Genomic DNA, 72089 nt, shown 5'->3' on the forward strand with positions numbered 1-72089 from the left:
ACTGAACCAAAACGATTCATTAAGCCGAGGATGTGATGGTGTTAAGTTAAACTATATAATCTTGAAGTTTGACTTGAACTTTTACGAGAAAACAATGTCCTACTTTTTTCTTCTTAAAATCTTAACGGAAACTCCGACTAAGACGAAACAACGATCGAGATTCAAAGGAGAACATGATGAGAGCCTTGTGGGGGCGATGAGGAATTCTGTGTGGCGATCAGGAGTGAGTGAGTGAGATCTGTGGCGATTAAACGAGCTCTGTGAGGCGATGAGAGCTTGTGTGAGGAAATGAGAGCTTGTGTGGAGGTGAGACGAGCTCTGCGAGGCGATGGGAGCTTGTGTGAGGCGATGGGAGCTTGTGTGAGGCGATGGGAGCCTTTTTGGCGATGAGATGGAGTGTGTGAGGCGATGAGAGATTGTGTGGCGATGAGACGGAGTGTGTGATGAGAGCTTGTATGGCGATGAGACGGAGTGTGTGAGGCGATGGGAAGCTGGGTGGCGATGAGAGGGAGTGTGTGAGGCGATGAGAGCCATCCACTCTTCTCTTCCTTGTTCCTTTCCATATCGTTTATCCATTCCGTATACTTTCGTAGTTTTGAAACTTATTCCTTTTTTTTGCGTAAACTTTCTGAAGTGTATTTCTCGTACGAGTTTCTTAGTGAATAAATTTTTCGGTAGTTATCCGTATAACTTTAAAAAAAATCTTGGACGTTGATTTCGAGATTACGGATTTTGACCCCAACCGTTAGCCTCATAGATCGTAAGATTTACATAGGATTCTTGTGAGCTAGTGATAAGTGTTTAATCGGAATCTACGGCCATGAATGCTTTTCTCTTTTTCTCAAAAAAAAAATTCTGTTGATTAATTTTCTGCTGAAAATTATCCTATTCCCAAATTATATAAATATGGGACTCTCCTCCTTCATTCTTTCCACACTTTCTCTACTCTCTCACTTCTCTCTACTTTTCCTTTTTCGAAAAACTTCCCAAGCCAGGATGACTTCATTCCGTGATTAATTGAAGGGCCGTGTCGCCGAGATGGAGAGGGTTTTCTTGCGAGTTCATCGAGTCCTCCTCTTCCGGGTGCCGTACGAGTTCGTACGGCTGAGTTGTTCTCTTTTTGCGATGAGCTGATGCGTTGTGATGTGGAGATGGAGAAATCTACTCACGTTGGTTTGCCACATTCTTTTACTCAGATCAGTGTTCTGACTCTCATGGCTGAGGTGCCACCTAAACTTGCGAATGTTCCTGAAAGTGAGGCAGTTAAAGCGCTCGTGGCTGTGGCACAGCCGACGGGTTCATCTACGACTCTGATCGACGTCGCCGAGGCTGAGAAAGCTCCCGAGTCTATGCCCGCTCCTCCAGCCAAGAGAGAGATTGTTTTAGGATTGTATGCTCCTAGTGCTGCACCGTAAAGTCATAAAAGGCCTTGTGCCAATCCTGAGTCGGCTAAGAAGAGAAGAGGTGTTAAATGTACCGAGGCCAGGACTCCAACTTTGGGAGCATCTATTTCGAGTTTGATGCTGAAGCACGTGCCAAGGTTCGATTGAAAGACTTCTTTTCTTTGGTATGTTGGCTTTTTCTTGCTTTCTTTTTCTTTGTGCAGTTTGTGTCTTTGATCGATAGAATGATTAATGATTGCAGATCCGAGGTTTAGCGACTTATGAAAGAGCTTGCTGAATCAAAGGAAAGGTCGTCGTATTTGGAGACGAAGCTAGCTAATATCGAGGATTATCATTCCCTTGAGATGTCGCGTCAGAGGCTGAGATCGGCAAGCTCGAGAGGGAGCTTGGAAAGACTGCAAGCTCCTTGCTCAAAGCGAAGAAGGCTAAGAAGCCTAAAGCTTCAAGCTACCTAGACAGACAATTGCCATCCGACAGTGCACTACTTCGTCAAGGTCTTTGCCAACACCTTGTTGTGCAAGATGGAGCCAAACAAGTTAAGAGTGAAGGAGCTGACACTGCTGTACTACTCAGTCAGAGATCTAGTCGAGATTGATGAAGTTCAGGGGCCGGTTGATGATCATCTGGTCAACATGGGAGCCATACTTTCTGATCACTTAGTATCATTGAGGAACAAGCCATTTAAGGGGACAAGTGCAGAGAAGGACACAATGGGGAGCTTGCTTACACTGACTTTCAGACATCTCGAGATCAGATTGGATCCGTACACAGTTGTCCGAGAGAGTGTTTTTATGGATAAGACGCACTTGACAAGCACTCAGTGGCTGAAGGAAGGTCGCTACTAGAATTTTGTCGACACCGCTGGACCACGTCTGCTAGATTTGCCTCATAGAACGGTTACAGATTTCAACGACGACGTGTCCAGACTCGAGTTCCATCCAGACCCACTCCTCCTGTGAAACCCGTCCACCAGACTTAACGGACGTCTTGCACCCCGAGCCGCAGCCGCTCCAGCCTCTCAACCATCGGCTGCTCCTCATCCCGACTTCCAGGACATCCCTGAGTTGCCCATCACGGACCGTGGTGACTTCCAGCGCATCTTAGTTGATGCTCTCCAGCGCATCTTAGTGGATGCTCTCCAAAAATGTATCATAGGAAATTACATGTTGTTCATATACTTTTTTGAGTAAGAGTTTATGTGTATTGTGATCGATATTCCCAATATAAAGCTTACACCTTTATATTGTTATAAATGAGGTTAGCAGAAGGGTATGTCAGATGTATCTGGTGTTGTGGTATGCCAGTTTGCTAAGCTAGTACTAAGTATGTGGAAATACCTCAGATGTGGTTGCACAAGATGTGAGGTGACAGTGGTGTTCTAAAGAGATGGTGAGTCTCTGCGTTATTCAAACTATTTCCACAGATTTATTCTATATTTTGCTTGAGGGCAAGCAAAAGGATAAGTCTGGGTGAGTTGATATATCATGGATTTTAGTTGTTTTCACCCATGGTATAAGTATGTTTTTAGAACCTTTTGTATACATTTAGGGTTGTTTAAGAGTTTGTCCAGGTCTAGGTACTTATTGGATGTTATTGGAGCTTTTGGATCATTTTGGAGCTTTTAGGAGAGCTTTGCTGAAGACTTGAAGTCGGAGACTGTTCCTACAAGAAGCATCGATCGACACTATACATGAAGTCTCAACCAGCCATCTGCGAGTTTAATGATGATTTAAAGAAATTACAAGTTTTGACCATAAGTTCCAAGAATTGTACCTAAACTCTCTTGCCACATGTTAGGCTATTTATTAGGGTTTTCTATTTTTTTGTAAGAAGAACTTCTTTTACTCTTTACTACGTTTTGGAGGCACACTTCATACCTTTCTAGAGAGCTTAGGTTTGGAGACAGAGAGAGAGAGAGATCTGAACACCTTCTGAGAGAAGATCCTGAACTCTCTTTGTTACTTTGCTCTTTTATTTATTTTATCTACTGCAGTATTATTCAGACCATCATAATTATTTCTATGCATATGTCTTAGTAGTCCTATAGTTAGATTTAGGGTTCCTGAAAGGTCATTTGATGAACTGGTAAATTTGTATTGTTGTTAGGGTAATTTAATTAGTTGTTCTTATTGCTAAGTCTAAGATTGATCACTCTGAACATTGATCCTAGGATTGATTGGTGCAAGCGAGAGATTGACCTGTTACCTGAATAAAACTAGAATGATCTAATTAGCTAGGTACATTCAAAAGTTGATCTAGGTGATTAGAGAACATATCTAACCTATTCGCTAAAGCTTGTTAGAAATAGAACACTCCCCAAGGATTCACATACGAAAGTTGGACTCCTAGGTCTAAACAGTAGATCACCCAAGTATGAGTTCGAGAACAAGTCCTTTAATAAATCCCTAATAACTTATCTAGTTTGCATACCCATCATACATGAGAGTTCACCTAAGTCTAGCTCTTCCTCTCATCTTGATAACTTACAAACATTGTTATTTAATTCTCTGTTTACTGCTTTCTAAATTTCTTTCTAGTTTTATTTAGAAGACAATAAGTATATTGTGTAATCTTAGAGTCTTTGTGAATTAGATCCCTAAATATTATAACTGAACCTTTTATTTGAGAGAATAAGTTACTCCACGGTTAATTTGAGCAAATCAGGATACAAGTCAAGATTATCCAAGGATTTCTTCACATTGAGCAAGTCTCTCCCGCCAACATTCATATCTTATGTTTTAATGTACTATCTTTATTGTTCATCTTACCATTAAGATTAACACCGATTTTTATCGTCTTACCGTCGAGCATGGCTCCAGCTGTAACCACTTAAAATTTGAGTTCTAAGATATTTCGTTCACAAAAAAAAAAGCTTCCTCAGAGTTCATTGTAGTCACTGGTTGTGCCTAATTTGTTTTTTTTTTCACAAGTCAAGTGTTATTAAGAATACATAAGACATGCTACAAAATCAATAGGAGAAGCTGCTGAATGTTGCTCAAGAAGTCAAGATGCTATCATGATGAATGCTTTAGCCTTTACCACTATAAAGTGGAAGTGTGGAATGTAAGAGTTAGACAAAATTAAGTGCAGGTGATAAATTGAGCGTGTATGGACGAGAGTAAGAGATGATTTGTGGAAGAAATTAGAGAAAGAGAAACTCAGGAGGAGAGAGAGAGTGTTCTTGAAAGTAAAAAAAAAAAGAGAACTATTTAATCTTCATTAAAGATCAGGTTACAATATTGAAGAAGAGCATGCGACATTAGATTACAAACAAAGAAAGACTAAGCATGTCGAGTCAAGATAGAAGGAGCGTCCCATTTGAAATACTTGAGCCTCAAATGCTCATACGCTTTGGTCTCTGGTCAAATGGGATAGCTAAGAGGGACAACTAGGCTTGGACAGCTCACGGACCACAATCCACCTTATCCTTGCAAATGGCCACAAGGTAAAAGAAGCTTCCCTCTGATTTCCTTCTATTTTTCCCTAAGTTTTCACAAGTGTTATCCGAGTAGAATGATAGCCGTACAGTCGACCCTAAGTGTCGTCCGTACACTCGCCCTATTTGTGCAGATCGTCCATTTCACTTAACAGGTCGATCTTGAACTCTTTGGGTCAACCTTCATCCGTACAGGCTTACCGTATGTAACGTCCGTACCACTTGCTCATTTCTCACTCTTTCTTATCATAAACTTTGGTCAAGCCTCTTTTTCTTTATTCTTCATGTGCAATACTCTCCTTCAAACTTGACCATGGGAACCTGTCAAGTTTGGAAATCATGAAGATCTTCCTCATTAAAAACCTCATTGGGAGAAAACGTTGATGAGAAAAAAAGAGTGGAGACTCCATGACTAAGAGGATCATTTACAGGAGAGATCAATGCCAAGTCTGGAGTAGATGGGCTCAGTCACCTTGATTCTTGCGGATTTGGTAAAGACATCCACAAGCTGGTCTTTAATTACTTCTTGTGTAGCATAGTAAGATCACACCCAGAACAACTATTTACCTAACTTTGTAACAATCAACCTCAATGTGTGTTGTCCTCTGATGGAATATTGAACTTGAATCAATGTGGATCACATCTTGGTTGTCACAATGCATGGTGATAGGAATGTTGATTTCAATCTCCAAGTTTTTGAGAAGGCCCTTGATCCATACCATCTCGTTGGTCAGTTCTAGGATGTCTTTATACTTATTAAATCTGTCGGTTTTCTGATTTCAGATGAGTATCGTTCGACACTCATGTGGTGTCGCTCGACACCTTTCCACAACCTCGACAACTTCCTCGAGTGTGTTAGACCGACCACTTTTCAGTAAAACGAGCATAAATTTTAATCCAACCGTCTGATCGACCTCAAACCAGTGGCACTGGAAAGTTAACTCAATTCTTTATTTTGTATCAAAATATGAGCTCAATTTCACGGTGAGAAGTCTTCCATCCATTACTAAATTTCTGATGTATCTACGTAGTTCTGCATCTCAAATAGCTCTAAAATCTCTAAAGTTGTCGAAAACGTACATGAAACTGAAACGGCTCTAAAACGATTCGAAATAAATAATAAACTTTATAAAGAAATTATTACCACGGTCAAAAGGTGGTAAAACCATGGTATATCAATCACAATAGTTGAAAGTCTTGAAGAGGTTACAGAATCTTTCGAAGTTTTTAAGATTTGGAGGAAGACTTAGGTCTGAAAATCAAGGTTATTGTAGCATCTTATTTTAGTCAACATTTGTTTGCGCCAATAATTCATTCTAATATTATTTTATTGGCGCAAACCAATTTGCCGATTACATAATTAAAGATTCGGCTAGTTGTCAACTAAAAGATCTCCATTCATTTTTATATGTATCATCAGTTCTCGTCTGGAGCTATAGTCTTCTCTTTGGTTTCTTTCTTGGTAAGAGTTACATATCTGTGGAAGCTACCTTATGAGTTATTTTGATATCTCAGATCCTAAACGTATTGCTGAAAACTAAAACACCAAATTATTACATGTTGATGAAGAAATGAGTTCTCTCTGTTCAGTAGCAGTCTTGCTTTCTTGCCTTGTGTTGTTGTTTCTTGCCAAAGAATCTTTGTCACATCCATTATGTAATGATTTGAGTAGGTGTCTCTTTTCTTTGTTTCTCCTGATATCAGATTGATGATAACTATGTGTTTTGTGTCATTTTTTTCTTTCTGATTTTATTTGGTTTGGTCAGCTGCACTGTTTATTTACAGTTAATTTTTTTTTCTGATTCTTTGGAATTGTTTTGGTCAGCTGCTCCGCTTACACTGAAGCAGCCGCTCTCTTTTTGTCAATTCAATGGAAGTGTATGCTGTAACTCCCATGAGGACTTGAAGTTGCAGAAACAGTTTAAAGCAGTCAATGTATCTGGTAGCTGTTCTTCGCATCTGAAGTCATTACTTTGCTCGGTAAGACCCTACACAAATGTTCATTTGCTTTAGCCTTTGCTCGGTAAGACCTATCTTCATGATTACTTTTTCTGGTTGCAGAAGTGTGATCCATTCGCAGCAGAGCTTTTCCGTGCTGAGTTAGAATCTAGACAAGTCCCTGTGCTCTGCAACTCCACAGTTTCTTCTCACAAGTCAACACAATCTCTTGCCGACATTGATTTTTGCACAAGGTTTTGGAGTGAATGTCAGAATCTCTCTGTAACCAACACTCCTTTTGCATCTCAATCTGGAGATGGAGGTAACTCCACAATATATGAGATATGGAAATCAAGAAATGACTTCTGCAAGACTTTTGGTGGATCTTCTGATGAATCCTCTGTGTGCTTCAATGGCCAGGCGGTTTCATTCAACATTTCAAAAGCTACTAGTCCTTCTCCTTCAGGCATATGCCTTGAGAAGCTTGCAAACGGGTCTTTTCTCAACATGGAACCTCATCCTGATGGCTCTAATCGCGTCTTTCTGTCTGATCAGGCTGGGATGATATACCTGGCTACAGTCCCATCTCAAGGATCTAGAGAAGTTTTGACAATAGACGAGACCAATCTGTTTCTTGATCTTACTGAAGAAGTGCACTTTGATGCTGAGCTTGGTCTCTTAGGAATAGCTTTTCATCCTGATTTCTTGAGGAACGGTAGATTCTTTGTTTCTTTCAACTGCGATAGAGTTAAGTGGCCAGAATGTTCTGGCAAATGCGCATGCAACTCAGATGTTGATTGTGACCCTTCAAAGCTAGATTCTGATGACGGAGCAACCCCATGTCAATACCACAGCGTCATATCAGAGTTCTTTACCAATGGTATCAAACTATATCGACCTTACTTTTAAGCTTATTGTTTGTCTCACTGAGACATTATTGATATGTTTTCAGGGACTTATGTTAAACCGGTGGAGGTAAGGAGAATCTTGACGATGGGTCTTCCTTTTGCATCACATCATGGTGGACAGATCTTGTTCGGACCTAAAGATGGGTACTTGTATTTCATGATGGGAGATGGAGGAAGCAAAGGAGATCCACACAACTTTGCACAGAACAAGAGATCTTTGCTTGGGAAGATCATGAGACTCGATGTGAATAATGTTCCAGGTAATAATAACATGCTAAAAAACAAAAACAAAAATAAAAAAATAACATGCTACACATTAGAAGCATCTTCACACATATGAACATGGAGTTTGATCTCGGTTCTTGTTTATTAGATGCAAAAGCAATGAGCCAGTTTCAGCTTTGGGGAAACTATACTATACCAAAAGACAACCCGTTTACACAAGATAAGAATATGCTTCCTGAAATATGGGCCATGGGAGTTAGAAACCCATGGCGATGCAGTTTTGATTCAGAGAGGCCGTCTTACTTCATATGTGCAGATGTTGGAGAGGTATCACCAAAACTGAAACCAACATTTTCTTGATATTCACTGTTCAGATTCTTGATGAAGTTAACTTGCAGGACAAGTATGAAGAAGTGGATATGATCACCAAAGGAGGAAACTATGGTTGGCATTACTACGAGGGACCTTTACCATTTAATCTTTCTACCTCTTCTAAAACCAGCAAGAACTCAACAAAGATTACAAATCCCATCTTCCCGGTTATGTGGTACAAACACTCGGACGTAAACCAGAAAGAAGGGTCTGCTTCAATAACTGGCGGATACTTTTATCGCTCATCTACTGATCCATGCTTGTATGGAACGTACGTTCACTCATTCCTCTTCTCTTTATACATTTGTTGATTTTCGAGTGATTTAAAATTCAGTGGACCAGTAAAAGGATATATGGGTGATTAGGAAACCCAGATTTAGTAGATAAAGAAGTTTTCCTGTAAAAGAAAATAAATATCGGGTTTAAAGATTTATAAATATAAGTCTAACTAATTGTCAATTATTAATTCAGATAATCGATGACAAAAAAAAGAAAAGAAATTCAGATAATCAATATACATATTCTAAAACAGGTATTTGCCTCAGTTGTATTTTTTCTCTAAATGTTCTTGCCTTTTTGATGTTTGATTCACGTTTTTCACAATATTATTTAAAATCAAGATTGTAGATGAAGTTTGCGATGATGTTTGTTTTGTTTATATAGGTATCTCTTTGCAGACTTATACGCTGGAGTCATTTGGGGTGGAGCTGAAACTCCACTGGGTAGTGGAAACTTCACGAGCTCTCGTATTCCATTACGATGCACCTCGGATTCGCCGATCTCTTGCTCATCTGATACAGACTCTTCATCATCATCATCATCATCTCCACCCCTTGGCTTTATATTCTCCTTTGGACAAGACAACAACAAAGACATCTACTTACTTGCAAGCTCTGGCCTTTACAGAATCGTTCGTCCGAGCCGCTGTAACTTCCATTGCTCTCTTGAAAACGGAACTTCATTGGTTCCTTCACGACAGCCTGATCGTTCTCCGCCATCTCCATCATCATCTCAACGACTACACAACAGCGTTAGTACTCTTGTAATAAATTTCTTATCTTGGTTTTTTCTTTTGTTTGTAATACAAAGAAAATGAACATGTTTAAAGATCCGTACATACTAGAGAAGCAAATGGCTGGGACTATTTCTATTGTCACAGTATCCTGAGGTGCACCGAGAATCAAGAGAACAATACATATCAAAAACGTGAGACATCTTCAATAAGCAAATTTCTTGTTGCCTAACTAGTATACGCTCACTACGGCGAGCACTTTTTGCTTATTTACATAATTGAGGTTGGCATACATTCTATTATAGCAGCCGATGTCGCAATTGGGTACTTCATCTTTGCTGGTCAGATGAAAAAATTGACAACCTTGTTGATAACATCAAGGTTATATTGCAGTCCTGTTATATTGTTGCTCAGTTTAAATTTTGACCATTATTAATCTGTCTAAATATAAGCATATCAAAAAGTGGATTAGCAAGTAAATTGAAAGTTCAATGTACAACACATTACTTAATGAGAAAACCAAAATAAGAAGATTGTAAGTCAATTAGATACCAATAAGTTACCCTGTTAATCGAAACGATAGCAGTATCATGATCATGAGGATACATTACAAAAACTAACATCATTTATCTCACAACAAAACAATTAAATTTATCTATAACAATAAAATAAACTTTAGTCTATCCTTATTGTGCCACATCAGCATCAGAGCATGGGGCAAATTTTGCCACATGTCACTCTATTTTAACGATCTAAAAATTCTCTCTCGGACATTTGTTTATTGGACTTTCCTACTCATTTCAAATAGAGACCCAATTTTTTTTTAGAATAAGAGTCATTATCGAAGACATTTTTCTATTTTTCCGAAACAGTTTACCACTGCGTATAAAAGGCAAAAACCATCAGATTAAGTACTATCAAACTAAACAAAAAAAACTCACTCCCATTTTAGAGCAACAAATACCAAACTTAAATATACAATGGCAATACACCCGCCCGTAGGGCGGGCAAGCCACTAGTATACATTAATTTAAAGACATTTCATCCAACTAAGTTTATAGCACGTCATCGTTTCAACTATTAAGAAGATGTAAACTGTACTACTTCTAATAAATAAGTTATTAGGCTAACTTAATTTTTATATTGTCTGCTTATGGTTTTGCGTATCAAAACCATTGTTAACATGTTAGATTAATCATTACTCTTTCATGCATACATGTCTGTGGATAATTTGGTATCATTAGAAAGCAAGAAATAATAAATTATTTAGACGAATTGATAGGGATCCTTTAGAGCTGATCAGATACGCAGAAGGGGAATGCCAAACTTGGTATTCGGCAAATGCATTTGCATCTCATGTGAACCAACAACCAGATATTATTGACTCACAAGCCATATGCTTGCAAAACATATGTCAGATTGATGGTTCTTGGATTTCTACGGCACAATTTAGAAGATGTGGATGGGTTTGAAAAAACTTGTCAGGAAAAATCCAGCTAATGGGTACAAGAAATCAAATAAGAAGAGTCATTTTTGCACTCTAAGTTGGAAGCATTTGCTTAGGCAGTGGAAAACATGCTTTCTCACTCTACATCTCAAAACTTTAGAACATATTGCAAAGACTTAACAACCATGATTAGGGAGCCAAAAGCATGGCCAAACTTCTCGAACGAGCTGACGGAGATAGAGGCACTACAATGAAAATTCCACAACTTCAAATTTTTACATCCCTAGAAACCAAAATGTTATTGCTGATTTTTTAGCTAGGACTGCTAGAGCTTTTCATATGGAACTTTATTTTGTTGGTTGTTCTGTTCCGATCTGATTTTTCCACACCACCTCATGTTTAAGTAATGGAATGACCTTTTAAAAAAAACACGTTACCACTAACTTTATTTTTATATGGTACCACCTACACTTGTCTAAGGCAATCATTATTAGCATGCGAGATTTGTTCATACATAAGAGAAGCAACATTTATTCACCTCCCTCTCACTACCCTGCCTCGTCACATTTTTGTTAATCAACACTTAGGTTGGTAGATTGCAAGTGGCTCAGTTGTGATCCAAACCACCGCACCTTCAACACACTTAAGAACAATTCGCAGTCCAACCATGCATTTATCCACGGGTTATGTTAACCAGTTAAAAAAAATCATTTCATTCATGTAGAGTTTATAGTTATATTTTTGTAAAGTTTTTGTGTTGTATGCTCCGAGTCAGACCACACAATCTGATCGAACAAATGGAACAAGGGCGATGGGGGGTTTGTTTATGGAGATGGGTGAACCGGCTACGATGGATAATCCAGTATGCTGTGGGTGATTGCATATGGAATCAATGGTGAATCTTAAACATATAGAGATGGATGATGTGAACCTAAAAACTGGCTGTTCAACTCTCTTCTTCAAGCTAGTTAAATGGTTGATGGAAGGAAGTGATCGGATGGGTTTCAAGTGAGTGGTCATCAACTCTCTTCACTTGGAATAATTAGTTGGACGATGGAATGATGGATGGATCGAATGACGCCACAATATTCTTGAACAGAATTTTGATAAATTGAGATGCTCTAAGATGTTTCACACGCATACAAAGACTTAGAACAAATGTTTTTCTAGATAAAAGAGATTTTCTTTATTGGTATTTGGTAAATGATCCAAGGCTGCTTAGATGATTTATAGAACATCCAATGCAGCTATGCCTTTTTATGGCCTTCTAGGGGACTTGAAACAAAAGACTCAACAGTGACTCAATTAGAACCTAAAACAAAAGATAAAAAGTGCTTTAAAATTCTTATTTGATACTGAATAAAACAAAGGAAGAAACATAACAAAATAAAAGAGAAATGATTTGTTTAGTCAAAACAATTGATCGGAATGAAAATTACACTTACCTTACTTGTTTTAGCAATGAATGGTTTGACTGATCATGCACATAGACCTTTTGATATATTGATTCTTGATCTAGGTGAAATCAGTTTTGTCTAAGGCTAGACCAAATCTATGGCAAACAAGATGAGGCTTTGGGCTGATGGAATCATGGGGCACTCCTTTTTGCATTATCAATTGAGCTGATTGACCCGACTGGTTAAAACGTCTAGAATTTGTGGCTGAATAACGAAAATTTCAATTGACCGCTTGAAGCTTTTTCTTAATCCTTTGTATCGAAATGTGTCCTTGGAGCAGTCTTCATAGTCAACATTTGGTTGGACTAGTTAAGGTCGGTTACTGATCCTACATTATTCTCTCCCTCTTTAGAAGGTTTCGACCAAAGAACATTTCATTGCATAAAAATAAGATAAATCTGAAAAATTATAGGTTGATGAAACTTTATACTCACCTAGAATATCAATTTGGTATGCATTGTCACTCACCTTCTTGACAACTCGGAATGGGCCATCTCTTCTTGGTGCCAAATTGGATTTCCTCCTCCGCGAACATTTCTAATCTTAAGTGTATACCCAGTCACCTTGTTCACAGGTGATCTCTGTTCTCTTCTGGTTGACGTAGGATTTGATAATTTCATTATTCTTCTCCATTTCTTCCTGGTTGGTGTAGTTTCTGGACCAACTTGGCTATGGAAACTCCATTTTGACTGGGCATAACATCCTTTTCTAAGAACACTAGGTCGAGTGGCATTGCTGGTTTAAATCAATAAACTATCTCAAATGGTGAGAGCTTAGTGGTCGAGTGAGGCACACAATTACAAGCAAAATTAATAAATGGTAAATAATAAATCCAGTTTTTCATGTTTTAACCATCAGTGGCCCTTAAAGGGTGGAGACTGTACAGTTAGCAACTTCAGTTTGCCCATCGGTTTGGGATGGCAAGATGACTGATCTCGTCGAATTGATTGTAGCTTCTTGGTGATTTCAAAACCGATGTGGATGATGTAGATCTTTTAAGGTAGAGGCGGCTAAGAGTGTGAATCAAGCAAATGGAATGAAAATATGCATTAATTTTCTGAGTTCTTAAGCGGTGGTGCGGTCATCGGACCTTAGCTTGTTAGTGAACACGTGGGTGGATGGATATTTTTATATGTTTCATCTTTTTTTAGGAGTCATTTACAAGAAGAAGCACTTTTGACTTATAATTTGCAGAATAAACCACTTAGAAAGGAATAACACTTTGTGCTGATGTAAAATCCATAATAATTATTAAGCTTCTAATAATATATCTATTGGCTTGATTTACGTTTTAGTTGGACCAAGACTCGTTATTTTTCAAGTGATAATAGGAGACAATTGTATCCTTCTATTCAAACTTCAACCACATATTTTTTTCATCCCTTAGAAAATAATTTTTCGTCCCTGATTCCATTGAATTTTTCTGCATGTGCGTACACAGGAGAAGAATTGGATGCGGCTCTCCTTGAACGGTTGTTTGTGATAGGTAGGTTTCTAAAACATGTCTAAACATGTATTTGAAGTGAGACTCACAATTGTTGGTTATTATTTTTGGGTTTGCGTGGATAAGTTATGTTCTTCGTTAATATTTTAAAGGAAGAACTTTGAATTGAATTGCAACTATGTTGGGATGCTTAACAAGGAAAAATGGTTGAAGGAAATTAGTGTTCACGCAAGGACCGAATAGTGGATTAAGTACGATGAACAACAATTGGCTATGGTGCAAGTTGTTCAAGTGACATTGAATTGGAGGCTAGGACCAAAAACGAGCATGAATTAATGTGTTGGTTATGTATTCACCTTGTAAACATTACAAGATAGGTCATATAGTATATTAAATGTATGTAAGTAACATTGTGGTTAATGTTAAAGAATTAATTTGTAATAATATGTGTTTTTGCTTGTATATATGAAAAAATAGGAGTATTGTAAAAGATATAACAATGAAACATGATTCCATGAAAACTATATGTGTTTCATGTAGATAAGATAAAAATTGGGTGAGGTTTAGTGTGCATATGAGGATGAACTGGTAAATAAGGTAATGTGGACAGAGTAGCATAAGATTTAACTAAACTATTTCTAAAAAAAATGCATGGATTATTAACGTGCATGGTTGTCCATGTAGATGAAAACTGGTTGATGGTGTGTTTTTGCCTCAATATTGTGTATGTGGACATAGTCCATGTAGATATATACCTGGTGAATAGCATAATCATTTGATCCCCAAAAGATGCCAATGATGTTTATTGATTTATTTTTTGGTATGGACATCATTACTGATGCAAGATGTAGCCATCCATGTGGATGAGACGTTTGATATCCACTTGAACAATAAAGAATTAAATCCAAGTAACTGAGTTGTCCCATGAAATTTATCTTTATTTGCATTAGAACATAACACAAAGAATTAAACACAAATAGACAATCACACATAACTCAAGTTCAATGAAATAAACCTAATCATGATTCAACTATACTATTTAAGAAGTAACAAGATAAATAAGTTGGATGAGATCTGGTGGAGTATTGATGAATCAAGCTAGTTATCAATAATAAAAACATGGTCAAATGCGTTGTCGGTGGTTCCGGGAATTTCTCTGCAATGAAATAGGTGGTTGGATGGTTCTGATTTACCAAAAATCCACATTGTAGGGGTTTTTCACAATATATCTGAAACATTTGAATCTGCAAATGTGTTGTATTCATTATCGCTATGTGGACTTTGATATGTCTGAAAATCGCCATTGGCACCGTCATCAGTGACAAGAATAAGAGATGTTGAAAAAATTGCAAACTTTGACATGTTAAGCGGCCAGTGACATAAAGATAAAAGAAACGAAGATGGTACCTATGAAACTTTAATGTGTTGGTTGATGAGGCCCGTGAAGATGATAAATCCCTACATGAAACAAAACAAAAAAAAATGAATCAGTTCAACAAAATATTAATAATTTAATTTTCAATAATTTAATATTAAAATAATGTATTATACAATCCACAGAGATAGTCACCTCATATTAGTAGTGCAAACACAAAAAAAAAAACTTAAAATTACTAAATGTAAAATTTAAGTTGGGTTGTTTAGTGGATTACAAATTAGAGACATGTTAATTTTTCACAAAGATGAAAATGTTTAATTTTTAGAAAGTGCCTAAAAATAAAAGAGAAACTTTGCAAAAGTTACAAATAGGATTTTTTTTTTTTTAGAGTTTTAGTTTGGGATGGACTCATAATTTGAATTTAACTTTGAATCCATTTATAACTTATTTAGCATATGGACTTCATAATACAAAACAAAAAAAAAGTAAACTTTTAATATATTTCAAAACATCAAACATTTTCTCAAATCTTATGTTTGAAACGAAGTGAATCTTATATATTAAAACAGAAGTCACAACCTTGATTCATATATGATTTTTTTTTAAATGGATTTAATGGACCTATTCGTAGAAAGTCATGCTACATTTAATCTATAATCGTATCATTTAAATCTTGGGCCTACCAGAAATTTTTATTAGGCTATCAATAATTGGATTTAAAGAATAGATAATCCATTGGATTTATAGATAGTATAAATTAAACATATATAATTTAATGTTTTAATACTATACCTCCATATGTTAAATATTTGTCGATGTTAACTTTTAAAACTATAAAGATTTTTTTTCTAAATAACAAAAATCATATTATCTAACAATGATTAATATTTACTACCATAAACCAATGAAAACAAATTTTAAACTATGTAGATTATTTTAAAAATTAAACAAAAACTGGATGTTTAATTATTTACTCGATAATATAAATCTATGAAGCGAAAAGTTTAATTTTTAAAAAAACTTTCTAAATTTGTGAAATGTTACAATATCTTTGAATATGACAATAAAACAATGTTTTACTAATCTTTATATATAGTTACGATTTTAATAATGAAATAATAATCCGAAAATATATATATAAAAGAAGATACAAATACATGTGAAAGTTTAAAATAATCTATTCAGTAAAAAAAATATACCGTAAACTTATTATGTTTTAAAAATTGATAGGTACATATATTATAATATATACCAATTTAGAATTGAAAACAAAATATTTATATAAAAATAAATGAAAACAAAAATTCGTGCGGTTGAGCGGATTAGTATATATTATAGGTATTAACAGTACATATTTGTGATAGAGATTAATTGAATATTGTCTAATTGCTATGAAACCTGCTTTCTTAGATCAGAGGATTACTCTGATAGCTGTGAATATGTGTTGAAAACGGCGTCGAAGAGTTGACAACGTTTTTGGGGTCATATATGAAAAGATAACGTTGCTTTTTGCGAAAGGTTTTGGTTTGCTGCTCTTCCTAGGTGGAAGATGTACATAGACATCTGCTCATCATCATCTCCTTCTCTTCCATCAATACCCTTAACCAGACCTCATATTTACACCTCCATACCCTTCTTCACCATACCTCCTGAATCAACACAACATCGCAGTCTCATCTTCACAGTCTCTGCTTCTTCCTCATCATCTTCACAATCTACAGAAACTAAAAACGTATGGAGAAAACAACCAGAGAAGTCAACATCGTTGAAGAAACATCGGAGGTACCAAAGATCCACCTTTCTCGACCACAAAGTCGACATGGACGAGCTTCTAGCTTCAATTCACCAAACCCATAACGAGGAAGAGCTTTTCTCTCTCCTCTCTTTGTACAAAGACAGACAATTGTCTATACGCTTCATGGTCTCGCTTCTTTCCCGAGAACAAGACTGGCAGAGATCACTCGCCTTGCTCGATTGGGTTCACGACGAAGCTAAGTATACACCTTCCGTGTTCGCCTACAACGTCGTTCTCCGAAACGTGTTGAGAGCTAAGCAATTCGACATTGCACACGGACTGTTCGACGAAATGCGTCAGAGACCTCTTGCTCCCGATAGGTATACTTACTCGACGCTTATTACTTCGTTTGGTAAAGAAGGTATGTTCGATTCGGCTTTGTCTTGGCTTCAGAAGATGGAACAGGACCGTGTTTCTGGTGATCTCGTCTTGTACAGTAACCTCATTGAGTTGTCTAGGAGGCTTTGTGATTACTCTAAGGCTATTTCGATCTTCTCGAGGTTGAAGAAGTCCGGTATTACGCCTGATCTCGTTGCGTATAATTCGATGATTAATGTTTATGGAAAGGCTAAGTTGTTCAAAGAAGCTCGTTTGCTTATGAATGAGATGAAGGAAGCTGGTGTGGAACCAAACACAGTTAGTTACTCAACTCTTTTGAGTGTTTATGTGGAGAACCAGAAGTTTCTTGAAGCTTTGTCCGTTTTTGCAGAGATGAAAGAGGTGAATTGTCCATTGGATCTCACGACTTGTAATGTAATGATTGATGTTTATGGTCAGCTTGACATGGTGAAAGAAGCTGATAGGTTGTTTTGGAGTATGAGGAAAATGGATATTGAACCAAACGTTGTTAGCTACAACACGATCCTCCGTGTTTATGGTGAAGCTGAGCTTTTCGGTGAAGCAATTCATCTTTTCAGGTTGATGCAGAGGAAAGACATTGAGCAGAACGTTGTTACTTACAACACAATGATTAAGATCTATGGGAAGACTCTGGAGCACGAAAAGGCAACGAATCTCGTTCAGGAGATGCAGAGCAGAGGAATCGAACCTAACGCCATTACATACTCAACGATTATCTCAATATGGGGCAAAGCTGGTAAACTAGACCGAGCTGCAACGCTGTTTCAGAAACTGAGGAGCTCAGGTGTTGAAATTGACCAAGTTCTGTATCAGACAATGATCGTGGCTTACGAAAGAGTTGGTCTAATGGGTCATGCTAAGCGTCTGCTACAGGAGTTAAAGCGTCCTGATAACATACCTAGAGAAACCGCTATCACCATTCTTGCTAAAGCTGGGAGAATAGAAGAGGCCACGTGGGTTTTCCGACAAGCTTTTGATTCTGGGGAGGTAAAAGACATATCTGTTTTTGGCTGTATGATCAATCTTTACTCGAGAAACCAAAGGTACGTGAATGTTATTGAAGTGTTTGAGAAAATGAGAAGCGCTGGTTATTTTCCGGATTCAAACGCGATAGCTATAGTGTTGAACGCTTATGGGAAACAAAGAGAGTTCGAAAAGGCGGATACGGTTTACAGAGAGATGCAAGAGGAAGGATGTGTTTTTCCTGATGAAGTTCATTTCCAGATGCTGAGTTTATACTCGTCCAAGAAAGATTTTGAGATGGTTGAATCTTTGTTTGAGAGATTGGAGTCTGATCCTAACATCAATAGTAAGGAGTTGCATTTGGTTGTGGCGGCTTTGTATGAGAGAGCAGATAAACTAAACGATGCTTCAAGAGTCATGAATCGAATGAGAGAACGAGGACTTCTAAAGCCCTTTTCTAGATGAGATCATGTAACATGCTTCGTCTTGTGTTAACTTGAGTAAAACAATCTGGATGTTTGTCGGCTTCAGTTTTACACTTATTTATGATTTTAATTTGTTGATTAGATTATCCAGAGACCAGAAGCACTAACAACGGGACCCAGTAATTTATTTATCTTTTGTCTATCAAGTATTAATATTGTTGTTGCACACAAAAAAAAAAAAATCAACTATTAATATTGAAATCTGAAACAAGACATGGGATTTTAAAGCGAACCGAAAACCTAAATCGGAATTGAACCGAAATAGATATGTGTTGGAACGGTTTTGGACTTAAAACTATTTATTCGATGCAATATGGAGAACTGGGGTATAGTTTTCCACAATCTAACTATAGTTAAAATATAATCTTTATATATTAAAACAGAAGTCACAACCTTGATTCATGCATGATTTTTTTTTAAAATAGATCTAATAGACATATTCCTAAAAAGTCATGTTACATTTAATCTCTAATCTTATCATTTAAATTTTGGGCATACCAGAAATTTTTATTGGGCTATCAATAATAAGATGATTCATTGGATTTATACATAGTATAAATCCAATAAATATAATTTAATGTTGTAATATTATACCTACATATGTTAAATATTTAAATATTTGTCGATGTTAACTTTTAAAATTATAAAGATTTTTTTTAAATAACAAAAATCATATTATCTAACAATGATTAATATTTACTACCTTAAACCAATGAAAACAAATTTTAAACTATATAGTTTATTTTAAAAATTAAAAAAAAAAACTAAATGTTTAATTATTTTCTCGATAATATAAATCTATGAAGCGAAAAGTTTAATTTTTTAAAAACTTTCTAAATTTGTGAAATGTTACAATATCTTTGAATATTACAATAAAACAATATTTTACTAATATTTATATATATAGTTACGATTTTAATAATGAAATAATAATCCAAAAATATATATATAGAAAAAAATACAAATACATGTGAAAGTTTGAAACAATCTATTCAATGAAAAAAATATACCGTAAACTTATTATGTTTTAAAAATTGATAGACACATATATATTATAATATATACCAATTTAGAATTGAAAACAAAATATTTATATAAAAAAAAAATGAAAACAAAAACTCGCGCGGTTGCGCGGATCGAGTTTTAGTTCTAAATTAAAACTCAGTGTAAAAAGATAATCAAGATGTTGTCAATAGATATGAACAATCTATTTAATTTTTTATTATTAAATATTATTTTGACTTACAATTACAATCTTTTAAATATACCAATCAGGTAATTAGTTACATTGTTATTAAAAATACACTTTTATATACATTCTAACTTAATCTTTGATTTTTTTTATATTTCGTTTACAATATTAAGTAGCAATGCATCTGTTTAATGGTCTATGAGAATTTTGATTATATTTTCAGTCCAACATTATGATCCAAAAACATTATGTTTTATATATATATATATTCAGTAAAAATATTCTTCAATCTTGTATTAATATTACAAATTAAAAATATAAATTATTTCTATTTCAATCTAGCATCCTTGATTTTTATTTCCTTTTAAAATTTTAGTGATTTGGAGGATTAGATTTTTTCAACTTCATACACTTTTGATTTTTAAACTTTTTTTTCATTTTTATGAACATAAATGTAAAAACGTTTGTTGGCCTGTTTTATTTTTATTTTTTGGCATGTTGTTGCTTAATGATGTATTAGTTTGTATCCTCTTATGGTTTCAATTTTCCTTACTCTTCTTATGAGGTCTCAACCTTGGAGAACACATGATTCAGAGGAAGTCTTTTTATTTGTTGACAGTTAGTTTCAATTTATTGTTGTGTCTATTATTGAATGAATATCGATTAACTTCTTTAAACCAAAGTCTGGGAATCAATTTCTTCACTTCCATAACCCAAATTTGTTAGTATAATATTATCTTTGTGAGTTATGGGTCGTTTGCAATCCTTCATGGCTCCATCCTTATGATATCCCTCGACCATGCATGCTCTTAAACACTACCTTTTGAGCTTTAAATTCGGCTTTACATTGTCATTGCCCCATGAGCTATTTCCCCACGAGAAGTATCGTATAGCGCCAAATCTCCATCAAACTATGACCTCATTCCAGATGTTCCCGAATTTAAAGTTTGAAACGTATTTCCCATCAAACTTAATTCGATATTGGTTAAGAAATTTTTTGGTTATTTCCGAAACCAAACTAGAAAACTCAAAAAGTGAACCGAAAACCGGTTCAGAACTAAACATTACCCAGATTTGACCCGACCCGTGACCCTTTCGGTTTAAACTCACAAAGCGAGTTATGAACCCTAAAATCGATTTATGATTCTCTTCTCCCCTATTTTCCGAAATTGAGAGTAAGCAGTGATGTTTGGGTCTTCAAAAACTGTGTCTGGAGCTTCTTGTCATGGATGTACGATTCTGTGTCCAAAATTGAGAGTAAACAAAGATGAAGAAGATGATGGCTGGCTTTGTCATTGGATGTACGATTCTGGTTGGCCTTTTGGTGATCTTAAGTCTACAGAAATGTTGAAGAATGGTGGTGAAGAATGGTAAAGAATGTGTTTGTTTTTATTTGCTGTGAACTTGAATTTATTCTCAGCTTATGTAATCGTCTGATCCATGTGTTTGTGTTTTCTAGTTATGTAAGATAATGATTTTCAAATTTTGATGACTTGAAGCTTTGTGGTCATAACATTGAAAAGAGACAATTAAGATATCATAAAGAAAGATCAGCACCCCCACAAAGCTTTGTGGTCAAATCTATTCAGCTCTACCTTCTTCTTCAATATCTTATTTTCTCTCTACCTTCTTCTGCTTCTTCAATCTCTTCGTTTCACTCTTTTGCGATTGGAGATTTTTTTATTTAGGTTTCTTAACTCGGGTTAAAGGGGTTCTTCGGTTCTGGGTTTTAATTAGTGGTTTAGCAGGTGTAATCAGATCTTAATTGGGCCATATACTGATCTAAATGTGGTTATGTTAAGTTTACAGTTATAATTTGGAGCCTAAAACCGATTAATTTCATTTCGTGGGGTCTGAGATTTCGATCTTTTATTTCGTGGAGATATAAGACATAGTCATAAGTTTGATGGAGAAATAGGTTTCGAACTTTAAATTCAGAAACATCTAGAACGAGGTCATAGTTTGATGGAGATTTGGTGCTATACGATACCTCTCGTGGGGAAATAGCTCGTCTTCCCTCTTTTTTCTGAACTAACATGTCACTGGTCTTTTCAGATCATATTTTACCCTTTCTTTTAACATTAGTGATCTTGAAAAAAAACGCAGAGTATGGCCAATAACAAATATGAAGCGGGCATGACCAATAAAATAATATAAATGGCCTAATGAACATATTTTATGATTTTATAAAATAGAATTACAATTTTGAAGTAAACATTGAAGAAAGTAACTAAACCTTTTGTAAATAAGGAAAAAGAATCTAAATTTGGAAAGTGAGTTAGTGCAATTTCGTAATCATTTCGCGATAACACCCTACTTGTATTTCATCTAGGCATAAAATCCTATTATTTCCTAAGCAAATTATATTATTCTTTACAGGCCATGTGATACATGTGGGAACTCTTGCAATTGTGAATTTATCTTTGATGATTCTTTGTTTCTCCGTCAGCTAAAGTCTTCCCATTCAGTCCGATTTGATCGGCAAACCTGCCCAAGATTAGAAAATAAACATTGCAATGTAGACATCTGACACAGGACATCAAATTTAGATTGTAATAAGACCCTACTGATTACTTAGAAATCCAACTAACCCTAAATGAAAAGAGATATGAAAGTACCGTGTGTGAAAAACAAATGTTTAGGCACATGACTGTATCTTATATAATAAGATAGTTACCTTGCAAACTTCCTCAGACGTTTGTTAGCACGTGAAAGCATACCTAGTATATCATCTTTCTTTGTGTCTCATCTTTATTGAAAGAGATAGATTGTTAACGAAATAATTAGACAGCTTGAGATATGCATTTGTATTGTATATAGCACCATTAGAGTTGAGAACAACCTCTGACAAACACATTAATATGACCTGCAAGATAAACGAGAAACCTGATTTCTAAAAATTGGAATTTGTATTTTCTGTTGACACAATGGGTTTTGAATGGGGGTTTCTCTTATGATTTACCTTAATTCATTGGAAGCTTGTTCCTATTTTTTTAGCTTCATTGTGGTGGAGAAAGAAATATGGACAAATGGAAGCTTAAGTCCTAAAGAAGCACTTCATGAAGCCTCCCACAATATGATTGATAAAAAAAAGTAAATGATGACTTTACAACTTATAGAAACCGAACAGACGGTTCGGGAGCAGTTTTCGAGAGTGTAAATATATTTTATTTTTATTTAAATAAATCTCGACCACGTGATGAGAAATAAAAATCACAGTGTGTCAAATCAAAGGCGGCGATACTTGACAAATGTCGATATCTTGAAACCGCATGAAATAGACTGTCCATCTTGAAGATCTCGCACGACGCCTTCTCGTTAACGACGAACTGATCAGCTGGATAAGGACCTGGATGTTCACCCCTTTTAGATGCGGATTGCGGAAACTCACTAAAAGGGGCTGGGGGGCGGGGCAATTTTGGAACCCTGATCCACCATCAAAGTTGGCTTGAACAATTGGGCTCAGAAACAAGTGAGTGGGCCGAGATCAGGAGTAAGTTGTCAAGCTCAACAATAAGCCTTGAGTTCGATGTCGACCAAGTCAAGGAAACCCCAAAGAATCCAAAACTGTGTGAGAAAGAGGAGGAGTGGATATTTTAACGAAGGCAAGTGTAAAAGGAGAGGAAGACAAGTAAAGAGAACACTCACAACTGCATTCATACACACACACATCGATCATACATCGAGCTCCATCACAAATATATCGACCTCACTTTATTCATTTTACTTGGGAAATCATACTGATCATTTGCGCCTCATATGCAATCAAGCCCCGGAATCCAGAGATCATCTCTTCTTTCAGTGCTCCTTCTTAAGGACTCTATGGAGAACACTCGCTAACATGCATCATCTGCATATTAGTTCTGCCGACTGGATCTGAAGATACAAATCTTGATAATTTTAACCGAAGACATCAGTCGAAGATACCTAAATTTATTTTCTTGGCAAGCTCACATTATGATGGAGAGAAATAAGCAATCACCCCCACATATTGACGCACATAACAACTAACTTCATCTTGAAACAAGTCGACTCCACTGTGCGCAATAGAATGTCTGCTTCTAGAGATGATAATATGGATTAAGCCAGCATCTGCATGCAATTGTGGTTTTCTTTCTTCTCCTCTCATCAAAACTCAACATACCAATTAATTCACGAATGGACTTGAAAGATCCAATTTACCAGGATTTTTTTATCGCTGATTTATTATGATATTACAATTATGAGAAATATTACATAGAAGATTCAACAACCGACAAATTGACATGCATTAATCGGATCTATGCCTAAATGCATCACCTAAGCCTTTCTATGAAAATTCACACATGGCTGGATTTACTTGCACCATGTTGAAAATTTTTTGTAAGCATTTCTTCCGTAGTCTGCATAATTGTTTAATAAATCGATTTCTTCGGGAATTGAAACCTGGGTCTCTTATAAGAACTTTTAAATTCACCTCTCCTCTTATTACCAATCAAAATACCACCTAGATTAATAATAAAATAGATTAATTTTATTTTAAAAAATCTGAAATAATTGAAAAAAATAATAACGCTAATTTTAATGATGCTAACGTCACTAACTAAACCCTAAACTTTAAATCTAAACCCTAAACCATAAACCCAAATCCTAAACCCTAAACCCAAACCGTAAACCCTAAGCCGAAACCCTATATCCTAAACCCAAATCCTAAACCCTAAATCCAAACCGTAAACCCTAAACCCAAACCTTATATCCTAAACCCAAATCATAGACTCTAAACTCAAACCATATATCCAAACCTAATCCCTATACGCTAAACTCAAATTGTAAACCCTGAACCCAAATCCTATATCCTAAAGGTTTGGGTTAATGTTGATGTTGTTTCTTTAGGATTTAAGATTTGGGTTTAGAGTCTAGGTTTGGGTTTAGGATCTAGGGTTTGAGTTTAAGGTCTAGGGTTTGGGTTTAAAGTTTACGGTTTGGGTTTAGGGTTTAGGGTTTAGGGTTTAGGATTTGAGTTTAAGATATAGAGTTTGGGTTTAGGGTTTAGATTTATGATTTAGGGTTTAGTTAGTGGCGTTAGCGTCATTAAAATGAGCGTCATTATTTTTTTTCAATTATTTTAGATTTTTTTTTAAAATATAATGTATTTTATTATTAATCTATGTGGTATTTTGATTGGTAATAAGAGGGAATGTGAATTTAAAGGTTCACTTTAGAGGTGAACTTAAGTTTTGTTCCTCTTATAATATGCAATATGTACGAAATTGCATGGTCTATGATTCGAACTTCGGACCTGGACGTAGAAACCTTTAAACTTTTACAACTAATCTACGATACTTCTAAGTTTCTCTGGGTTTTCAACACTCTTCCTCGTTTTAAATTTTAATGCACCGAAAAGCTCGAATCACATCCAACCTAATGAATGTCCAAATATGGTTAAATTTCATGTCATTAGAAAAAAAATCAAAACTTAGTTCAATCCGAACGGAACGCCCATTTCTATTTTTTTTTGTGCACCCCCCATTTCTATCTTTAACCAACACAAAATCCTTAAATTGACTTAGGCCTGAGCGTTCGGATATCTGTTGGCATTCGGATCAGATTTTTCGGATTTTCGGATTTTCAGGTTTACGTTTTTAGGTCCCATACTAAAATTTTATTAGTACGGATCGGGTTCGGATAATAACACTTTGGGTTCGGTTCAAAATTGTATTGCATCATAAAACCCATAAAGTAATCATATATCATACGGATTCGGGTTATATCGGTTCGGTTCGAATATAACCAAAGTAAAAAACAAAAATTTTGAAGTAAATTTATCACATATAAAATTGATAAAATAACAATAAAATGTTAAATCAAGCATGAAAACAAACATCATTTGTAAACAATATGTATTGTCTTATACATAGTAGACTTTTTTTTTTTCAATGAGCAAATTATAAAATATTTATTTATAACTAATTGTGTACTTAATATTTATTATTATATATAATATTACCACAAATATTAAATTTAAAAATTGAAATACTTATATATATTTCAAAATATTTATATTGACTATTAATTTTGGATTTTTGGATTACCTGTTCAGGTTCGGTTAATAACACTTCGGGTTCGGATATTTTTTGTACCACCCTACAAAATCCGTTCGGATATTTTTACGTTTCGGGTCGGATAACGGATCGGATTTTTTAATCCGGGTTCGGATCGGATTTTGGGTTCCGGATTTTACGTCCTGGCCTACGTTGACTAATAAGTTCCAAGAGTAATGGGCTTTTAGATTGGCCCGTCATCTAGATTCCAGATTTTTTTCCTTTTTTCCCATTAAGATCTGAATCTGGTGACATTAATTAATGCACTTGACCAGTAAACCTTACAGTTTTAGTTATTTCCACATCTTCGGTCTCTGTCTCTTCTCCACTAACGTTACTTCTTCTCCCCGTTGATCATCCCAACAAAACCAAACCCTAATTACATTCCAAGTTTAAGTTTTTTAAAAAATGGGTTTTAATTTTCCAAGAAGACAATGAAACTGTGTCGACTTTGAATATAGATGCGATGAAGAAACTGAGAAGCTATTACTCGAATGCGAGGCATCATCAGCATCACCACTCAGAGAGGAGATGGATTCTCTTCCCTATAGTGATCGCTTCAATCTTCGCTTTCTTCTTACTCTTCCTCACGACCCTCACTTCACCAACCGGAGCCCGTTTCCTCCCTTTCACCCGACCCGTTTTGTTAACCGGATCTGGGTCATCGGCCTTCGTCGAGTCCAAGATCAAACCCAGACCCATCTCCTCCCTCCCCGATCCGCCGCGATTCGCTTACTTGATTTCCGGATCCGCCGGCGACGGGAAGTCTCTCCGGCGAACCCTTCTGGCTCTTTACCATCCTAACAACCGCTACGTTGTTCATCTGGAAAGAGCTTCTTCCCCCGAGGAGAGAGAGGATCTCCATGGATACATTCGAAACTCGTCCTTGTTCCGAAGGTTTCAGAACGTTCATATGATTGAGAAAGCTAACCTCGTGACGTATCGTGGGCCGACGATGGTGGCGAATACGCTTCACGCCGCGGCGATTTTGCTCAGGGAGGGAGCTGAGTGGGACTGGTTCATCAATCTCAGCTCCTCTGATTATCCTCTTATGACTCAAGATGGTGAGAATATTCTGAAATGAGTCGAAAACTTTTTTTTTGGTTTGGTTCTTTTATTACAGGATTTTTTGAATTTTGTTGTGTGTTTTTTTAAATAAGCAGATTTGTTGCATATATTCTCGCATTTGCCGCGGGATTTGAACTTCATTGATCATACTAGTAACATTGGATGGAAAGCGTAAGCGAAGAGAGAGTTTCAAGTTTACATCTTTTGTATATCATTTCGTAAAACTCAGGTTTTGATTTTTTTTTTATTTTACTTCAGATCACAGAGAGCAAAACCGGTGATTATAGATCCTGGACTGTATTTGAACAAAAAGTCTGATGTTTTTTGGGTTACGCAAAGACGAAGCATCCCAACAGCATTCAAGCTCTTCACAGGTTCTTGATAGACTGTAGTCATCTCTGAGCAAGTTCTAGACTTTATTGTTTGTCTCTGTCTTTTCTAGCTCTTTAGTTTGGTTTAACTGTTATTACTAGGCATATGCAGTCTTGATTGGTTATCTTTAGGTTCCATAGCTGTTCTGTTCGGTCGGTATTTCTCAAATTTACTCCTTTTCAGTGGTTCAACAACACTGAGTCCCTGTGCTTAGATTGCTAGGCAAAAACTTTCATGATTTACAAAATGTGTGGACATGATCTTTAAAAGTAGTTTGTTGCCTTTGATTGTGTGGAGGACTTTTGTCAGAATCAGTCAGCCATAACTTGTGTTTCTTGGTAACAGGCTCTGCTTGGATGGCTTTATCACGGCCATTCATTGACTATTGCATTTGGGGTTGGGATAATCTACCTCGGACCGTGTTAATGTACTACTCGAATTTTCTCTCTTCTCCGGAAGGATATTTTCACACAGTTCTCTGCAACGCTGAGGAATTCAGAAACACAACTGTAAACAGCGACTTGCACTTCATAACGTGGGACAATCCGCCTAAGCAGCATCCACACCATCTCACTCTTGCAGATATGGATAGAATGGTCAATAGCAATGCCCCCTTTGCTAGAAAATTCAGAAGAGAAGATCCTGTTCTTGACAAGATTGATGAGGAGCTTCTTAACCGAGGTTTTGGGATGCCTACACCTGGTGGGTGGTGCATCGGGAGCCATGAAAACGGGACTGACCCTTGTGCTGTTATTGGTGATACTGATGTTATCAGGCCTGGTCCAGGTGCTAGACGGCTGGAGAGTCTTGTTACTTCGATGTTATCTACTGAGAATTTTCGACCAAAACAATGCAAGTAAATCACATTGCAGAACATCACAGAGATTGATCTAGCAGCTTTTTGGGAATAGATGTGATTTAGGATCTGATTGTATCTCTCTTTTACTCAAGAGTATAAGTGAGGACGCTGAACAATTTAGACTTTGGCTTTTGGGACATTGTATCACAGATTAATGTATTGTTGTTGTCACATTTTCACAGATTTCCATATTACAGTTTTGAGATTTTCATATATTATACTTCTTTTTTAACTCTCTACTCTGGCCAGTCCACAAGTTCTCCGCAAGCTGGAGAAATTTTGTCTCCTATACATCCGTGTAATTCTTGGCAATAACCTCGAACGTTTACTCTCATTATTGTTTTTTTTCCCCAACCGACTTCATGTATTAAAGAGAAACTAGAACTCGCGGCTATATCAAGTCGTCAATTTTGTTCAAAGCTTTTATCAAAAAAATAATAATTAATTTAAATGATATATATAATTAATTTAATATATATAAATACATTTAATTTATATATATAATATACGTTCAATTTTGTTCATTTTAATTTAAATATATATATATATATAGTCATAATATCCATTCAATAACACTTCTTATTATATGATTTTGTGATCATTTGTATTTTGTCATAAAAATAAATTTAAACCAGAGACCATAAACATTTCAATGTGAGATTTTTAACAGTTTTACTAATTGATAATCATTTTTAAAATTAGAAATATAACATATACAGAAAAAATCTAAATTTAAAATAAAGTAAAAATGTTAGTGGATACACTAATTGTTGTCAAATATTTAATATTTAAAATCATTAAATGTCCTATATACTTTAGCATCATTAGGCAATTCCATAATTTTTATTTAAGGAAAGTACGGAGAACAATAATAATTAAGTATAATTTTTTTTGTAGGGACATCCAAATCACAAGTTCTTACGCTATGACTGTACTGAACAGTTTGATGATTTGAAAATCATATTTGATTGTGCAACTGCTAATGGTAGTTCTGCAATTAGCTTGGGTGATACAACAGATGCTCGCGTCTTCATGGTTGGTAACAGTCAAGTACAAGACAACTTGAATTTTGAGGACATCAATGATGATGTTTATGCTCAGCAACCATCCCCAGAAAATGGTGTCAAAAGGCGTGTGGAAAAATTTGTCTCGATAAAACGATCTCGATCAGACGCATCTAGCAGTGCAGTTGAGATAAACAGTGATCAAAGTGATGCTATGGTAATGATGACCAGCAAGATCCTTACCTTCATAACACAGAGAGAAGAAAGACAACAAAAAGAAGCTGAGAAAAGAGATGCTGAAAAGAAGAAAAATAGTGTTTAGGATGCTATGCAAGAGGTTCCTGATTTGGATGATCGTATCAAATTTAAAGCGGTGACCCTTATCTATTCCTTGGGAATGAAAGATGTCTTCACTGATATGTCCATAGAAGAACGCTATGGTTGGATCCAAAGCAATATCAACTAAGATTGATCTTTGTTTTATTATATTTGTTTTAGACTCTTTTGTTATTTCTTTACAATCATTGCTTTTTTAATACCAAACTGGTTTTAGTTTAATATACATGATGGGGCTTTTAAATATTTTTTGTTGCTTTTAGCAAAACAAAATTTCATGCTGTTGTTATACCACGTAGCTTATTTTATTGTTAGCGTCTGGTAAATGATCTATGTAACTTTATTGTTCGTGTCTTGGTCAGTCTATTAGTTTTTAAAGATTCTTCGTGTATTTCAGTTATTAATATAAATAGTAATCTCTTTTTGTAGGTGTTTTATCATGAGAGCACCTTTGAAGAAGTAGAACAAATGTATGACGAAATGCAAGCAAACCAAATGGAAGAAGACGAGTCAGAGTTAGACATTTTGCTGGTGATGTTAAATAACATAGCAACAACGTATGTGAGGAGTGACAATCGCATACAACGCCCTGTTCGTCGGCCAATCACTAACATTGGTTATGATTACATTCAAAATGCTTTGAAAGAGGACCCTGAGCACTTCCGATCACTATATCGCATGTATCCAAGCTCATTTGACAAGTTTTGTGATCTTATTAGAATGAAGACTGGTCTAAGAGATACCCGGAATATATGCATTGAAGAAATGGTGACCAGATTTTTACTTATTGTTGGTCAAGGTTCAAAATATGGTTACACAAAAGACATATTCAAGAGGTCAAAGTTCACTATCAGTGAAAACTTTCACAAAGTCTTGCGTGCATTAAATACTTTAGCACGTGCACTACAAGAAAACAGAGGGATTCTGATGGCCGAAATCGTCAGAAATTCGTCGGAATAGACCGATTCCGACGAATTTCTGACGAACCAATTCGTCGGTATCATTTTGTCGGAAAAAAGTATTCGTCGGAATTTCGTCAGACCTTCCGACGACTTTCTGACGAATACCGAGAAACGGCATTCTGACGAACTTCCGACGATATTCCGATGCGGACACACGAGACCAGAGTTCATCGGAAAAACTATATACCGACGGAGAACGTTCCTCGGATTATACCGACGAACGTAGTCCTCGGAAAATACCGACGGACTATGGGGCGTCGGAAGATACCGACGGACAATGGTTCGTCGAAATATTTCGAGGAACCCTCTCCGTCGGTATTTTCCGACGAACCATAGTCCGTCGGTATAGTCCGACGCCCACAATTCGTCGGAATATATCAATTTTAAAAACGAATTAATTTTGCATTTTTATATATTTTTTATATTAAAAATTAATAAATAAATAAATAAAATCTGAAATTTAAAACTAATAATATTATAGAATTTAAATTCATACAAACCGAAATAGAAAAAAACATTCAGAAAGTTTAAAATTCATACAAACCGAAATAGAAAAAAAAACATTCAGAAAGTCTTAAAAAGCAGAAAAAACTAAGAACTCGAAGACATCAAACGATCTAGCTTCTGCATTATCTCGGCGTTGAACTTCTTCTGGGATGCCAGCTCAGCAAGGATAGTGGCATTCTCCGAACGGATCGTGGCATTCTCAGAAAGGATAGTGGTGTTCTGCTCCTCCAATGCCCCAATCCGTTCATCTTTGTCATGTAGCTCCTCGAGAATCATGGGATCAGCATACAAAGCTTGCGAAGAAGATGCCGGATACGAAGAAGCATGGCGGGCCAACCTAACTAAACGGCCTCCTTTCCTTTTAGGAACCGCCTACAAAAATATTTAAAGTTAGTAAATAGGGACAAGTTAGTAATCGACATTATAAAAAAAATATATTAATAAACAAAAATTACCTTTTCAACCATCTCATTTATTTGCAATAGGGACAAGTTGGTTGAAGCTCCCATAGAATCGCCGTCATCAGAGAGAGACTGAGATTGAGATGCTATTTCAGCTTCCACCAAATCAACGACACCTTTGATCACGTGGTCCTGAATTTGACCCGTCTTCTTGTTAGTGTGAGCCACCTTAATGAGTTGGAGACGATCAACGGGATTACAGTCATTTGCTTCGATCTAAAAAACCGCCATTATTAGCCAAGGAATATATAAAATATTTATTTTAAAAATATAATAATAAATAATTATAAAAAAACTTACAAGTTCATCCTCCTTAGTAGACATAGAGCAAGCGCCGAGGTTGTGCACAAACATACCTTTCCCGCCACGATCGCTCTTCCGGTTCTTGGAGTTCCTAGAAGACGTCTCTGCAGTTTCTTCCTTCTCTCAATGAGCTATCAACTGCTCCCACACCGTCCCGTTGATGAACCGTGGCCTCTTGTTCTTCTGCCAAACTGTCTTCCACACGTTCATCTGCTTCGTATAAGAGTCCATGGCCTTTTCGTTGAATTTCTTACGGACTGTTTCCGTGAGATCGGAGTGCCAGTTGAACTCTTGCTACAAAACAAACATAATTTAATAAGTAAATATATTAAAAAATGTAAATACTCTAAAAAAATGAAGAGTTACTAGAATGAAGAAACACATCTAGTGATCTTTTAGGATGATCTGGCTCGGGGACGAGAATTGAGAGAAACAAAAACTCTCGTCGCATGCACAAGCTCGGCCGTAAGTTCTATGGTGTCACAATAACTGGCCATAGAGAATACTGTCTTCCATGCTTTCCAAATGGGCTGAACCATCAGTAGATAATCCAAGATAAACATTTCTTCTCTCTTCCGCAAATTCTGGATATGTTGACTGGAAATGTTTCCAAGCCTTCGCATCTGAAGGATGTCTAATCTCACCATTTGTGGAATGCTCTGCATGCCATCTCATTGCTTTTGCTGTGCGCTCACACTGATACAACCTCTTCAATCTTTCCGTCAAAGGCAAATACCACATTCTTTTGAACGGGATCGGAACTCTTCCCCTCGTCTCCTGATAATGAGGTTTCCCACAAAATTTGCATACATTCCGTGTCTCATCCGCTCTCCAGTAGATCATGCAGTTGTCAATACATACATCTATCACTTCGTACGGAAGTTGAAGACCGGCAACAAGTTTCTGAACCTCGTAGTATGAACCCGGTGCAAGGTTATCCTCAAGTAGAATACCTTTGACAAAATCAGTAATCGCATCCATACATTCTTCAGCCAAATTATAGTCTGTCTTAATACCCATTAATCTAGTTGCAAATGATAAGGCTGAATGACCATCTCTACAATTTTGATACAAAGGCTGTTTTCCTGCATCCAACATGTCAAAAAATCTCCTAGATTCGGGATTTGGTTCTTCCCCTCTATAATGATCATGTACCATCTGCTCAGTATCTACACCATAATCTATATCCGTTCTAGATTCTTCTAACCTAATATCAGGCTGAAGTTCACTAACAGGCTGAGGTTCGCTAGTACTACCATATTCATAACCAGTTTCCCCATGAAAGTACCAAACTTTATAATTACGTGAAAACCCTTTGATATACAAATGAGTCCAAACATCAAATTCTTTTATAACCTTATTATTATTGCAAGTAGAGTAGGGACATCTTAACATACCACTTTTTGCATCCGGTTGCTGTTGAACAAGCCTCATGAATTCTCCAATCCCTTGAACGTATTCTTTCGAAAGCAAATTGGTGTTGGGATCCAAATGAGGTTTATCCATCCACGAACGATAATAAGCTCCTGAAGACATGATTTTCACGGAATTGTTATGACTAAAGAGAATGAAGTGTGAATGAGTTGAATGAGGAGGGGTTGCATTTATAGGAAATTGCTTACGGCCATCCGACGACTTTCCGACGGATGTAAAGCAGTCCGTCGGAATACCATCGGTATTTTCCAATCTCAAACAGCTATAAAACGGTCATATATATTTGTCGGCAACGGTCACATGGTTCGTCGGAAATTCGTCGGAAAACTCCGACGGAATACCGACGACAGTAACGGTTATATCTGTTAATCGGAATGTCGTCGGAAGTTCGTTGGTATATTCCGACGAATTTCCGACGACTACAATGGTTATATGTTTTATCGGAATGTCGTCGAAAAGTTATCGGAAAATTACGACGAGCCGTGTTTCGTCGGAATTCCGTCGGAAATGGCCAACGGAATTCCGACGACTTCAATTTTTTTGGTTTTCGTCGGAAATTGGTCGGAAATCCGTCACAAACGTCCGACGACATTGAAGTCCGTCGGAATCTCCGTCGGAATTCGGCGTGTTTTCTTGTAGTGCTGATTCGATGGTAAAGCCTGGAGTTGCAACACCTGCTAAGATAAGTGAGAGCACAAGATTTTATCCCTACTTCAAGGTACAAATAAAATTTTGCTAAAGTTAGCATAAATTTTTTTGTTCAATTATTTCTTTGAAAATTACTATTTTAATCTTAATAGGACTGTATTGAAGCTTTCGGTGGTACACATATATCTGCAATGATACCAACTTCTGATGTTCCAAGCTATCGTAATCGCAAAGGATTTATATCACAAAATGTCTTTGCAGCTTGCAACTTTGATTTGGAATTCATGTATGTTCTTAGTGGATGGGAAAGATCAGCTCATGATTCGAAAATTTTAAGCAATGCTTTGACAAGACACGGTAGCAGATTAACCATTCCAGAAGGTATGTACCTAAGTTGTAGTAAACAATTTATAAATCTACAAAAAAATTTATTTATTTACAAATTGAATTTTTGGGAAATTTTATCTGGTAGACTGTGGATTTGCAAATCGTCAAAAATTATTAGCTCCATTCAGACGTACTCACTATCATTTACAAGAATTTAAAGGTGAAGGCCGTGATCCTAAAAATCAAAACGAGTTGTTCGATTTTCGGCATGCATCTTTGAGAAACGTGATTGAGCGAATCTTCGGTATTTTCAAATCGCGTTTCTTGATTTTTAAGTCAGCGCCTCCTTTTCCTTTTACAACACAAGCAGAATTGGTTTTAGCTTGTGCTGGATTACATAACTTTCTACGGAAGCATTGTCGTTCTGATGCTTTTCCAGTGGAAGTGATCCCTCCAAACAATGAACAAGCAAATTTTGAAGAAGTTGTACATGTTGGTGCTCTTGAATCTCAGCAAAGAGAATATGCTAACAACTAGAGAGACACAATAGCTTTAAGCATGTGGAATGACGCTGTAGAAGCTGGAAGTCAGCGTTAATGGTGAGATATATCAATAAAATAATTTTATATACTTCTAGTTGTCTCAACGATTTATAACTCATTTTCATTTGTGATGGTGTTATTTTCTGGATTTATCATTTTGATGTGCTGTTGTGTAACGGGAAAATGGCATTATTAGATCCCAACAATTTGTGTCGTGCCTTTTTAGATCCAAACAAAACATAAGTGCGAAATCATTCCTGAACTGAGATTTTTTAAAAAATTTCGACCCAAACTTGACTCCGTAACTTGAAATCCTACCTTGACTAAATTATCGTTAGTCAACCGTTAAACCATGCTTAGTCGGATAAAGAAAAGGTGCCGATTTCAACCCGTACAATTTCGGTCATGCCTTTTTAGACCTGAACAATAAGTAAGTGCGATTTCATACTCAAACTGAACAATAATTTGAATTTCATACCCGAACTGAACGATAGTTTGAATTTCATAAAAAAACTACTCTTTGTTTAACTAATATTTGGTTAGTTAACCGTCATTTTTTGAGCGAGTCAGTGTCTAGGCAGAGATGTCGTGTCGAGAAAGAGTTAAAACGACGTCGTTTTAGCTAAATTAATAAAATTATGTCACTTGGAGGGCCGAACCCACGACAGACAAGTGAATTAAACGAACACTTTGCCATCAAGTCGGTAACTTTTGCCATATTTACATATATACTAACTTATATCTTTGTCTTGTTCGCCAATCCGTGCTCTTTCATGTTACACCATTGTTTTTCTTCTTCTCGATACTAGGTTTGCTCACGGATTCATCGCGGATCGATCCCTGATCAAATGGATTCGATTTCTTGGGCTTGATAATGCCTCGGTTCATGCTAATTCATTTTTTGATGAAGAAACTAATCTCCGCTCTTGTCTACTTGTTGTAGCCGGAGCTACTATTTTTGGCTCCCAACATTACCTTCTCATGCGATTTTAAAATGTTCATTACTATAAAAAATAGAACTTCCTAAAGACTAAAGACTGAAACTTCTGAAATTGGCAACTGAGAGAGAGATAGCCAGAGGAAGAAGAGGCTAGTGATTTCTTTACTCGTTTTGGTACCTATATAATTTAGGATATATGTAGATTTCACAAAACTTGTCTTAGTCCAGTGGTTTAATGCTCAGTTTAGTGCTTCTCTAGGTGTGTTTTCGAGTCTTAGTGAGTGTTTTTTTTAATTAGTTTAGTTAAAACGACGTCGGTTGACTAACCAAACGTTAGTCAAAGTAATTTTTTTATGTTAATATTAAAGTTTGGGTATGAAATTCAAATTATTGTTCAGTTTGGGTATGAAATCACACTTATTCATTATCCAGGTCTGAAAAGGCATGACCGAAATTGTACAGGTTGAAATCGGTACTTTTTCTTTATCCGACTAAGCATGGTCTAAAGATTGACTAATGATAAGTTAGTCAATGTAGGATTTCATGTTACGGAGTCAAGTTTGGGTCGAAATTTTTTTTAAAAAATCTCAGTTTATGAATGATTTCACACTTATGTTTTGTTTGGGTCTAAAAAGACACGACGTAAATTCTTGGGGTCTAATAATGTTCTTTTCCCGTTGTGTGACTGTGGAATCTCTTTCATAGTTTTTCTATGGATAAAAGAATTCTGGGGTTATCATTTTGATGTGTTGTAGTGTGACTGTGCATGGAATCTATTTAATAGTTATATATATGCATGTTTGATAAAAAAAGATTATATGGAATTGATAATGCTTCTCACGTATCATATTTGCATGTTTGATAAAGAGATTGATTTTGTCATCTCAACTTTGAGAATACATGGGTTAAGTCTAGTATTCTGAAAGTCTTGAGTAGTGAGTTAAAATGCAATGAATCAATGTTCCAAAACACCATAGTTTAATAGAATTACAAAATCTAAAAATACTTAACTTTTTGAATAACAAAAAATTTATATGGAATTGTAAAATCACCGCACCAATAACACCAAACTTTTTAGAACTTTAAGAATCATGTACCAATAACACTAGGGAGAGTTATTGGGAGATGAATATGTGCAGAGTTTTTGAATTTTGGGAGATGATAGATTTAAAAAAATTATGTAGATTGTGAAAATTTATATATATTGACTTATGAAATTTGATCATAACTTTTTTAGATTGATATAGATTTTCATGAATTTGTATTACCTCTTTTCTATCATTTTTTGTAAAATAAATATAAAATATATTTATTTTCTAAATCATATAGCATGATTATTTTTTTTATTTTTTTTGGTAAAAATGTTAAGATATTATTACCAGTTTTTCGGTTTTTGACAGAAATACAATGGGAACAAGAAACAGAGAAAACGAAATGCAACTAAACACATACTCTTCCTAGATTAGAATGGGACTGACACAACAAGCTCAACACCTAACCACAAGCCTCGCCGAGTCGAGACATGCCACTTGCCGCAAAAACATGAACCACAGTGAAACTGAGAGACGAAACCCGGTAGAATTTGGCTTGCCCGATGATCCGCTCTTTATGATAAGGCGCAACCAAGAACAGCTCGTGGTAGACCAACTAAGCTGCAGCCAAAACGTCCAGACAGTAAAACCCGAGACCAAGAACCCGCACAGCCATGGTCGAGCAAAGGATAGGCAAGCCTCCAAGAACCACACAGGTCGAAGACCCACACAGCCCGAAAGCCCTACCACTTATTTGAAAGACGGGTAGCGAAGAGGCACCAAATAAATCCAGCTCCAGAACCTGCAATAGAGAAGAACAATGTTCTACCGGATCACACCACCGGTGAATCTGGCACAGGGATGAACAAAGTCCAGACAAGTCTCCATCGCCGAAAAGAAGATGCAGATGACAAACTGTTGCTTCTACTCGACGTCTTGTCCCAGATATTGAGAACCTGCCGCCGGTCACTGCTGCGCTTCAACGGGAACACACCGGAGTACTCGCCATAGTTGAAACGGCCCACGAAGAAGGACTGAAGAACTCGATGCCTCAGACAAGAGACAGAGCATACTGGATACGAAGGAGTGGCTCACGACATCACAGAGAGAGCAACTGCCACAACCGAAGAAGGAGAAGCCATAGACGACATTCCTTCAAACCGGCAAGAAAGTTGCAGAAGCTCGGCCACCACACAGTCACCGGACCTCTGTGCTCGAACCGATAGAAGGCATCTATCACCTCCCTTGAGCCAGGTACGATCCTCCGTCCGATGTGAGACACCAAGCAAGGGAACGAACGAAAGCTCCGATTCCTCCCCACGACGAAGACCACTTCGCATAAATAACTTACCACACTGGAGGAGAGAGACGTCGACGAACACCACCTGCCAACAACACCGAAAGCTTCGAAAGGACATAGAAGGAGAAAAGCCTGAACCACCGAAGCTTTCACCCTAAAAAGCCGACTCCGGAGGCCCAAAACCCTCACCGCCGTGCCGAATCTCCAGAACAGGAACCCTTAGCCACGGATCTAAACTTCCCCGGAGCAAATCTAGATAACCCGAACCGGAGCCCCGCCCACAGAACCGAGCAAAACAGAGATGAGAAGATAGAGAGGCAAACCGGAGAAAATCGCAAAGAGGAAGAGACAAGGAGGCGGCCTCCGGCGACCACGCGCGCCACCGCCGGTCGCCGGAGCAAAACGAGATCGAGGAAGCTGGCGGCTAGATAAGGTAGAGGGAAGGAGGAGAACTTCGAGGAGAGAGAAATTCGCTAGCTAGCTAGCTAGCTGTCATGATTATTTATTTTTTTGCTTTCAAATTAAAAAAAAAAAAAATACTGATACATACAAAATTGAACAATTTTCTTAAATAACCATTTTAAAAGATTTTGTTACAAAAAAAGCATTAAAAAAAGAAAATGACCGAAAAAAATTTCATTAAAAATATAAAAGACAATTTTACCCCTTACGGTATAGATGTATAAGTAATAAAAAATGTTGTTTTTATATTTTTTTTTTCAAATTCAAAATTTTTTATAATTTTTATAATATTTATATTTTATAAAAAAATATTTTTTTCAAATTTTCTTTTTGAAATTCAAAAATGTTTTTTGAAACTATTGTTTTTTAAAAAATATTTTAAAATTATTAAGATTTGTAAATGTAATTACTATTATTTATATTAAAAAATATAATATTTTAAAAATAATTACATATTCAAAAATGTAAGAGTATATAAATGTAATGAATTATAGTTTTGAACATATAATTTGGATTTAAGGTGCAATAGATATTTGGTAAGAATAATTATTTTGTTTTCTAGTATTTTTATCACAAGGATTTTGAAAATCACATGGATATATATGATATTTTGAAAGTTGACTCTTATGAATAAAAATGAATAGAATTCATCTCCCAATAACACTATATATAGTTAGAATTAGAGAATCAATAATAACTAAACTTTTTGAATAACAAGAGATTTGAATGGATTTTGAAAATTCTTAAACCAATAATAACGGATTCTAGTAAGATTTTTGAAATTCAAGAACCAATAACAATGGGTTATTATAATTCACGAACTCTACACAAATTGCTTATATTTTTGTTATTTTTCGTAACTCCATTATATCGATGCTGGTGTTCTTTTGACATTATTAATGTATGATTTTGAAAGTGTTCTAATACCGATGCTACTTGTGTTCTGTATCAGTCTCATATTGAAACATGAGATCATCTCTTCTTCAGTTTTCAGTGTTCTTAGGAAATATGGATGAAACTTACCAAATATATGCTTCGTACTTGGTTCCCGACGGATTGGAATAATATTCTGGACCTGTTAGCGAATAATGGAGGGAATGACAATGACATGTTTCTTCCGAGATATGTTTTCTAAATCTTCATTCAAACTATTTGGCGGGAGAGGAATTGAAGAAAGCATGGTTTGGAACCGTATTACGTTCATGGTTGGAAGTGGAATGTTAACCATGCAATGTAAGCGTGGTTTGAAGACACAAGAAGATTCTTTGATTCTATTTCAGCTTTTAAATTTTTTCTTAAATTTTCGTTTTTTGATAAAAAAAACTTTTTTTAGTTCAAATTTAAAAAAACTGAGTCACACAAGCTGTACAAAATTTTTTATATGAATGATTTAACATTCTTTCAAAAAAAATATATAACAATTTATGTTTGTATACATAATTTACTTTGTGAATACTTGATATTAACACATACCAATATATTCTTGTAAGATTTAGGTACAATAATTCATATTTTGAAATAATAAAATAGAGAACACCTTCAGAATATAAAAGAAATATTTTCAATTTCTACAGTTTGTATATTAAATATTTTAGTCCATTTATATATTATAAACTATTTTTTATTATTATTAAGATACAGTAAATATTCTTAAATTATATTTATAGTAACATTATTGAAAGTATTTCTTTTTTAAAATTTTATTTTACATTAAATAAAATTAATTATTATTATTATTATAAAAATTGAACTGTAATAGCCAAAACAATTTAAAATTTATGGTTGTCGTAATTACACTTTTATTCTCTAATTAATAATCATTGCATTTTATTCTTTAATTAACATTCATATGTTTTTAAAAATATGGTAAATCTATCTTTTGGTGACATCTTGGAGAGGTTGACAATACATACAAATTTCAATGGAACTAATCACTTAGCTGCAAATCTTGCAGTAAAGTGTTGTGGTTCTAAATGGGATGAGAGTAACGGTGAAAGTAAAGTCGAACCATGTGTCTTCCCTGGTGTCGTTCACATACCTTCTCTTGTTATGAGATTTCTTTGCTTCTTTTTGTTTTCCTCAAATACTCTTTGTGAATTCTTCATTGCAGAGGCGCAATTATGGAACTATAAGAATTTTTTTTGAAGAATAAGAGCAAATTTCCACAAACCTGTGATACACGTGACTTCTCAAATCTATCACTTGTGGAGAGTACCATGAATTCTGAGTATATTCTTTTAGCAGTTTATTTCAATAATCTGCTACTCTCTTTAATTGGTTTTAAGAAGTCATAAGCATTGGCATCCACCAAACCATTCACAAGATACATATGCAAAAACCTCTAGAAAACTTATATAGCACAATAATGCAATAGCAATCGTAGTGCAAATAAGCACTTGCAAATTATTATATTAGTTACCAAAAAAGGACATATATGGAATCCCACTCTCCTTCGATATCATCCTTTTTAATCCAAACAAAAAATGTTCTCACAGCCATCTTCTAGAATAACATTAGAATCTATCTCATGAAATGTTGTTTCATGGAGATGAGAATTTTTACAGGCCGCATACAACACCAACTGTCACTCTCTCATATTCATTATCAACATTCACCAAAATTTATCAAAATCTAAACCCTAAAGTATCTTCAATTACGATCCAAAAAAAAGTAAATTTAACATGTTTACCAAAAAAACGTAAATTTAATAGAATTACAAAATCTAAAAATACTTAACTTTTTGAATAACAAAAAATTTATATGGAATTGTAAAATCACCGCACCAATGACACCAAACTTTTTAGAACTTTAAGAATCATGTACCAATAACACTAAAATCTTTTTAAAAATCAATCTCTCACTAACTCCCCCCCCCCTCCCCTCTCCTCCTTTAAACAACGAATAATAAAATGAAAATTGACTTTCCGAATAAATTAGTTATCATTTAACTTTGGGTGAACTGGACCAAAATACAAGAAGAATGTGGAAATTAGGTGGATACCCATCAGAAAAAAGTTGTCGGCTTCGATTGTCAGAAGGCAAAGCAAAATGACGATAAGTCCCTTATATAAGATAAGGAAGAGGTTTTGTCGTAGGCTTAGTCTAGGTTGGAGGCTAAAAGGTTATTGTTTTCGATTGGGGGTTAGTAATCATTAACCTAGTATATATACCCGCTAAAATAACTTTACGGAGTTTACAAATAGAATTGACGAATGAGCGGCTTCTACCTCTGACAACAGCCTGTGCATGGAAAGGAGCATCAGAGTAAAAAAGATCTTCGAAGGCATGCAAAAAATTTGTATGGGGGCTAGAGTGAGAAAGTTCATGTCGGGTTTCACTATAAAAGGGGACCCAACCGGTAAGCTTCTGCACCATAAACACTGAGAGTAAATTCAGAGAAAATTGAAGGTATTAATTAGTTTCATCGTAGTTAATTTATGACAGTCCTATATACAGAATGTTTTAAGGAGAATGATCATCGTCATGCATTAATTGTTGTTCGATTTTAACTTATTGTTTTGTATTTTTTCTTATGTAATCTGAAGATATGATCACCTGTCATTAAATATGAACATGATTAACTCGATATTTTTAATTTTGCTGCAATAAAAATGGCGGTTTTCATATCATCGTCATGCATTAACTCTTGTAGTATGTTGTTTCTTCAGGATGGTTCGCTCTATCCGTATTTGGCTAGGTGAATGAAAGAAAAACGGAAACCAAGAATGAGATTTCATAACCGACCCTGAAGATTATGGCTATGGGTTGTTGATTAGCAAGACAGCGACCTTTGATATGCTCGACGAGATCATAAGGCGCCGTTACAGCCTAAGTCACCGTACTCCGGTGGTTGTGACGTATCGTCTGCCTAGCTGGATGCTCGTGCCACTGGGTAACAAGACACCCCCAACAACGATCGCTAACACGTCTGATCTCTCCTTGATCCTTAACGTGAGAACCTGGTTGGAGGATCTAGCAATCCTTGTAATAGTGGGGCCTAAAGGAGTGGCTGAGTACCGGTTTCTGTGTCGAACAAGTTTCAACATTGGTGCAACCTCGTATGTTTTTGACATGACTGCAACTGAAAACTCAAGGGCTGCGTATGAAAGTAAGTATACGACCTCGGATAGAAAAACTCTACATTTAATTTGTTGTTTATTGTTTGATTGAAATAATGTCTAAACCAATGCTTTTCGTAATGCAGGTCTTGTGTTTGGTGATCGTGCAGCCCAAACTGAACGGGTGATGAACGCGATATTCCCTGAGGAAGCGATGCTTCTTTTTCATCGCGTGTCTTTGGAGATGGCTAACGCTGACAGTTACCGTGCAAATCGGAACCGCAACACAACTCCGGTGAGAGAAATCATTGAACTTGACGACGATGATGATGAAGTTATGATGGAAGGAACTCTCGAGGATGTTGTGCAAGGTTGGTTTTATAATCTTTGATTTGAGTGTTTACTAAAGAATTTAGCACAAACACGTTTAATGCTTAGCATATCTGATGCGACTGGAAGTGTTAAACTTGACTAACAAGTAAACGTTAAACTGTTAGCGTGATAAAAAATATGTTTTATAGCAATAACAACTAAACATCGCAAAATATTTTTGATACAGGGATAACAGAGAGGACATCCGTAATGCCAGAACAAATCACGCAAGCCCAAGCACCCTCTGTATTTTGGGATGTGGGAATGGACTTGTTGAACTACCCAACACATGGTCCCACCGTAGGAATAACTTGTGAAGGGGTTGAGAATACTATGCGCTTTTGGGAAGATGTTGCAAATGAGGGGTTTGCTTGTCCAGAAGGTTTACATGTCAATGACCCACCGGGAAATCAAAATGTGGGTGTGGCTGAGGCAAACGCAGCAACGGATGATCATGGCGGTGGCTCTTCAGCAGGATCGACACGTGCAACGCTTGTGCCGACAGATGTAGGTGAACAAGTGCGTACAAATGAAATGGTAGAGGAACAGAGTGCGATTCAACTTGGGGAGTTTGCATGCATACTCCCAAAGAACAAAGGTACATGATGCTTTACACTTAAAAGTAAATTTTAATGATATGGCGGACAAATTGTAAACAATTTTTAATACATAAATGTGTAAACAGAGAAGAGGGCTGGTAAAGCATTGGAAAAGGCGCCAACGGAATTCGCTGAAGGGAGCAAGGGTAACATAGATGTTGGACGTGCAAAGAAGGGTGGTGAGAGGGCAGAGCAAACTTCATCGGAAGGGAGTAGCACCGAGGGTGGGTGTCTTTAAAATGTTTAGTTTGGGAAAGGGAAAGGGCTTAGCAAGTTGGGTCTCCTTGTTGTCGCATGTATCCTGTGTGGTTGCTGGTTCTGTAATATGTTTGGGTCGCTAATGTTTTCTTTGGATTGTATGATGTGTCTGTTAGACTGCTAAGTCATATGTAAGCGTTGTTGTAGTTCTGTTGTCGCGCTAAATGAAAAGAATCTTTGTTATATTACGGTCAAATGGAACATCTAAATGGAATTTCTAATACAAGAAAGTGTAATATATGTAGACAATAAAATTATTATCCAAGTGCATCGTTTGGAAATATAGTGAGAAATATAACTGCTTCTTATTTGGCATGAAATCTTTATAGTTTTGGTTTGCTAGTTTGAAGAGTTGGCATTGTCTCCCGTACTAACCATTTCCGTGATGAATTTGTTTATAGGCGAGTTAGGAGAGAACGGAAACAATGTTGCTGAGGGAATGATGTTCAGAAACAGAGAGGCTTTCAAGCAACATATGGCCATTTACGCCATAAGCATGAAGTTTCAGTACAGAAGTAGGAAGTCTGAACCAGGGCTGATGGTGCTTGAATGTTGTGGTCTGAATTGCCCATGGAGAGTGTATGCAAACTTAAGGATGCTCATGTGTTCGAAGTTCGGAAAGTGGTATCACAGCATTCATGCTCCATAGATGAGCGTGGTGGCTATCAGACTCAAGCGACTTCATCGGTTATTGGAGAGCTAATGCGAAACAAGTTTGGAAGCGCCGGCGGAGGACCTAAACCGCGTGAAATAAGGCAGATGATGCGTGGCGACCATGACGTCAATATTTCATACCGGAAGGCATGGCGTTCTAGGGATGTGGCCATTGATAAAGCTAAAGGTACCACACAGTCATCTTACCAGCTGCTACCAGACTATCTACAAAGGCTGGTGTCTGCAAATCCGGGGACGAAAACAAAACTCTACACTGAAACAGTTGAGGGTGGTGGCGAACGTTTCAAATATATGTTTGTCGCTTTTGGCGCCTCAATCAAGGGTTATGAGTTCATGAGGAAAGTGGTGGTGGTTGATGGTACTCACTTGAAAGGAAAATATGCAGGGTGTTTACTGACTGCGTCTGCCCAAGATGGCAACTACCAGATATTCCCTCTAGCTTTTGCAGTAGTCGACGAACGACTCCTCATGGGAATGGTTTTTTGAGCAGTTGTCAGGATTTGTTGAGCAGGATGATGAGTTGGTGTTTGTATCTGACAGGCACACGTCTATATACAAAGGTCTTGGCAAGGTAATTAATATTTTGCCATCTCTTTAACCATCAGATCATGTTAAAAATGAGTACATACACACACATTTACCGTGGATCATGCTAATAAAATGATGTTTGCATACAGGTCTATCCAGGAGCAGGGCATTGTATCTGCGTGGTTCTTTTGAAGAGAAACATAAGGTCGAATTTTAGAGCTCGACACCTGGAGTATCTCGTTGCTAAAGCAGCTAGGACCTTCAGATTGCAGGAATTCTATTTAACTTTTAACGAGATTAAGACAATGGATCCGGCATGTGCTGAGTACTTACTTGATATAGGGTTAGAGCATTGGGCAAGATCACATTTCCCAGGGAAGAGATATAATATCATGACAAGCAACCTTGCGGAATCATGGAATTCTGTTTTGCGGGAAGCTAGAGAATTTCCGGTAATACCTTTCATCGATTACATTCGTACTAAGCTCACAGGTTGGTTTGCAACGAGAAGGGAAGCAGCCCAAAGGAATAGTCAAACGTCTTAGCAAGGAGTGAGACAAACTTTGTGTCCAGAAAAACAGAGTTCTTTGATTGGAGCGAGACTGGATGGGATTGGAAAACTGAACGTTTATGATGAATGAGGACGTCAAGAACCTACAACATTGACAACATCAGTTGAGACCTAACCCGGATTGAAAAAATAAATTAATACATATCTAGAATTCCAACATTACCTTTGAGGGTAAGTGCGTAGACCTGTCAACAATTGCAGAGAGCTCTTTACTAGTGAGAGATAAGCCATCGAGTTTTATTGTGCTGCGACAAGTAACACGAATATTATAAGAAATAGTTTTAGCAGGCTAAACTAACGGATGTAGTCCAATATTTGAATTAGCAAATCTACTAGACTGTGCTTACAATGGGGACTCCAGCTTCGAATAAAGTTCAGTGAATTTCACAGCGTAGTCAATGTTGGGGACCCTTCTAGTGGCATTCACATGCGCTTCCCACGCACGCACCAGTATACGTTTATCACACTGGTAATCACCAACTAGTGACCTAGGAACAACTCGTGGACGCTTGCTTTTCCTGTAAAGCGGCGCTGGAGCATCGTTCTCATTGGAAGTGGGTGGTGGATCGACTGTCATATGTTCATCACCATAGTCCTCGCTGTCAGGTGCACTAGTTTTGGATAGTTGAGGATCTTCCTGCGTCATGCCAAGGGAAAATGTTGGCCTAGGAAATGCAAGACTAGTGTCTCCACTGTCCTTCGATATGGAATCGTTTTCAGCCACGAGTGGGACTCGACTATGACCAACATCGGTAGGTTCTTTTGATTTTGGGTGATTTTCCTGAAGAGGCATATTGAGATTATAATAACGTTGGTATTAGATATGGTTAGCATTTAGCTAACAAATTCGCCCTCCAAAACACCTCATTAATCTTCTAAAATTTATAACAAGTGGAGAGGAGGGTTAGCATACATTAAAAAATTGACACAAATTACTTACACTGTCATGTAGATGAGGATTGATCTCCACAGCAGGAGCGTTTGTGTCCGGAAGGACATCAGCCTGCACATGAGTCGAAAACGTTAGCATACATTAATGTTGAAAAGACATGCTAAACGTAAGAAGAACTGTCTACTTATATCTTTGGCAAACAAACATAAATCCTAAAATTCAAAAAAAAAAAAAAAAATGGGTGCTACCAACACATTTGTTGTTTCAGAGAAGTAAATCATATGTTGTTTCAGATTACTTTTACACTGTCTTGTAGATGAGGATTGGTCTCCACAGCAGGATCATCTGTGTCTGAACGGCCATCGGCCTGCACATGAGTCCAAACGTTAGCAAACAATATGTTGCAGGGCATGCGAAAAGTAAAAAGTACAATGTACTAATATTTTTATCAAACTAACATACATCCTAGCAAATCAAATCAAGTAGGTGCATTTTATTTCCCGTCGAGGTGGGCTAACAATGTAAAAAGAAATATATTTGTAGCTAGTTAGTCATGTGTTGTTTCAGAAAAGTTCCCTTACATTCGAGCTAGTAAGTCATATTTGTTGTTTCAGATAAGTAAATCCTATGTTCTTTCAGATTACTTACACTGTCTTGTAGATGAGGATTGGTCTCCACAGCAGGAGCGTCTATGTCTGAAAGGACATCGGCCTACACATGAGTCCAAACGTTAGCAAACAATAATGTTGCAAGGCATGTGAAAATTAAAGAGTACAGTGTACTAATATTTTTATCAAACTAACGTACATCCTAGCAAATCAAATCAAGTAGTGCAATCTATTTCACGTCGAGGTGAGCTACCAATTCAAAAAGAAATATATTTGGAGCTAGTAAGTCATTTGTTGTTTCAAAGAAGTTCCCTTACATTCGGTTCGGATTCGAGATTGACGTCCGCATCATCATCATTAGTTTCTTCGACTACTCCTTTTTCGGCCGTTATACCCTATGACATCAAAGAGTATTGCATCACCACATATGGTGACTATTAGGTTGTGTTTAAAGAAAATGCAGGGTGAGGTCACCTTCTTTGTTTGGAGTGAGTGCTGATTTGCAAAACGAACAGCCTCATTGATGATGTTATTTGCGTTTGCAGGAGTAGCACCACTCCTACGGGTTTCTCATTCCAAATTGAGTAGAGTGTGGGGTATGAGGTGGTGGGGGAATATGTGGGGCAGTGCAAAGGGGAGTGACAAACTTTGTAATATCCCTCTGAAAATTCTGGAACATGCCTTGGATGTCGGTGCGCAAAAGCTGATGCGAGGTCGTTAAATTGTCACCGAGATTCTTGATTTGTTCCCCCATCTTGCACAGTTCTGCTGAGACACTCTTTCTTACAATGTCTGCAACATAATCAGCCTCGACGGCGTCCGTGATAGGCTCTTTCAGGTTTACTTTGGTGTTCTTCCGTGACCGGTTTTTTCCTGTTTTACCATCTTCACGCATTCGGTTCACGTCAGCTTTGGTAGCCCCACTGGTAAAATGGGAATTAGCAAACGCAAATCCATCTTCCACACACTTGACCAAATTGGCTACAAGCACATCTTCATCGTCATCGGAAGATCCGAGTTCGGGGTTGAGATGAAATTCTTCAACTCCCGCAGTGATAATAGAAACAACGTGAGCCTGCGCAAAAATACCATCATCAACTTACTGGCAAATTGTGAGCATTGTAACCTATATAGACTTGAAATGTATACCTTCGCGACAGTATCAGTATCACTGACATGCCCAGTATTGATACTTTTCTTTCCATTTCCATCTTCATCATCAGATTCATCGCCGTCGGAGGCAGAAGAACCACCATCTTCAATAACTCCAGTAAGTGAAGGAACAGCTTCAATCATTACAAGCTGTAATGATAGCACAAACCCTTTGAGGGCAATGGTGTTCTGTGATAGTGATACTTCATCTCTCTCTTTTATGCTGCTCATAAGCATGTCAAAGGAAGCCCGCCCCCACGGAAAAGCAAGGAACTGATCAACATCTTTAATCTTCTCGGCATGCTGGTGAGCAATTCGCGGATTGTGAGACGTTGGCACTATAACGGCTGAGAGCAAAGCAAGCAGGGCGTACTTAAACCTAATTTTCGGATCCGTAACTGTTTTCTTCCTTAGCATGCTAACAACATAGCTAACTGGAACTTCAGTCATTAACCCAAAAAGCTCACCCCAATATGGCTTCTCTGTTATACTCTTCGTGCTACTTTTCTTTGAATGAGTAGGATACTTCCGGCAGTTGAGGCCGGTCACCATCGCGAATTCTCTGATGGAGAGAACCTAACTGGTTTACCGGCAAAAAGAAACCAGGCTTCGTGTTTCTTCACGATCTTCAACGGTCTTGATATAAGAAACCTCCCAAAACGGCCAGAGAATGACGGTTTATCGGCAATTTCCACCAGTTTCCCAAAAGTGGTCTTCCGGATAGCTTCGATTTCATCTTCAGTTAGAGCGTTTAGAATTTTGGTGATGGCAGATGGTTTATGATATGGAGTAACCCTAATTCCAGTGGTTCATCACCAACGGCGAACATGCGAGGTGGGAATTGAAGATGTGGGGTTTCATCGGTTTCATCGGCGCCTGACGACATGGAGTTAAATCAAGATCTACACTACTAAAAAGAGGAAGAACTTATAGAAAGTAGAAAGCGATTGAGATGGATGGATTTAGAAGCATAAGTCTCGATATATATAGATGAAAGATGATGAGAAGGGTTAGAAAGTAGTTATCGAAAGTTAAGAATGTAAGGCCATCATTATTGCTAGGACAATTTTAAGTCCTTAAAATAAAAAAAGCAAAGGACGCAAGAGATATCAAAGGACGAAGGAAGAGCCGGGAGGTTGCTTATATAACGACTTTCCCCTTCGGTCCTGGTGTTTTTGGTGGGTCCCCTGCCCTTAAGGATAGTGATAGGTTTAACTTGTCTGACAAAAAGTGGTTTCCTGTTGTTTTGGTTAAACACAAAAGTAATAAAATAATGTGGAGAGAAACAGAACGATAAGAATACGGTAGGGGTAGTTTCGTCCAAGCAGGTCTAACGTATTACCTAGAAGTACGTAAATGTGTATGGAGCTAAATACACTAAAGAGTTAATGTGTAGAGTGCAATTTCTCTTTAACTTTTAGATTGTGAACTAGATAACTGTTTCATAATGCGATCAAAATTCTCTTTATAGCACAAAATTTCAGTCCACCCAAAATAAGTAAAACTATTGTGTACATAAATTATATATACTATATATAAATATAAAAAATTGTGAATAAGTGCTATAACTTTCATTAACTAGTATTCATCAAAGAAAAAATTAATCTCATACTTGTAAACACACAGATAAAAATTACTTGGAATTATTACGTCAACTAGCACTTGTTATTTGACATTTTCAACATTCCCCCTTCAAATGGAAAATTTTCAAGATGCATTCGAAAATCTATTATAATAAGCGTTTGAAATAAAATAAAAACTAAATTAATAAAACATGTATTAGAGTTGAGATCTCACAATAGACTCTTTACTTTGTGGTTAGCTTAGTTTAGCCATAAAAGCGTAAATAAATTGAAATATGAAAACATCGATTACCTCATATAAATTTGGAATCGAGATTTACATGATAATAGCGAATTTCAGATTTTATCTCATCCTTTTACCCTAAATAATTTTATTTTTCTCTAGAAAGTACTTTAGTCGATTCTTCCGCTCCCTGACTATGGATGCATGCTTCCATTAAGCTGGAATTGGGTTCAGGGGCATATCCACTTGGAGAGGAGTTGGGCACTTGACACCACAAAAATATAATAAAATGTTGTTTGTATAGGAAAATGCTAAAAATCAGTAGCTGAGATGGTAAAATTCAGCATATGCCTTCCCAAAACTTGGGTTTAATTACTTCCAGTGACACATTTACTTTTTTTTTTCTACTCTAGTCAAATTTACTTCTGGGTCCGCCCTTGATCGGGTTTAGTTGATTCTGGAAGTGAAAAGCTTTAGATCCAAATCCATTCTAGATCTGAACATGTTTTAATAATGGAAGTTAACTTGACCATCCTACAAATTAGGTGAAATGACCAGAACCATGTAAACTTTTTTATATTACTACTAATTTCTAAATACCTAGCTTGCCCTTTTATTATGTTATGACAAAAAAACGTAACTACAAGAATGTCATTACTTTTTAAAGCTAAGTCGGAAAAAATCGAACGCCATGTAAGAAATCACTAACATGTATTAATGTACTCAGCCGTAAAAATCAACGGTGGTATTGTCGATTGAGTTACGGTTACATTGCAGCTGATTTATAAAACGCGGCTGACTTATGAAATATGAGCTAACTTTCATGCATAAATCAGCAGCACGTTGTGGTTGATTTACAGAAATAAGGCTGATTTATGAGATAATGGTTGACTTAAAAACATTTGTTACAGCTAATTTATACATCGGCTAAATGATTTCTCGAAAACTTGGCTGAGTTTTAGATAAGACATGGCTGAGTTGTGTTTCTCAGACTGATTTAGTGATCATGGGTTGGCTGAGTTGTGTTTCTCGGACTGATTTAGTGATCATGGGTTGGCTGAGTTATTTAATGTATGGCTGGCTTATTGGAGGTAGTTACAGCTGGTTTTTGTATTTTCAGCTGTAATGAGCTGGATTAACAGTAAACTCAACTTAATTACGGCTGATCTATTAGCGAAAGATTAATTACTAGAATATCATTCATTTGACGACTAACTTATTTGACGATACGATTGACTTAATGTTTTCCAGCCTAGTTCCCGCTGATTTATTAGGGAAAGATTAATTATTGATATAGTATTGATATGGACTTTTCAAGGATCCAAGATTCAAATCAAAGTAGTATTTTAGATGTCAATTAATTTCCAAGTGTTTCAATTCAAAGAGAATTCAGGTTCATACGTAAGCTAAGTGTATTCAATGTAATGAGGTGATTTGATTAAGTTAACAAGATTCTAACACAATTAACTAGCAACTTTCAAGCAAATGGATAAAGGAAGACTTATGGGTATAGGAATTTGATTTCAGATGACTATGATTCAATCTAAAATGGCAAAGTTTCAATCAACATATTTCCGTAAGTCTAGATAACAATTCTAAGCAAGTTCTTTGTCAAGACAAATGCTCATTTACTCTCATTGATCAAATATCTAATGTCTTTGGTTTGTGTCAATCAAGCAATCATTAAGAACAGATCATTCAACTTTCTAAACTCCCCTAACATCAAATGCCTTTGGTAGGGCAAGCTAAGAGCATGTTGAGTTGGCTCAGACATTTCATCGAACAACTTCCGGGTAATGAAATGTCTAGATTTCTACTATAAAATGACCAACCCTAGATTAGCATTAAGATCACTTAATCAAGCAAAGAAACATATTAATCCACTCTAAACATTCTAAATCATCACTTAATCATCCTAATCATCCTAACCCATGAATCCAAATATGACTACTCACTCATTATTATGGTAGATACTAAATCATTAGTTGATCTAAGTCTAAACATGATTAATGATCAAAGCAATCAAAAAAACAAAAAAAGAAAATGATCAAAATTTGATCTTTCACCCAAAAGTGGCTTTTGATTAGATAGATAACAAGATAATCCCCTGAGATTAGGTTTATTATAATGGCATAGAAACACAAGGATAAAATAGTAAAATGCTTAGTCTCGGACCACGGCCGCAACCATCTCTAGCCCCCGACATGAGCCTGCGATTGTTGATCTTCCACCGCGACCAACTCTTCACGCGGCCTGCACCCCCGAAATGCACTGGTCGGATTCAACGTTACACGGCCGCGGCCTGCCTTCACCCGCGAAATACACCCGCGGTTTAACGTTTCACTTCGCAGCCTCCATATGCTGCGGCCGTTGCTTGCGAAATCCCCTTGGATAGTTTCGTCGACACACGGCCGCGACCAGCTTCTTCCCGCGACATCGAACCGCTCTGAACCTGCACAAAATCCAAGCTTGACTTCTCCACATCGAGATTCCAGTGACACGTGAAGGCTCTCCAAAGTGGCTCTTGGTCTCGCCATCTCCGCTCAGTCCGTCCCCGTCGAAATCAAGCTTCAGTCACGACCAATCTCTGCTCAACCTCCATGGCGTCAATGTCTCCATCTCCGCCGCTTGCGCCACCACGAACCCCGTCTTCACTGCGGCGTACTCTGATCAATCCGAGGCCGACGCCGGCTGTGCTCAGAATCGCCGCCGTGGTCTCAGCTCGAGACGTGACAGCACGTCCTGAAGCCCCGGAGCCGTCGCTTCTCACCGTCGCAGCCATCGCTTCTCGTCACGGAGAAAAGATCGAACAGCAATGGAGATGTTCCATCAATTTGCGACCTTGATCCCTGGAGTTTCCTCTCTTTTCAATTCGGCCCCAAACATTTGGATTTGCACAAAGGACCTCTCGAATTGACCCAGAATCTTTCAATTGAACATTTCAGACCCCTCATATTTGCATAATGGTCTCCCGTCTCTTGATAGTTCTCTATTCGGCCACAAACTTTGTAAATTGCACGATTAACCTCACAATTTCAGCCCAAACTTCTCAAATGTGCAATCTAAACCCTAGAATATGCAAATGAACACTCCAATGCAATATACACACCTAATATGCAATCTAATGATAAAAAATGCATTAATATGAATGCTTAGAACAATGAAAAACACAAGATATCAACTTCCCCAAACTAGATTTTTACTTGTTCATTGGTAAACTTCCAAGGTCAAAGGGAGAGAAGTTTGAAAATGGGGGCTCATAACCAAAAGAACACTTTATAGCCTTCAACTTAACATCCTAAGAAAAACATAGCAAATAGCATGAGCAACTCTCTTAGTGCACTCTAGTTTCTCAAGGCCTATCAAGACTCTTTTATCTCTACACAAGTTGTGATGCCATTCAACCAACAATTTCCGTAGCCAACCCTCACATTCATTCAAACACACACACACACAAGTGAATTATTGCAAATGGATATTTGATCTCAATCATTTGGCTTGGTGAGAGAAGATGGTCTAATGTGAAAAAATATGGGTTTCAAATGCATTTTTTTTATAGTGACTCACACTCAAGAATAGGAGCAAGATTATTATGCAAAATTTATCTAAGAAAATGAGCAATTCATGCATACAATGCCTTGTTCTCATCATTCTACCCTTTTCCTAGATGATTTCAAGTTCTACTCCTTCTTTTTCATCATTCCCAAACCCAAAACACACTCACTTTCATCTCTCACCCAATGAACACTCTTTTCTTTGATTTAACCAACTAGAGACTTCCTTTTTTATTTTTATTTAGCTCAACTCTTTTCTTTTTCTTTTCCCAACTCATTCTTTTTTTTTTTAGAGGGATTTTATTGATACTCTAGAGCTTTTTCTTTTCTAATTTTCTTTTTCTCTAGAGGTTTCTTTTTTAAAACACTCTTTTTGATTCATTTTCTTTCACTCAGTCTCTCTCATTCCCAAGATCAAAAGAATTAAACTCACAAACCCCAACAACCATCCTAGAGGCTAGCTTACATGAGGTCCTAATGCTAGCCAAAGATGAGAACAACTCATTGTCGCTCCTAATACGCTCAAGATTTTGCACATGACATGCTATCAATAAAAGACATCACTCAAGCAAATTAATGTTGGCTTCAAAGAATGGTTAGGGTTAATGGGTATGAGAGTGCCATTTGGGTTAATAAAAATTGGTACAATGAGAGAAAGATAATCCAAATGTGTATAATATCCATGATCAAGTATGCAAATGTCCATATGCAAGAGAAATTAAGTTCATTAAGCCTTAGTTTATTTGGAGTTAGTTTCAAGAACAATGTCAATCATCAAGCAAGCAACAAGTTTCAAGAAGAGTTTTCAAGGCTCAAAGCTTACAAGCTTTTTTCAAGAGATGCTTAAGCTGCTTGATATGCTTAGCTAGGATGTCAAATTGAGTTCTAGACATGTGTTATTTACAAGGTTTCTCCCTATGCATGAATGCAATCTAAATGCTTCTAGACTCAATCTTAAAGATGCAAATGATGCAACTAAATGCTTTTTTTTTGTGATTTTCAAAAACTTTCAATTTTTGTGGGTTTTCTATGCAAATAAGTATGCACAATGAAATGCATGAGACCCAATGACAAGTAAACAAAACAAAACCCAATGTGAGATAGTAGACTCTCCCCCAAACTTACTTTACACAGTCCCTTGTGTGAGAGTAAGCTCAAAGAAGAGATCTAAGGGAAAGACATAAACATGATAACTAAGTATTGACAAAGGTAGAATGCACTTACTTGAAGTTGGCGTTGATGAGAGAAGGGAAATGAGGAGGTAGGGCTTGTTGTCACCTTGAAATTTTCGACATGACCTTTGGGAATTTTTGAGAATTCCCCCAAACTTGTCCCTAAGCTTATTCAAACACACTAAAGCAAGAAAAAAGATATATAGAAATATATACAAAGGATGCCATGAGACTTCCTCCCAAGTGAGCTTGTTTTAAGTCTTTAGCTTGACTTTTCTTCCAATTGGCTAGTGAAGAGTGGGATCTTTCCCACCTTCAAGGGTGAAGGTGAGGAGTTGAGAAAGAAGCTCTTGAAGCTTGACTGGATCATCTTGGAGCTGAGGAGTTATGATGGCCCTTGCACTTGAGAATGATGTAGACTCTCCCTTGCACTTGATCTTGTACTCAATCACTCCATCTTTGATCTTCATTGGATAAAGAGTGAGAATGTGTGAAGATTTCTCAATAGGAGTGGGATGAGTTTTTTTTATCATCTTCTTCTTGTCATGAGTAGCCTTTGTGGCTCTACCCACCTCTTCAATTTTAGCACTTGCCAAGTGCTCATCACACATCTCATGAGATGACTTTCCATCAAGAATTTGTTTTTCACTAGCCATCACTTCATCTTTGATCTTCTCAATGGGAGGTTCTCCACAAGTGATGGTTCCACAATACTCCACATTCATCAAAGGAGACTTGATTGGGTAAGAAATAACTCTGTTCACATTTAGAAATGTGACTTTTTTGTTGGCAAAGTCAATACAAGCTCCTGCAGTTGTGAGAAATTGTGTGCCAAGGATCAATGGGATTCTCAGTTGTCATTTTCAAAACAGTGAGGTCAATAGGAATGGTGCAAGTTCCAATCTTCAAAGGAAAATCCTTGATGAGACCAATTAGGGTTGTAGAAGAGGAGTCCCCAACCATTAGTAAAGATGTGTTTGGCTCCATGTTTTCAATCCCAAGACTCTTCACCATCTCCATTGAGATCACATTCACACTTGCACCAGAATCAACAAGAGCATCATCAAGTGTGAACTTACCAAGAGAGCAAGACAAGGTGAACTTCCCTTGGGTTTCTAGTGTGGGAAGGGACTTTGGTGTGACTGGTGGATCAAGCTGCATAGTAGAGATGTCTAGGAGCTCTCTTACTTCTTCTTTGTGAGCTAGAATATCCTTGATGAGCATCATTTGGACATGAGCATCATGCATATTCGATATCTGTGGAAGCTTGACTCCTACATCTCCCATGTCTTTTCTGAACTTGGATATCACATTCTTTTGCGCTTTAGTGAGGAACCTTTGTGGAAATGGGAGCTTGTCATAAGGTGATTGTTCAACCACATGAGCTTCTTCTAGCTGAAACTCCTTCAATTGCGTGACAGCTTTTCCAATAACCGGTTTCTCAGCCTTGTGTCTAACTGGTTGCACAACCTTTCCCTCAACCATTTTTACAGTTTGTATCTCAACCCTTTCCACAATCTGTGCTTCAGCCTTGGCAACAACTTATGTTCCATACATGAGTCTTTCAAGCTCATTTACTTATTTCCTATGATCACTCAACTCCATCTCAGAAGTAGTAGAGAGGATAACATTGCAATACTCTTTAGGGTGTTGCTCAGATTTCCCTTGTAGAGATCTCATTGGGCGCTTGGAGGTTGAAGCCATAGAGGTAAACTGATTCTCCAAAGCCTTGAAGTTAGAAGCAAGGTTTGAGAATTTGTTGTTGAGATCAATGTAGCTTTCATCAACTTTGGTGTGAAGGTTCTTCAACTCATATCCAATGTGCTTCTCACTTCTAGTTTGACACTCCAAGATCTGTTTCAACATTGCATCAATGCTACTTTCTTGTGGAGCAGGAGTAGAAGATCCGGCTTGGCCTTGTGTAGACTGATTTCCATTGGAGGAGAAACCTTGAGAGTAGTTTTGGCTAGCTTGGTAACTTCCTTGTTGGTTGTTGTAGAAGGGCTTTTGCTGGCAGTTGTTTTGGTATTGAAAGTGAGGCTCTTTATTGTACCATGTTCCATTAGCATTAACGAAACATAGCTCTTCTTGACCTTCTAGACCATCAACTTCATTAACCACAACCATTTCCTCTTGTTTATGATCACCAACAAAGTTTACTTTCTCTTGTTTGGCTTTATCTGAAAGAAGCAAATCCATCTTATCTTGTAGAGCCTTCAACTCTCTCCTTGTGTCTTGATCATCTCCTTCGCTGCCTCTGTTGCTCTTATCATGCTCATCACCATAGACTGAATCACTATGAACCATGTTCTCTACAAGCTCCTCAGCATCTACTTCATTTCTCCCCAAGAAGAAACCAATTGCTAGCAGTATCAAGCCGGCTTCTATAGTTAGGCAAGACCCCTCTGTAGAAAGTACTAAGCAAGCTCTCTTTGGTGAAGCCATGGTGTGGACATTGGTTTGAGTAGCCTCTGAACCTCTCATATGCTTCTCCAAAGCCTTCAAGATTCTTTTGTTGAAACCCATAGATCTCATTTCTAAGCTTGGCAGTCCTTGAAGTAGAGAAGAACTTGTTGAGGAAGGCCTTCTTGCATTCATCCCAAGTGGTGATAGAGTCACTTGGGATGTTCTTCTCCCATGTGTGAGCTTTGTCTCCTAAGGAGAATGTAAACAATCTCAGCTTGAAATCATCTTCAGAGACACCATTGGTCTTGGACAAACCACAATACTTGTCAAACATGTCCAAATGATCAAGTGGATCCTCCAAAGCAAGACCATGGTACTTGTTGTTCTCTATCATGTTGATCAAACTGGATTTGATCTCAAAGTTGTTGTTCTCCACAGTTGGTGCTCTAATGCCCATCCTATTCCCATGGATATGAGGCTGATCATAGGTGCCAATAGCTCTAGCTTGGCGTTGATTCCCCTCCATCTCAAGCTCAACTCTGTCCAAATGAGTTTTCTTTTCTTCTTCTCTTCTCTTCTTTACAATCTCCCTTTCAAAAGCTCTGATGTCTTCAACTCCTCAAGTACATGTACCTGACATTCAAAAGAGCTAGGAGAAAGAATCAGTAACTAGATATAAGAAAATAAGACTTAGTCTCAAGCAAGGACCAAATCTCAATGTCAAAATCAACTTAGAATTGACAACTGCGCCAAATTTGATATGGACTTTTCAAGGGTCCAAGATTCAAATCAAAGTAGTATTTTAGATGTCAATCCATTTCCAAGTGTTTCAATTCAAAGAGAATTCAGGTTCATACTTAAGCTAAGTGCATTCAATGTAATGAGGTGATTTGATTAAGTTAACAAGATTCTAACACAATTAACTAGCAACTTTCAAGCAAATGGATAAAGGAGGACTCATGGGTATAGGAATTTGATTTCAGATGACTATGATTCAATCTAAAATGGCAAAGTTTCAATCAACATATTTCCGTAAGTCTAGATAACAATTCTAAGCAAGTTCTTTGTCAAGACAAATGCTCATTTACTCTCATTGATCAAATATCTAATGTCTTTGGTTTGTGTCAATCAAGCAATCATTAAGAACAGATCATTCAACTTTCTAAACTCCCCTAACATCAAATGCCATTGGTAGGGCAAGCTAAGAGCATGTTGAGTTGGCTCAGACATTTCAACGAACAACTTCCGGGTAATGAAATGTCTAGATTTCTACTATAAAATGGCTAACTCTAGATTAGCATTAAGATCACTTAATCAAGCAAGGAAACATATTAATCCACTCTAAACACTCTAAACATATCATCCTAACCCATGAATCCAAATATGACTACTCACTCATTATTATGGTAGATACTAAATCATTAGTTGATCTAAGTCTAAACATGATTAATGATCAAAACAATCAAAAAAACAAAAAAAAGAATATGATCAAAATTAGATCTTTCACCCAAAAGTGACTTTTGATTAGATAGATAACAAGATAATTCCCTCAGATTAGGTTTATTATAATGGCATAGAAACACAAGGATAAAATAGTAAAATGCTTAGTCTCGGACCACGGCCGCAACCATCTCTAGCCCCCGACATGAGCCTGCGATTGTTGATCTTCCACCGCGACCAACTCTTCATGCGGCCTGCACCCCCGAAATGCACTGGTCGGATTCAACGTTACACGGCCGCGGCCTGCCTTCACCCGCGAAATACACCCGCGGTTTAACGTTTCACTTCGCAGCCTCCATATGCTGCGGCCGTTGCTTGCGAAATCCCCTTGGATAGTTTCGTCGACACACGGCCGCGACCAGCTTCTTCCCGCGACATCGAACCGCTCTGAACCTGCACAAAATCCAAGCTTGACTTCTCCACATCGAGATTCCAGTGACACGTGAAGGCTCTCCAAAGTGGCTCTTGGTCTCGCCATCTCCGCTCAGTCCGTCCCCGTCGAAATCAAGCTTCAGTCACGACCAATCTCTGCTCAACCTCCATGGCGTCATTGTCTCCATCTCCGCCGCTTGCGCCACCACGAACCCCGTCTTCACTGCGGCGTACTCTGATCAATCCGAGGCCGACGCCGGCTGTGCTCAGAATCGCCGCCGTGGTCTCAGCTCGAGACGTGACAGCACGTCCTGAAGCCCCGGAGCCGTCGCTTCTCACCGTCGCAGCCATCGCTTCTCGTCACGGAGAAAAGATCGAACAGCAATGGAGATGTTCCATCAATTTGCGACCTTGATCCCTGGAGTTTCCTCTCTTTTCAATTCGGCCCCAAACATTTGGATTTGCACAAAGGACCTCTCGAATTGACCCAGAATCTTTCAATTGAACATTTCAGACCCCTCATATTTGCATAATGGTCCACCGTCTCTTGATAGTTCTCTATTCGGCCACAAACTTTGTAAATTGCACGATTAACCTCACAATTTCAGCCCAAACTTCTCAAATGTGCAATCTAAACCCTAGAATATGCAAATGAACACTCCAATGCAATATACACACCTAATATGCAATCTAATGATAAAAAATGCATTAATATGAATGCTTAGAACCATGAAAAACACATGATATCAAGTATTCACGTTGCACCTGACTTATATTTGTAGTTATGATTGATTTATTAAGGTTGAGTTATAAGTTCGTTTTGTGGTTGTCTTACCAATTTTCCATGTCATCAGCTCCTATTTTCCATGTCATTAGCATTTATTTTCCAAGTCATTATTAATGTTACGACAATCAAACTAAGGTTTATTTGATACCAAGATCTGATATTTCGAAATACCTTATGCATTTTCTCTTCTTTTCTCATTATTATTCTTTTCATTCATCTATTTCTGAAATCTTATGAACCCGGTAATTATTGTTTTCGCGATGACAAATACATAGACTGAGCTAGTTAAAAGGAAGGCAAAGAAACGAAGTAGGCAGAGATGACTAAGTAGACGAAGAATATGATGAATTTAGAAGCCGATTTGATATGTTCGACGACTCGGATGGTGCCTTATCTGAAGATGATAAATTCCGTTTATACGGTGAGTCTCCAACACAAGACGAGATTTCACCAAGGCTACCTCGTAAGAAGAGACCTCATATTATGCCAACGAATTGGATGAGATATTAGTTACTAATTTTTATTTTGGCTGAATTAAGTACAAGAAATGCATGAGTTATGACAATGAATTGGCTGAGGTATCAGTGAATTCATGTTTCGGCTGAGTTATGTATAATTATTGCTGAGTTATGCCAACGAATTGGCTTAGTCATCAGTGATTAATTCGTGTTTTGGCTGACTTACGAGATGGGCATAGAGATTGTCGTCAGTTTAGTGTCTCTCGAGATTAGAAAAAATTATGTCTGATTATGTACATATTTTACGCGCCTAGTAAAAAGAGCCATAATAATTGCACTTACGCATGAGTTATATTTTCAATTAACACACCAATATAAATTATATTTGCAACTGTCTAATTTGTGATTTCGATGTAAATGATAATCAATAGTCATAATAATAACTAATTCGACTGAGTTATGTATAAGAAATGCATGAGTTATTCCAACAAATTGGCTGAGTTATCAGTGACTAAAATTCATGTTTCGACTAAGTTATGTATAATTATTGCTGGTTTATACCAACGAATTGGCTTAGTTATCAGTGACTATGGGAACCGAAATTTGCACTCTCGATTTCCGTTTAAATTAGGAAAGTTAGGAAAACCCTAATTTCCCAGAGATCCCGGATATCTGCTAAACCACGCGCCCAGCAATCAGAACACGAAATAAAGACGAGAAAAATAAGAAATCGTAAAAAGAGAGCAAAAATAAGTCTTATTCCGAATTTGCGTATGAGCGTTACAACAAGGTAGAAGCCTCGGCTACGAGAGCTGTCGGCGAGATTCCTAGTTGTAACAACCTAAGACTGCAAAACCTAGTTTAGTCGCAGCTAGAGATAACAAAAACGGAAAGTTGCCTAAATGCTCTAAGTGCTAAGTTTACTCTGAAAAAATTCTCTGTTTGTGCCTCCCGCCTAGAACTCCTTATATACTCCCTCCAAGGTCGGTTTGAGCTTTCCTCTTTTACCCTTAAGCCGTCATAACTCGAAAATAGAGATATTCCATTTTTCTCGATCTTCATGATTATCCGCGGAAACTTAACATTTATATCCAGAAATTTAACATTTTAACTTTTCTTGCGGACTAAGTATAAACCGCCAAAGGAACGATATGGAAATCTTAGGCGAACAGATTTCACAAATAGAGTTATGCTTACGCGAACATATTTCAAATCACGGAGACGTCTTCATCGGCAAAAGGAACGATATGGAAATCTCGTGAACCAAGACGATTTTTTTAGAAGGTAATTAGGGTTTTCTCGGCGGCTAGGGTTTCGTGCTGATAACGTGTTGTGAATAAAAAGAAAGAAAGAATTGGTTAATTTTATTATTTCATAGGTAATGGTATACACATATATATATGATACAAGTTAGAGTTTAGGAACCTTCTAGAACATGGGCTTTTGGGCCTATGATGGATATCCACATAACTATTCATAACATTATAGTATAATTTAAAAAGTGATTTTGCTGATTTGTCATATTCTCCATAATTTTAGCATTATTCAATAGTTTTCATAAATAATTTCAATAATACTTAAATATTTTAATAATAAACAGTTTTGATAAATAAATAATTAAAATATATTATCTACAAATAGTTGATATTATCTTATTTATTATTATAAAAAAAATTGTCAATGATTTTAACAAAAAAGCTTTATAATATGGAACGCCAAAACAAAAATAAAATTAGAAAAATAAAGACAAAAATTTTAACTAATCAGATTCAGATACATGGATCACACTTCTTACCTGTTGCTTGTTCACAAGTCAACCTGATATGCTCTGTGAATATATTATGATTCGTTTAGTTTGGTATAAGTCTGTTAACTCTTAAATTTGTTCAGAACGCTATATATTAGAACAATTTTGGTTTCTTTGAAATCATTGTTCGTTTGATTGTTTGATGAGATGACACTTGTTCTTATGAGCTGAGAAATTAACAAATAAACAAGCCATAGTCATGAATCTCATAGTTAATATATTTTATGATTTTGTGGATTTATTGATGTGTTCTCATGATCTCATGAATTGCTCTACTGTATCATTATTTGATCAATATGTTCAGTGAATTTATTGGTTATTGTTTTATAGTTTTAACATGGGCCAGTAACAAACCGTTGGTTTGTTTGATTCTTTATAATATGATTTAGTGGTCTGTTTGAATAAGATTAAGATAACTGTATGGTTACTGAACAGTGTTTTTTGATAAAACATGTTTTTCGGTTTACTTTTTATTGATTTAAATCACCGAACGAGTGTTTATGCTTAGTATTATAGTTGATATTAATGTTTACTAACATAATAGCCATGTTTTCATGAGCAAAGTTTTAAATAATACAGACTTGTATATGTTTTGTAAAAGATGAGATTTTACATGGAGCTTAATCAACCGAGAAGTATAAATCATTCCCGATGTCATCATTGTGTCAGATCTCCAACGATGCACTTCTCCTTATTAAGAGAAGTAATTTATTTTATGCTTTATACAGAAGGTTAATTAAAACTAGTATTAGATAAAATAGTTTGCATGAAAGTTGGCACAAGTGATATATGTCAGTTATTGATAATATATGTCAGTTACTGATAAGATAAAATAAGGTGCATTAAAAAAAATTGGTATATATCATCTAGTTATTGTTTGGAGAATTGAATATTGGCTCGTAAAATAAATAGCATGAAAATAGGAAACTAGTAAATATAATGATTACTATAGGAGTATTATTTACTTACTAATATAATACAATATTTATGAGAATATATATCTCTAATTTAAAATACTTTATTATTATATTTCATTACTATTATATGTATTTGAGAGCTGTAAGCTTAAAATCTTGATCTTAAAAGATCCATAAGTTTTGGAGAATAATCAAAAGAAAAGTATGACTACCTAAATGTGATTATCTAAAGTTCATTATTTATTTTTCATCTAAAGATTACAAGACTTTGAGTCTACAAATACATCTCAACTATATCGGATGTTAAGCTTAAAAGTAATATTTTTAGAAGAAATTTTTAATGATGCATATTAGAAAATATTACAAGACAGTCTGTAAATATATCTAATTTTATAACCATATTTTTTCTCCTTGAGACTGAGAAAAATAATGAGCTATTGATGTAAGATGATAAATCACGTCTAGTTGATTATGATCATTCTCTTGAAGAAAATATGACATTTTATATTGAGAAAGAAAATCAACATTTTTTCAAGAAAGTGGACATAAAGTGGTTGTACACATGAATGTGGATATAAATAAGGTTAAGATCCAAAGAGTTTCTTTTTAGAACTCATACTCTCACTTGAATTTGAGATAATAAAGATGGTAATAAAGAACATATATAACTCAATAATCTAAAGATAAAAAGAAAAAAAAATATTGTGAGTACTTTACAAGGTAATAAAACCTTATAGAATGATATATATGAATGCTCAGGAACAGTACATAATATTATTGTACATAAGAATGAAATTTAAAGTCTTTATTGCATTATATTCTAAGTCTCAAAATTTAGAAGGATATGAGAAAGAATACATGACCCATGTAGGGTACGTTGTTGATTCAAAAATGAGACTCATTTGAGATTGATAAACTTTTAGTAGTATCATCTCGAGGGGAAGCGTTGAAGAATCTCACATTTTATATAATAAGTAAAACTGCTAGAAGATTATGTTTCCACTCAAATTGATATTGATGAATCTTCTTAAGGTAAATCAATAGCATTATCAACTTGAAATGGAGATTTAGAGAATCTCACAGCCCTAAGTGAAACATCCAGAAGTACATTCACACTGGAAATAGACTTGAGGAGTCATTTATAAAATAACGAGAGGATTTAGAATTTAATAATGTTGAGACAATAAGTAAAGGGAAATGTTAAACACCATCAATCAGAAGTATCACCACGGCACTATCCCCTATATATTAATTGAGGATCTTTTAAAAAGTTATAACCTGAATTTTTTTAAAATTAAAAAAAACCTCATCCTATGTGGCACTTGTGTATGCCTTCTAAATCCTATTTCAAAGAATTCTAGAGCACCTTATATAAACTATAGTCTAAAACTTATACTCTCTAGCAAAATAATATTTCGCAGGCTATAGTTAGTCGCATATATCAAATCCTTATTGCTTTCGCAAGTTTTCCTTAAATAAAACCTACGGAATTACCTAATATGATTAGTATATATATATAGCAATTAATGATTTTAAATAATAAAGATTTGATAACAATCTGTATACTTTTTATCATTTTTGTTTATTTCTTCATTATTAAAATAAATTACATAATTACATTAATCGTATAATAAAAATCTAGATTTTTTTGTATATGTTGTATTTTGAACTTTTCAAAACGAGTATAAATTACTAAAACTGTTAAAAGTCTCACATAAACTTTTATGATCAAGGTTTAAATTTTTTTGTATATTAAGATACAATGATTATAAGACCATATGAAGGAATAATTTTATTTAAATAGGTTTTTATGTTAATATATATATGTATATATACATATATATATATGTATATATACATATATATATATATGTATATATACATATATATATATGTATATATACATATATATATATGTATATATACATATATATATATATATATATACATATATATATATATATTTCATATGGTTTAAATTAAACTATACATCGTATGAAAATGTATACTTATATTTTGATATTTGCATTGAACATATATTGAAAAGTTAATATTTTAATTTTGAAATCTTTATTTTTTTGTAAGATGATTATAAATTATTGAAATTATCCCACATTAAAAAAATATTTGTTGGTGTAAACTTTTGTTACACAAATATGCAAATCATAAAATCATATGAGTATAAACTTCATTTAATAAATATACATACTAAAAGTGTACTATATATATAGGTTAATATCATTTACATTTAATTATATATCATATACGATAGATAAGATTGATTGTTTTGATTTATTTAACCTAAAATGATTACGAATAAACAAGAGTGATAGTTTGATTTATATGCACACGCCAATTTATTACATAATAGTAAATGATTTCTTAGTTATTTAATATATATACTTATTATTTTATTATTTCATAATATGCAGAAAAACATAAACTAAATATAAATTATAAAATATTATTCTGCAAAAGGTGCAGATCGTAACCTAAGTATGTATCTCTTTAATTATTTTAAATCATAAACATTTTCTAAATCTCAGGTCAAAACAAATAAACGAAATGAGAATAAACTTTAATAATCAATATTTATATTGAACAATAACCAAAATGAAAAAGAGAAAAAATTTGAAGATATATAGGATTGACACGTGAACGTAAACTTCTCAGAACCATAATTAATTTTTAAATTACTAAATCATGATATAAAACCGAGCTGAAATAGTTTCATTGTAATCAAATAGACCCGAGATTTTTCGACCTAAACGTTAGGTTCTTATGCGGTAAGTGATTTTTTGACCTAAAATTTTATTAAAAATGGGATCAGCTCACCAGTAAACAAGTTATGTAATTAACAAGAAGTTAAAAAAAAATTGTTTAAAAACCAAAATATTAATTCAATCAAGAATATAAATTTGTTTTTCCGTATAGTATTTTTAAAATAATTTTTATATAAATTTATCCTGCGCAAGGCGCAGGTCTTATCCTAGTTGTATTTTCTACACAATGATTAGAAAATGGAGATAAATATAGTACTAAACCAGAAGTTTACTGAAAGTGTAATATGTGGCAAACTGATTATACCATCCCGGTTCAGTAATGATGCGAAAGACAATCATATAAACATTCGTTGAAAAACCAGAAGATTCTTATGAATGATATGTTATATGCTGCTTGCTTTACAAGACAATGTAAAAATACGACTTTCACCAGTTAAATAGATTTGGATTCTAGTTATACAAGGAGCTGTTTGTGGGCTTGATCACCCACTGGTGGACTGATCATCCACCATATGCATCGACAAGAAGGTCTGATGTATCCTTGTCATAGATCCGCAACCTGATGTTTGCGAGATTAATTGGTAATACTGGTGAAATCACAAGTAAATGATGATTATTTTATGCATGTGTGGATACATGATGAACATCTTGTAGCTAATGTTCATATGTAAGATACAACAGCATTGATTCGTATAATGCCAAAGAGTAATTAAGAACTCTCCCATTAAATTGGTTTTGGGTCAGGAACCAAAGATTCCCATCTTGAAAATTTGGATAAGTTGTAGTTGCTCCACCACAACGGTAAAAGATGGGACCTCAAAGGAGTTTATGAATATGTTGGATATGATCTCCATTAATGATAAAATCTAGATGATTTTATAAAGTTTATTTACAGACTCGAAAGTTAGTCTATCCAACATTAGGGGAAGAAAATTAACAGCTGGAGAATAAATGAGTTGAATGAATTATCATTGATCCTCGGACTAAAGAGCGTAAATAGAAGTCCAAAACGAATGTATGGAGATAATTACAAAGATTAGCATATGAGTTGTCAGACTCATTTACTGACCATAAGAAAGTGATTAAGTCACAACTACCAGCTGTAAATGCTCCAATTAAAATGGATGTCCCAGAAGGACAATATCAAACTGCTAATGTGTCTAAAGAGCGCCTGGAGCGTGAAAGACCTATCAGTTCCAAATATAATAATCCTCAGAAAAAGAAAAAATAGCATGAATAAGAATGGCAGAATCGAGGAATGAAATATTAAGGATCTCGAGAAGAGATAGAAAACATGACAATAAAGAAATTCAGGTACCTGAGAATAAAGAAATCTCAAATAGCTATCTCATGTTTGGAATGGAACTGATATCAAATCGACGTCGTAAATACTTATGCATGCAATGTAGCAGTTGATGAGAATGAGGATCATGAACCATCTATTGAAAAGTGTACACAATATGATAAATGGCCTAAAGGGGAAATAAACAATAGATGCAATCTCTTTCGAAGATAAAAGTATACTGACCGATAGTCTGTATACCTAATGATGTAAAACCAGTGGGACATAAATGGGTCTTTATGTTAAAGAAGAAATGCGATAATGAAATCATGAGATTTGATGTTGTAGTTGCAGAAGGATTGTAACAAAGACCTATAATTGATTATAAAGAAACACATCATCATGTGGTGGAAGCATCAACTTTCAAGTTTCTTTAGTCTGGCAACAAAGAAAAAGAATTAAGAGCCATTGGAACAATGAAATTTATGTAAAGATCCAAAAGAATATAAACTGCAAGAAGCAGTAAAATCCATAAGGATTTGAACTGATAAAAGTGGTAAATGCTAGTTCTCGATAACATTACCGCACGAGTATATTTGAGCATATGAAGGAACTAATTCTTGCTCATGAAGTACCATAATATTGGACTGATCTCTATTATGATTGAAAGATGTGATTTTGTATGACAAGAAAGATAGTCATACTTGTAACTTTAATAAAAAGCAAAGGGATAACTCGTATGTATAAGTATGCATAATGTGAAGGTTTAGAAGATTTTCAATAAAAGGAAATTTGGATACAGAGTCCTAATAGACCAAGATATGATATTTTGTGTGAAAGAGATACTACGAACCATAAGTCCAATGGTCTAAGAGAACCTTAAGTCCAATGGTCTAAGAGATTATCTGACAATCAAACGAGTTTATTGACTAAGGAGATGCTTACACCAATTCCTGGTAGGATGATATATATATGATGAGAATACATCTCCCGAAGATGATGCTTCTAGGGGGAGAATATGAAGATGTGCGTGCTTGTACTCTTTTTCTTTATCATGGTTTTGTCGCATTGGGTTTTCCATGTCAAGGTCTTAACGATGCAACAAAGAACACGCAAATGATAGATACCTTGAGAGGAATGTTATCACTTGAGTGATAAAGATATATCAATCTTCTAATGTATTTTTGATACTAATAGAAAGAGAAGAGAATGATGAAGGTCAATCATACTTGAAGAAGAATAAGAGATGAACGCATTCTATTCGTGTAACAGAATCAAAGGTCGAAAGTTTTCCAATCAAAGGAGACCCTCTAGATAGAATTAAAATATGAAATTGGTGTCCACAGAAGGATCTTTGAGTCTATTTTCATCTTGAATCAAGTCACTCTCCATTATAGAACTCGAGATATGACTGTTTTCGTGGGACATGTTACAAGCTGTCTCAGTATACCTAATATCGTATGATATTCAAAATACCACTCGATATTTTCATTTAACCAGAGCCGGATCGGTGCCTAAAGTTAGTCATGGATGTTAGCTTCGATTTCCAAGTGGTTTGAAGTCATTTTGTCTTATGGTCACCAAGATATTCAAGTTTTAGTGAGGAGTGTCAAATTTGCCAAGAGAAATAAACTGGTCCAACCCCAAGAAGAAAGAGTTAATTCATCACATTGGATTGTGTCCTGTCAGATATCTCAAGTTATATTTTCATCAGGGGGAGTAGATGCGCGTTGCACTCTTTTTCCCTTAACCATGGTTTTTCCCACTGGATTTTCCCACTGAATTTTCCCACTTGGTTTTCCTGTAAGGTTTTTAATGAGACATCATCTTATGCGCTTTAAGAAATAGTTTTGTACAATGGACATCAAAGGGGAATTGTTATGAATAGTTATGTGGATGTCCATCATAGGCCCAAAAGCCCATGTTCTAAAAGGTTCCTAAACCCTAATTTGTATCATATATATATATATATATGTATACCACCATTACCTATGAAATAATAAGATTAGCCAATTCCTTCTTGATTCACAACACATAATAAATTGTAACGTTTGTTAACAAAAAAGCAAATCACAAATTACAAGTCTCCATTTTAGAAGAACATTGATCTCTCAATACAGAAATGGAATCTAAGAAATCATCGTTCTCTACTTTACTGTTGATTACCTTCATGATTATGTTCATCATTTCTGGTTAGTCTTCCTCGTCTACAAACTCATGTCCCCAAGTTGATATAATGTTTGGACAAGTTTTTGATATCTAACTGCGTTTAAATGAGTAATTTATTCAAGATATCAGATAACATATTACTACAGTTGTCTTTTAGTTACAACCTGAAAGCGGTCTATGTTTTGAATTATTTGTTTATGTACGGTTTGTAAAAGGTAGGGTATCAAGTGCTATACGTATCTTCTAACTCTTCTGCTTTTTTGCAGAACCAAAATCAGTCGATGCATCTGTTGCACCTTGTAATCATCCGGTTGGACCATATACGGAGTCATGCTTTGATGACTGCGTAACTGGAAAATACGGATACAGTTATGAATCCGCTTTTTGTAGACGTGACAGCACTGGAACTTGTGTGATATGTTGTTGTGAGATAATCAACGAATAAGTGTATGGTTGATTTTGTCCCAAAAAAATGTATGGTTGATAACAAAAATAATGTAATGAAGAAGATTTTATTAAACTAGTATTCTGGCTCGTGCGATACATGGGTATAATATTTTATTACTGAAAAATAAATTACAATTTAAAAAATAATATATATTTCAAACAATCTAGGAGTGCCGTCTTAACCAATATAATAGTCCTACGCGAAATTCGGAATATAGATCCTTTTATAAATATTCTCTATATTTTTTTTCACTGTATTTCTTATAACTTGAGCTCTAAGAGCATCTTCAATTAATCAATGCAATACTTCATTTTTTGCACTATAATGATACAACACCAAAATGGAATTAGATTTTTGCTCCCATGTATTACTCCATTTTTTACACCAAAAAGAATATTTTAGAATGTTCCAACATTTTTTTGTCATCAATGATCCTACTTTTATTTAATTAATAATTTTTACTAATACCTTCTACTTATGAAAATTATCAATTAACTCCAACTATCTATATTTACAGAACTTCCATAAAAGATAATTCATTTAAATAAAACATTTATTATTAAAAACTACAATAATATATATAAAATATCATATTTTGGTTCAATAATAAGCATTGGAATATTTTTCACAAATGGTAAAGTGGTGCATTTCATAATGAATAATGAGCTTCTTTATCTTTGATTTAACTAAATCGAAGAAGAAAATTTTAAAATTGGTCATTTTCATCGTTTGGACGATACTTCACTGATCTTAGCGGTTCCAAAAATGATTTACTGGATCATTAAATTACTTATTTTATGATTTTTTTATTTTTTATTTTTATGTTTAGTTTTGATATTTTATTAGTTTATGCATCTTTATATAAAATTATTAATTAATCTCTTATGGAAATCATATTTTTATGTTATTGTACTATTTTTAAATATTTAAGTATGAAATAAAAACATTCAAGATTTAAAAAATCATTCTCTAAATAAAAAGGTTTCAATGGAGTAACTCTAGTCATTACTCCTTTTGGAGTTGAAAATGGAGTGGGGTTAGAATATAATTTACTCAAATATGATGTTTGGAGTAGAAAATAGAATAGGATTAGAGATGACATAAAAACTTAAATAAATAGACAAAAATATATCAAAACTAATGGTGAAAGTACAAATTTCTACTTATTTTATTTTTTAATAAATAAATTAAATTTACTTAATTATAGACCTTTTTAATAATTTAACAAATTGAAATAGATCTTTAAAATAACACAAAAAATTTATGGACCCATGGCAAATGCCCATGTTGCCATGGGTAAGAGCCAGCCCTGCAAGTTAGACAAAGCAAATGGTAGAATTGGTCATTGGATAATAAGTATCATCTTCCTTTCTGGGTTCGAATAGCATTGGCCATCTAGTCTCGCTTTAAATAGATTTAATCATCCACACATACCTGGATACAAGGTCTCGTGGGATTAGTCTTTAAACTTAGAAAGTTTTGGGATCCCCACGATTATCAAAAAAAAGTCTCGCATTCAAAAAATTTATTTAATTTTATTAGACAATTAAAAATATAATTTTTTGTTAGAAAAATAATTTAAATGGTTTATTCTTTTAAAAATAGAATAAATTTATTAGTTCAATAATATGATAAAAACCATTTATTAATTTTTGTTTTAGTCTTATTATTAAATTTATTCATATTTAGATCACAAAAACACAAAATATCTTTTATATTAAATTTATACATAATAAGGTATTTTATTTTTTGTATTATATAATTAAATAAATAAATATACTCCTGGAAACCTTTCTACCATGGATTGGATGACGTCAAATTTCTTGAAGGACACCGGCTCGAGATAGGCGGTTAGAGTGGACCTTGTTGCTGCTACTCCCTCTGGTGTCTCCTCATTGGCCTCCATCTCGGAATCACTCTCTTCCGCGGTGTATGTTCGGGTTCTCCTTGCGGCACCGTCCCCTGTCGCGGCGTCTCCATTCAATGGTGGAGGATGTCAGATGTCTTCTCTTTCAGCGATAGGCGTCTCTAGAGACTGCATGGGCCAAACCTGAGTTCGGAATCGACACCGCTTGTTGCTCGTCGTGTTGAGAGCTTGATTTTTCGTGCTTCGAACTGAGAGAGATTCTCAGCTTCGAACTGAGAGAGATTCTTCGTGCTTTCCTCTAGCAGCTTGGAGTGTTCGCCTAGCCTATCCTTCAAGTTTTGATCTTCTGAGAGAAGTTTAGGATACTTGGCAGCCGTGTCTTGAGCTTTATGTAACTCGGTGACTTGACTTTGTAGAGCACCGAGTTGAGTTTGTAGCTCAATCTCTCTTAGAGTAGCTGGAAGTAGTTCGTCTTGCACGTTCGTTGCCATCGTCACGTAGGTTAGATTACTCCCCTCCTTCTAGCACCAAACATTTAGAGTATTTTTGAGTAAGATCATTGATAGTACTACGGAACAGCGAGTAAACAGAAGACAA

At 35.9% G+C, this 72089-nt stretch overlaps 5 protein-coding genes, 1 non-coding gene and 2 pseudogenes across 7 annotated transcripts; 7 read left to right on the forward strand and 1 right to left on the reverse strand.

The window, feature by feature from the left end:
* Positions 1-6324: 6324 nt before the first annotated feature.
* On the forward strand, positions 6325-9885 carry LOC106422878 (HIPL1 protein-like). Of its 2 annotated transcripts, XR_002663014.2 has the most exons (8): positions 6325-6507; positions 6665-6819; positions 6901-7657; positions 7730-7945; positions 8059-8237; positions 8309-8553; positions 8754-8814; positions 8946-9225. XR_002663014.2 is itself a non-coding variant. In XM_013863664.3 (7 exons), exons 1-7 carry the CDS (start codon positions 6411-6413, stop codon positions 9376-9378), a joined length of 2082 nt encoding a protein of 693 aa, XP_013719118.1. In that variant the 5' UTR covers positions 6327-6410; the 3' UTR covers positions 9379-9885. The 2 variants fall into 2 exon arrangements, 1 of the variants encoding a protein (XP_013719118.1); XM_013863664.3 differs by lacking the exon at positions 8754-8814 and having other exon boundaries at positions 6327-6507; positions 8946-9885.
* A 6569-nt stretch (positions 9886-16454) lies between these two features.
* LOC111212552 (pentatricopeptide repeat-containing protein At5g39980, chloroplastic) lies at positions 16455-18709 on the forward strand. Its single transcript, XM_022714106.2, has one exon. The coding sequence runs from the start codon at positions 16570-16572 to the stop codon at positions 18601-18603; it is 2034 nt and encodes a 677-aa protein (XP_022569827.1). The 5' UTR covers positions 16455-16569; the 3' UTR covers positions 18604-18709.
* A 7448-nt stretch (positions 18710-26157) lies between these two features.
* On the forward strand, positions 26158-28409 carry LOC111207247 (beta-glucuronosyltransferase GlcAT14A). The gene is made up of 4 exons (XM_022705116.2): positions 26158-26959; positions 27059-27134; positions 27222-27337; positions 27681-28409. Exons 1-4 carry the CDS (start codon positions 26362-26364, stop codon positions 28193-28195), a joined length of 1305 nt encoding a protein of 434 aa, XP_022560837.1. The 5' UTR covers positions 26158-26361; the 3' UTR covers positions 28196-28409.
* A 533-nt stretch (positions 28410-28942) lies between these two features.
* LOC111212551 lies at positions 28943-30988 on the forward strand (annotated as a pseudogene).
* A 2862-nt stretch (positions 30989-33850) lies between these two features.
* LOC106422839 lies at positions 33851-34713 on the forward strand. Its single transcript, XM_022714105.1, has 3 exons — positions 33851-33919; positions 34002-34230; positions 34322-34713. The coding sequence occupies exons 1-3, from the start codon at positions 33851-33853 to the stop codon at positions 34711-34713; spliced, it is 690 nt and encodes a 229-aa protein (XP_022569826.1).
* Positions 34714-45855: 11142 nt separating this feature from the next.
* Positions 45856-49050, reverse strand: LOC111203105 (annotated as a pseudogene).
* An 8084-nt stretch (positions 49051-57134) lies between these two features.
* LOC125589534 lies at positions 57135-57241 on the forward strand. The gene has a single exon (XR_007325716.1). It is a non-coding gene; the product is annotated as a small nucleolar RNA R71 (small nucleolar RNA).
* An 11751-nt stretch (positions 57242-68992) lies between these two features.
* Positions 68993-69700, forward strand: LOC106405696 (defensin-like protein 313). Its single transcript, XM_013846225.3, has 2 exons — positions 68993-69200; positions 69444-69700. The coding sequence occupies exons 1-2, from the start codon at positions 69131-69133 to the stop codon at positions 69620-69622; spliced, it is 249 nt and encodes an 82-aa protein (XP_013701679.1). The 5' UTR covers positions 68993-69130; the 3' UTR covers positions 69623-69700.
* The last annotated feature ends 2389 nt before the right edge of the window (positions 69701-72089 follow it).

Source organism: Brassica napus, chromosome C6, assembly GCF_020379485.1.
Source record: "Brassica napus cultivar Da-Ae chromosome C6, Da-Ae, whole genome shotgun sequence".
Classification (NCBI taxonomy): Eukaryota; Viridiplantae; Streptophyta; class Magnoliopsida; order Brassicales; family Brassicaceae; genus Brassica; species Brassica napus.

Coding starts and splice junctions, on each gene's coding strand:
- LOC106405696 (XM_013846225.3), top strand. CDS start 69,131: ATGGAATCTAAGAAATCATCGTTCTCTACTTTACTGTTGATTACCTTC. Junction 69,201..69,443: donor GATTATGTTCATCATTTCTG/GTTAGTCTTCCT, acceptor GCTTTTTTGCAG/AACCAAAATCAGTCGATGCA.
- LOC106422839 (XM_022714105.1), top strand. CDS start 33,851: ATGGTAAAGCCTGGAGTTGCAACACCTGCTAAGATAAGTGAGAGCACA. Junction 33,920..34,001: donor GATTTTATCCCTACTTCAAG/GTACAAATAAAA, acceptor TAATCTTAATAG/GACTGTATTGAAGCTTTCGG. Junction 34,231..34,321: donor CAGATTAACCATTCCAGAAG/GTATGTACCTAA, acceptor TTTATCTGGTAG/ACTGTGGATTTGCAAATCGT.
- LOC111207247 (XM_022705116.2), top strand. CDS start 26,362: ATGAAGAAACTGAGAAGCTATTACTCGAATGCGAGGCATCATCAGCAT. Junction 26,960..27,058: donor TCCTCTTATGACTCAAGATG/GTGAGAATATTC, acceptor TTAAATAAGCAG/ATTTGTTGCATATATTCTCG. Junction 27,135..27,221: donor AGTAACATTGGATGGAAAGC/GTAAGCGAAGAG, acceptor ATTTTACTTCAG/ATCACAGAGAGCAAAACCGG.
- LOC111212552 (XM_022714106.2), top strand. CDS start 16,570: ATGTACATAGACATCTGCTCATCATCATCTCCTTCTCTTCCATCAATA.
- LOC106422878 (XM_013863664.3), top strand. CDS start 6,411: ATGAGTTCTCTCTGTTCAGTAGCAGTCTTGCTTTCTTGCCTTGTGTTG. Junction 6,820..6,900: donor TGAAGTCATTACTTTGCTCG/GTAAGACCCTAC, acceptor TTCTGGTTGCAG/AAGTGTGATCCATTCGCAGC. Junction 7,658..7,729: donor ATCAGAGTTCTTTACCAATG/GTATCAAACTAT, acceptor ATATGTTTTCAG/GGACTTATGTTAAACCGGTG.